The 72,089-nt window shown below is 40.6% G+C and overlaps 1 protein-coding gene across 1 annotated transcript; it reads left to right on the top strand.

Annotated features, from left to right (window-relative positions):
• Positions 1-5,339: 5,339 nt before the first annotated feature.
• On the top strand, positions 5,340-57,111 carry LOC148008640 (actin-related protein 7-like). The gene is made up of 8 exons (XM_087674133.1): positions 5,340-5,507; positions 5,606-5,845; positions 11,259-11,400; positions 19,131-19,363; positions 47,567-47,753; positions 47,852-47,922; positions 56,596-56,749; positions 56,839-57,111. Exons 1-7 carry the CDS (start codon positions 5,430-5,432, stop codon positions 56,746-56,748), a joined length of 1,104 nt encoding a protein of 367 aa, XP_087530259.1. The 5' UTR covers positions 5,340-5,429; the 3' UTR covers position 56,749; positions 56,839-57,111.
• Positions 57,112-72,089: the final 14,978 nt, after the last annotated feature.

Genomic DNA, 72,089 nt, shown 5'->3' on the forward strand with positions numbered 1-72,089 from the left:
TCTCTCTCTCTCTCTCTCTCTCTCTCTCTCTCTCTCTCTCTCTCTCTCTCTCTCTCTCTCTCTCTCTCTCTCTCTCTCTCTCTCTCTCTCTCTCTCTCTCTCTCTCTCTCTCTCTCTCTCTCTCTCTCTCTCTCTCTCTCTCTCTCGGGATAAAGGAACGAGAACCATGGGGGTTCAAAAAAAAGGGTGCAGAGAGTAGAGGTTGAAGAGAAGAAGACGAGAGAAAGGAAAAACAAGTTGCAGTCCAAATGAATTCAAAGCCAAGTCACTATAATGGTACACAATCAATCCAACCCTTATTGAGACGATTGATATACTCAAAATCAATAGCCCAACATTAACCCTAACCTTGAATAAAAAAAGATTGGAACCTAGTTGTAGATAGGCCTGTGTGATATGCAAAAGTGTCAAATCCTTATACAACTACATGAATTTTGATCGGGAAAGATCAATCCCATCACTTGGAAACAATATCAATTGATAGAAATAGACAAAGATGAAGAAAACCCTATATGGGCATTATGTTTTTGCAATGTATTACAACAACACTAAAATGCTCTTAAGCTACACCAGAATCTCTTAAAACTATGTCTTTGACAAAGTACAAAGTGTTCTCTTGTCCAGGCGAAAGTAATTTCAATTGGTTGAACTGATAGATAATGAGGAAAATCCTGTCTAGGACTAATTACATGAAATCATCGTTGTTTTACTACAAATATATGTAACAAAGTTTGAAGCTAGAGATCAAAGATACATACTGAAATTTTAGGATGACAATATGCAATCTAAATTCCCTATTTTACCATGTTTTACACACCTCATATGAGCCGCAAACTCACTCCTTTGTTGCCCCAAAACATACCTTCATGGTCTAGAAGCATTCAACCATGTTCCTCTTCACCAAATCCTCCAACATGCATGAGTTTCTAGCCCCCTTCTTCTTAAAATTTTTTCTAGCCCTCATCTGCCCTGTTTTTCCCAAAAAATGTCATATTCAAATTAGCCATCCTTTCTCTTACTTTTCTCCACTTTACCCTTTTGCATCTAAGTCCCCTAAGTCCCACTTCTTTCCTACATGAAGTCACATGCAAACAACTCTTAGTTAGTGACTTACTTGACTTCTCTTCTCATCTTCAATTTAACCTCATTACTTATGTGATTGATGACCACTAAATTCGAACTCGGTAGTGTCTCGAGATCTCCTACAGCCGGTCTTATCGTGTCTTGTGTACAGGCTTCTGAATGTGTGAAGTTATGGGATCTTATTAGTCTTCATAATATGGACATAAAATTGTATGACTGTGCATGCACACACACATTCTCATGTGTGTTAAAACTTGCTGAAGGCATCTTGATTGCATGATGCCATAAGCTCTCCCTATCGTGATGTTATGACTTGCAAATCTACCCAATAAGTAGCATGGGGATTGAGTGGAACAATTCTTCTATGCAAACCTATTCTAATGATTAGTTTGAGTGAAGATAGTAAACTTGGTGTAGTTATGTCAATTGGCCAATTGTCTATAGCAATGTTGATTGCACAACATGATCAAGACAACCTCTTGGTATGAAGAAACACAATTTGGAATAGTGATTTTAATTGGGCACTACCATAGGCATTGTCAAGGGGAAGCCAACTTGGTATAGTGACATCAATTTGAAGCTAATTATACAATATGATAGGCTCATTGGATATTCCTATTTCCATAATTTCATGCATTACTAGAAAGTTTTTTTTACAAGATCTCGCTTCAAAATGTACAAAGATTGCAATGTATGTGTAGCTAGGATAATGGCTATAAAGCTTTATGATACAATGAAATGCACATTTTCCTATTTGTAAACATCATCACCTTCTTGATCATCTCGAGGTTTTGCAATGTTAGTGAAATACTCCATGATGCAAAAGCTGGATAGAATGTTATTCAATGTTCAACATGACTATTTGCCAAATAATAGTATATATCATGCATTTGTAAGCTAGATGCTCATAAACATGTATAAACTTTATGCAATGTGTATATAGGTTCATGTTAAATATCACCCTCAATGTCCCAAACCTAGGGATCATAACATGCACATAACTTTCTTTTTCCACAAGCACAAAAGCATACATCAATACACACATAACACGTACCACATTACAATTATCCTTAGCATGCTACAGATCAACATGCACAGCAATAGGCTTTAATATAAACATGACCACATTAAGTGGATTCCCCATGATATTGCACAATTCAAATGAAACTAAATGCCAATACTTGAAGAAGATGGACTTATTTCTTATCATAGTGTGAAACAATATAAAAGTATTTTAATTGGTATCAAATATCCATTGCGGTCTCTTAGTTTTGACATTTTATTGTAAATGTTCCAATTCAATTATGTTGTCTCATGTACAATTCATTTACTTCATTAACCCTTTGGTATGCATAATATTTTAACGTTGAAAAATCAAATTGCTATTGTAAATGCATAACTTATTGCCTATTGAGATTGGAAGGGTTTTATACTAGATTACATGTTGGTGCCATTTGTTGTGCACGAAGCATGGTGTGTGCCTGCGCCCCCCCCCCCCCCCCCCCCCCCCCCCCCCAGCAAAAGGAACATGTGGTTGCTTCCCTTTGCTTACAAAAATGTGAAGTGAAGCTAACATTTACCAAAGGGAGGCCATTTTCAATATCATAAAAAGAGCACACTATTGTGTGCAAGAGCATTGACTTATATATATATATATATATATATATATATATATATAAAGAGAGAGAGAGAGAGAGAGAGAGAGAGAGAGAGAGAGAGAGAGAGAGAGAGGAACACCCTTTTTCTTTAATTTTCTAAAATAAACTATTATTTCTTAAAAAGCAAGATATCCATACATTTCAAGGCTAAGTGGACCAACTAAAATTAACATTGGGTAATTTTTTGGGACGTGCACCACATTGTCACCACATTATTGTATAAGCATACACATTTGAAATGAAGCCCTTCACCTGGCATCTACATGTATTTTTTAACCTTCTTGAAGATTAAGTGTTAGGGCACATGTTGAAGTAAGAGTCACAAATGTGTATTGATCTTGCTCCATGCCATCCTCTTGCATACACTATTTCATGTTTAAGACTTCATGTCCTCTTCCCTGTTTTTATAGGCTGAAATAACAATTGTCCAAGCATATAGTGATCTAATTGGCAATTAAAGGAAGACACAATATGCATGATCAACGACGCCAACTTGGATTAAAGTTGCCACAAAGTGATAGCCCAAGGGCACTGAAGGTTCAATGAGGGTGCCCTCATCACAAAATTCAATAACAATGAGACCTTCCCTTCGAGCACCAGCATATAATGCTTGCACAACTTCTATGCACATTTCAAGACCATGCCTTTATCCTGCAACTATGACTTCATCCTTATGTACAAGGGTGATGCATACTTGTAGGGCAATCATAATTGTTTACTGAACTGGATAGACTCCTTCACGCACAAACTATCTGTAAAATTGTAAAGCCATGTCTCCATGGCCTTGCTTCACATATGCCAATGGCATTGAGCTCCACACAATACAATCATGGTGAGACAATGCATGAAATACACTTGTTGATTTCTCCATGGATACAAACTTTCCACATAATCGATGAGGGTGCTCCCAACAAAAACGTTTGAGTTGAAGTTGTTTCATTGAGCATCAATGCGTGCAATGCCTAACCAATTTCCAAAGACATCAATCATTTAATAAGCTTATATTTGTCCCAAAGATCTCTTCAATCTTCACCTTCATAAAATTAAGTGCCTAGATGGCAGCCACAAAAATGCATTGATCAAGGTTAACACATTCCTTGTGCATTTGCTTGTAATGCTGCAAAACTTTTGGTCCTTCACCTCATCCCACATACACAGACGACATTGTACCCCATGACACAATATTTGGTTGTAAAAGTTAATCGAACACATTTTCTACTTCTAGCATGTTGTCAAATTTTGTGTACATGCTCAAGACATTGTTAAGGACAAAAATGTTTAAAGTGACACCTCTTCTGACAACATTTGCAAGTAGCATCTCAGTATGTTGAAGAGGAAGTCCAAGCTTGCAACATTTCAAACGGCTAACAAAAGTGTTTGAATTGGCTCCATGCCATCCTCCTACATGTAGTGACATGAGTGATAGAGATCCGTTGATCAAGCTTTGCACTCAGTGTTGCAACCAAAGATGAGGGTAGTCCAAGAATGTGTAGATAGATGTGGCAAGGTATGCAATATATGAAGCTAAGGTGCTAAGCAATTGGTCATCAAGGTAGCTTGGTGGTATCAAGAAGTATCAGTAGAGAAGGGTGTGAATGTGCTGGGTCTTGTTGCGAGACTTGGCCTGATAGCATGCTTGGAGGAGAGACAAATAAGCATTAAATGGAAAGAAGAAAGGGAAGGGGGGGGGTGGGGACAGGCCTATACCAAGCTACTCCATGAGAACTTGAAATGCAAAAAGAGCCTTTTCAAGATGTCTAGTACTGCACAATGTTTTGATTTCTTGTGGAAAGTGTGGGAATGAAGCTTGCACATGGAAAGGTGAAAAGTATATTGTTAGGTTGCCCTTGCTACATATTGTTCCAATTTCTTGTGCAAGGTGGGGGATTGAAGCCCACACCGAATGCAAACATGAGGTGGCAGCTTTCTTGCGTGATTGTGGGTGATGTTGTTGCTATGGTTGTTGAAGTAGCATTAGAGAGGGAAGCAGGCCCTATGCATGAGAACTTATACTAATGATGCTTATTAAGGTGATCGACTCACATTGCAACTGCACAAACATTGCATAAAAATAACACAAGGGCACACTATTGCATGCAAGAGTATTCTTTATTTTTCCTACATGAGAGAGAGAGAGAGAGAGAGAGAGAGAGAGAGAGAGAGAGAGAGAGAGAGAGAGAGCCTAGAGAGAGAGAGAGAGAGAGAGAGAGAGAGAGAGAGAGAGAGAGTCACACCTTTTCTTTAATTTTCTTTCTCAAAAAACAAGATATCTACTCATTCCAAGACTAAGTGGACCACTTAACTGAAGTTAACAATGGGTAATGTTTTTGGGACCTGCACTACCTTGTCATCACATTGATGCTAACAAAAACGAACAAAATAAAGAAGTAGCATTTTCCAAAGGGTATTTCACAAAATCTCCAATCAAACACAATGAAAAATTTAATTTTAATATCAAATCAATTGTAAGAGTTTCAAAAATACCTTGAAAATTGATTGAAAAACCTTAAACTTTACAAAATTCTTATTTATAAACATGGCAAATACATATAATAAAAATCCCTCCAAAATTTCGAGTTAACGTATTTGTATCTGCATACGGCCATCAAGAATGAACAGTGTTTCGGACCCAAAAGACAGACTTTTTGTATAGCGAGGGGGAAGGGAACTTTGCATCGGTCAGGGACGATGGAGGCAGTGGTGCTCGACGTTGGCTCAAAGCTTGTGAAGGCAGGCTTCGCATACCCCGACCAGGATCCTTCCCTGGTACACAGAATCCATTACCAGTCAGTAATCCAAGGTGTCCCCATGGTCGCAAAAACAGAGCTTTTGCTAGCATAATTTTTCGGTTTCCTGTTGTCTAGGTCGTCTCCACAGCTCTTGTGAAGGCCAAGGAGGAGGAGGAGGAGGGCTCGGGCGCAGAGATGGAGGAAGATGAGAGCAATTTGGACTTGGACAGTGCTGTGTCCCCTGTGGTTAGAGGCTCTATCAAGGATTGGGACCTGATGGAGGAACTATGGCGGTACATTTTCTACACAGGCCTGGGTTGGGAAGCTGGGAATGAAGGCCAACTCCTCATTGCCGAGCCCTTACTCACACCCAAGGTTTTTGCCGCACTCTTATAATCAACGAGAACTATGGATAAAACGGCCTTTGAATTGCTTTTCTACAATCAACAGAATTCTGCATAAAAATTGCTTTCTGAAAAATTAACAGAATTATGGATAAAATGGGCATTGCTTTTTCAAAGTCCAGCTGATTATATGCAAAATGGTCTTTGGACTGCCTTGTTAAAATCAACAGAATTATGGATAAAATGATATTTGAATAGATTTTCTAAGATCAACAGAATTATGGATAAAATGCTCTTTGAAGTGCTTTTTTTACATTCCTTCTGGAATCTTGTGCTCAAATATGGTATGTTTTGTGTACTACAGAATTGTTCCCTCTTGCATGTGAAGGCATAGATGTTGAGTGTGCAAGAAACTTATGTATTGAAGGCTTAGATGTTGGGTGTAGAAGAAATGATTTTGTCGTATGTGAAGGCATATATGCTGGTTCTACAAGAATTTATTAGCACTTAACTTGTGCTATATCTTTGTGTGTTGGAGAGTTGTTCCCTCTCACATGTGAAGGCATATATGTTGGGTTACAAGGAACGATTTTCACTTACCTTGTGCATAGATGTTGGTTGTACGAGAAATGATTTTCACTTACTTATGCATTCAATGTGCCTGAATATCAAGGGAGGTGAAATCGTGATAACTATATGTGGCCACATTTATGTGAGAAAAGATGCATCATTATATGGCATAAGGGAACTTTACTTCAACTATTTTGTTCTTGCGTTTTAGAGTAGAAAGTATGTGTCATGTCATTCTTTTATGAGTCTCACAATAAGAGAGAAAAATCAAAAGGGTAGGGCACAACTTACAATTGTCCTTATGTGCACCTTTTTAACCAATAGTTGCCAATTTAGATTGCAATATTCTCTCTACAAGGCTATGACTACATGGAATCTGGCAATTGTTAAGGTTTGTTCCTTCATGCAATTACATAAAGTAGGGCAAGGTGATAATATATCATCTTTTCTATAAACTTGATCCAACTTAGTTTCTATGGTGATGCTAGGGACGAGGGTGCTCAATGATCTACATTTTTTTGTTTTTTTTCTCAAAGAACTTATTTGTATATCACGCAAAAAGGAAATCGAGGACAGCTATGCAAGGAAATAAGAGAACTATACCCTTGATGTTGCTCTAGTTCGAGCAACATAGTTGGGCTTTCTAACTTTAGGAGGTGCTTGTGCATGTCCCTTACTATCCAAGGGGACATCTTTCTCCTCATCTTTTGGGTAGAGGTCTTTGAATTACTTTTTATAGTTGGACTTGAGCTGTTAGGTCTACTTTGACATTAGTTAATTGGAGATCTTACTCTTGACGTCGGTCCTTTTCTTATCAACTACTAAAGGGAGAGTAGTGCAATGTTGGTTTCTTTCGTTTTAACAAGGCATGAAGTTCTTGAGCGTAAGTGTCATTTCATCTTCTTATGTCTCCCTAGTCTAGTTATAAGAGGGTTTGTTGGAATCTTGAAGGACTATTTGGCATCTCTACTTGTGGCCCCACCATAGGCTATAAAATGTCCCTCTAGGATCCAATCTGCACATGAGACAATATACAAGCCATATTCACAATGAAAGGGACTAGACATCAAACTTACCTCCTAGCTATAGAGCCAAACGGTCTCACCCCCGAGCATGGGATTGTCAGAAGTGGATGTAGCAATGGAAGCATAAATAGACGCTGAAATAAATTGCTGAATACAAGACAGAAGAGAAAGGAAAGAGAAAACATGAGAACACTTTAAAAGCAGAGAACTCAGAGATGTGCTCGGCAAATGGAATACATATACAAAACACGAGATAATCACATACAATATTGAGTCATTGTCTACGTGGGCACTGGCACGGGTTCCCTCTCTCCACAGGGCATGCACTAGATTCACAAGTGATAAATGACTAAGACCGAAGAGGGGGCCTAGAATATATAGGACAAAGTAATGGCATCATAAATGCCAGGTCAGCTAGCATTTGGGCTGACCATACTTAATAGATTACCCTTCATGCTATTAGCAATATATCACTTGCTCGCACTACCATACTTTTGCATGTTTATTAGCATTGCTTGTAATGACATGCGATACTAATGGTTAAGAGGATGCTTGTTCTCGAGAAAATTATATATTTTTGGTTAGTTAACACTTTGTAAGATTTCTCTTTTTAAAATTTTTTCTTAAGACTTGAATATTTTTCCCTTATCCACCCATTTACCATTTAAAAAAAAAACCATGGCATATTGTCAACAACACCGAACAAAGGCTGGCTTCTCCAACATGGACATCACCTCTTCCCTCCACATCATGAGGTGGCTCTCATGATGCCAAATCCTCTTCCTCTTCCATATCGCCTCACTCTCAAGAGCAGATTTGATGGGATGGTTGTGATGCCCAAGCATATGCCCTAATTGCTTTATCTGTGAAGAGAGTCACATTCCACACATCCCTTTGTACAAGATAACCAGGGATGCATGGATAAGCTTGCATCATTGTATCAAGTGCGCAATGAAGTGCATGTTGCTTACTACATAAGCAACTCGAGTTCGCATGGAAGGAGGTAACATGGATGTCTATCTCATCAACATCAAAGATTAATTATTAAATATTGATGAAGTTTCCATCATTCTTAATGGTCTACTAGAGTCGTATCAAGATTTTGATACCACTTTGGGGTTGGCAACTATGGGCAACCAAGTTACCTACAGTTTCGACCAGCTTGTGTCTCTTTTGTTGCAGGAAGTGTCAAAGTGCAATGAATGTAGAAGCATATGGACAAGACTAAAACACAATGAATATGAGAGAAGAGGGGGAGAGAACAGACAGAGGAATGCATAAATTTGCAGTCAATGAATGATGAAGAATGTAGATATACAAATAGGCTATCGAAGTATCTCCTCAACCCGATCTCTCTCTCCGCCATTTGGAATGACAAAGGATGAGGGTAGGCAGCCTAGTGGCTATAATTAGTAAGAAATAGGCCAATAAAATAATCAAGGTGGCTAGAAAATTGACCTACTTACAGCAAAAAGCTGCCATATGATTATAAAATAATAAAGTAATCAGTGATCTGCATTTGTACTGCCATGTGGCATTGCCACTTGCCTATGGACTTGCTCAATAAACTATGATTGCACCTAGTGACTACTAAAAATGCCCAAAACTGATAGGAAATACATAAGTGTGTTTGAGAGAACTAATTGTACCGATTGTAGCATGAGAATGCCAGTTCAAGGGATGACTAATCTTTAATACCCCCTCTTAGATCCTAAATGCGGCATAAGGCTTAGGGACTTGGAGTGCTAACATAGAACAACTTGAGGAAGCGCCTTTGTTAAAACAAGTTTGCCATATTATCCTCTTTTTTACAGTAGATCACATCAATAGTCTCATCCAAAATCTTCTCTCGAATGAAATGGTACTGTATCTCAATGTGCTTTGACTTAGCTTGAAACATAGGGTTTCGTGCCAAAGCAATGCAACTCTCATTGTTGCAATGAAGTGTCATAGGACGTGTTTGTGGGCAGCCGAGCTCTCCTAGTAACCTTTGAAGCCACATAGTCTCACGTGCGGTAGAAGATGTTGTTCTATACTTCACCTTGGTAGAAGAAAGGGCAATTGTGGGTTGCTTTTTGCTACTCCAGAAGATAACACTTGCACCGAAGCAATATTTTGTCATTGACCTCCATTGGTCAACATCTCCAGCCCAATCTAAATCCATGTGCAAGAACCAAAGCTGAATCTCTAGTACCTATTGGATAATGAATACCAAGATCAAGGGGTCCCCTTAGGAACCACAAAATCCTCATAGTAGCTTACCAATGAACCACCTTGGGTTCATTCATGAACCCTGCAAGCAAATCTATAGGAAAGCATCAATCAATCCGAGTGTTTAGAAGCCATATCAACCACCCAATCAACTGCCTATAGTGGGCAACAACTGCCATCGGTGAATTTGAATGGGTTGTAGCCTTCTAGATCGGATCCATAGGAGTAGAAATAGACTTCTCGCGCTCCATCTCAAACGTAGTCAAAGGCTCTTGCACATACCGTTGTTGGGAGATAAAAATCCCCCTTGGAATTTGCCAAATCTCATGACCTAAAAAGAAATGGGGAAGGCCCATATCATCTGAAACACCTCGTGTAGTGCCTCCTTCGTGTGCTTGACCTTCTGGGCATGGTCACTTGTCAAGATGAGATCATCCACATAAGGCACGAACAACGTGTGCTCTCTAGCTGAGGTGTGGACATACAACTGGGGATTGGAAGAGGAATGCTAATACCCTAACTTCCCTTCGAGGAACGAGTTTGTCTTCTTCCAAGCACGTGGAGCTTGTTTGAGGTTGTAAAGAACCTTCTTCAACCCATACACCTATCCATTGGGTGGAAAATCCAAGAGGCTGCTCAACATAGATCTCTTCCTTCAAATCACCATTAAGGAAGGTAGACTTCACATCAAGTTTTTTAATATTGGCCACCCCCCTAGATGTCTTTAAAGCTGAATTTTGGGGAAAGTCCATGAAGAACTAGTTTTCGTATCTTCTCTCAATTGACATTGAACTTGGAAAACCTCCATACTTTTAAAAAAAGGGAACTAGATGTTACAAATTGGTAATGATTTAGGGGCATATCATTCTCATTCAGCCATACAAATCACTCAATTATGAAATACATTTCCACCTTTTGCCTTCTACCAATTATTGAGCCTGAAAAGATAGTGAAACTGGGCACCAGCTGGCTGGAAGCTTGAGCTTTAAACTGGCTTCCCATGTTTCACAGATTAGCAGCCAAATGCATGAATCACGTATTTGCCAAGAAACCAGTTTCATAAATGATAAGGTTAGGGAACTTGTTTCATACTTGAGCATTCCATAAACCTAAGAAACGCCTTTTTTAGACTTTCAAAAAACAGCCCTATTGTAAAAAAATGCTTTTGAACTCTTGTATTTAACAATTATCATGGATTCATTTTACATGCTAACATGGATTATCAATAAACATTGGTATTGATTGCAAGGATTTTGTTCAAGAAGCTGTCCATCTATGCTTCTTTTGTATTTAAAGTTAATGCCAGTCATGGCATGTACATAGTGATGCAATGTCGAAACTTGAATGTTCATTTGTATCATGTAGAATCATGAATCATGATTGATTTATGTTTGCCCATATTACGTGTATAAAGTTACATGGTTTTTTTTCCTGTGTCGAATGAAATTGGTTTTGAATTGCATGAAACTCATATGAAGTGTATGAAACCCGTTTCATATTTCCCATTTCAGAGAACCCTTGGCACCTATGCATATGAATGAGAAAGTGTTTAGTTTCTCTATGCTTATTCTGTAAGGTAAATTTATAAATGATGCAATGGGCTGAGCTGTCACTGATGCTTAGAAATCTGCATTGCAGGTGGTAAGAGAAAAGGTGGTGCAAATCATGTTTGAGACATTCAATGTCACTGGATTCTATGCTGTTGAGCAAGCTGTCTTATCCTTGTATTCCGTGGGTCGGATTTCTGGCTGTGCTATTGATGTTGGACATGGAAAGACAGGTAAGCATATCTTTGATCACAGGAAAATGTTAATTTTAAAAGCTGACGGGTTTGGTAATTAATCATGTTAACTTAACCTTCTAAGAATACCCAATCTGATAGGCTTGAGAATCAAACTATTGACCAGTCTTGGCCAAATCTTCTACGTAAACTCAACCTGGTCACGTTAATTTCTCCCCCCAAAATTGAAGTGTTAAAATGTGTAACTTCAATATTTGAAATGCACATATGGTTTAAAATGTGGAGCGATTTTTAGAAAGTGCAAGGTACCTATTAGCTTGTTTTATTTCATGCTGTTGTCTCTTGGTTTTGAGCTCCATCAGAGTTTGACAGAGATGGAGGAGGTCTGACTATTTCCAGCCTTGTATTGGAGTGCATTTTAGTTTTAGACTGTTTAGAAGTGTGTTCACCCGTGCTGTCCATCATTTCCAGTCACTGCATTGCAGCTTTTAGGTGCCCACTGCTTGATTTCACATTGTGGGTGTTGGGTGTAAAGTCCCTTCGTCTTTGTGTAAATAGCCTTACGGGTGTGAACACACCCTTATTGCACCTTGTACCCTAACATAAAAATACATTCTTTTATTCTTTGTGTACCATCACGAATTGGTACACCTATCTCTGCATTCACTCCCTCTAACTCTCAGCTTTGTTCTGCAGCTCACACCTTGATCTCACACTCCATTGCGCACTCTCCCCTTCAAATTGGTATCAGAGCTAGGTCACAGTGCTTGCGCTTCCCAAGAGTGTTAGTTCATAGGATTGACATCAGTCTACAAACGTCACTCGACACGTGAGGTAGACCAGGACAAAGTGCATGAGAGGGAGTTGAGAAGCAAGGTGACTAGGCACAGGTTAAGGGTGCATCAATTGCACTAGCGGGTGACCAGACAGAGTTGAGGAGTAAAAGCAACCAAGTCAACTAGAAGACCAGCGGGCGCCAATGAGCGTGCGACAAGACTAGCGGGACTAGCAGACACCAACGAGCGTGCAACCAGACCAACGGGCTGACAGATGGGTGCAATCTGCGTGACTAATGGGCCGGTAGACGGGCGCAACGTGTGTGACGGGGGCCGAAGGACAGGCGCGAGTCAAGACGTGACTGGAAGGTCAACGGACCTCGTCACGTCATTTTTCCTTCAGGTCACAAGTTCGTTTTTCTTCAAAATTCTTCTTGAATTTCCCCTTGGCCTGATAGGGGTTTGTGTGCATAAGCATAGAGTTCAAATTTGTGCATATTTATGTCCAAAAACTTGGGTCTTTTCAGATTGAGTGCTGCTCATGCAAAATTGAGGCATCTGTGTCAGAAATTGCAGACATTGTGCGTGTTTGAATTGGGAATTTTACCAAATTTGCTGAAATTTTACTCATTTGAGTGAAATTTCTCAACATTGGACCCATAAAATTTGGGACTTTTGCTGTATTGGTGAAATTTTGTTCTGCTGAGTCAGATTGGCTGACATTGGTGCACAATTGGACTCTAGAAATTTGGGGCTTTTGCAGAATTTTGTGAAATTTTGCTAATTTTTCCCGTTTTATGCTTTCGGGAACATGTATTAATGCAATCGGGGCAGATCAGTCAGTGAAATTTTGGGGCTTTTGCTGAAATCTGTGGATTTTGGCAAAGTTAATGCGTCAAATGCATTTTGGGATATATTGCTGAAGCAATCTTGTGGTTATAAGCAGAGTGATTTGAGCATTTTTATCTCCCGCTTGTGCGATTTTGGAGAAATTGCAGAGATTTCTTGGTGTTTTGTGTATCAGAAGTTGATACAGGCACATATGTATGCAGTACACATGTTGGACAGCTCCCATTGAGTTGATGTATTGCTGATTATTCATGTTGCAACAGTCTTAGCGATCATTTGCAGATTTGGGATTGTTGCGGATGTATTTTTTGGTGATATCATTGAAGTGGGAGTTACCTAGCAATAATGTATGCATTTAATGTATGCTGAAATTGCAGTCATATTGCTGAAAGTCATTCGTTCTACTGCTGTACATGTACTTGGTCTGAATCTTGATATTATTTGCTGAAAAATTGGGCTGAAATCAGTCGAATATTCAGCTCATTTTTTGCTGTCATAAATTGCAGCATTGAATTTCTGGTTTATTGCTGAAAAATGGTTACAAATGCTTCTAGTAGCAGCAGTGACACTAAATCCCTCTTTGAAATCAAGAGGTTTGATGGCACTGGCTTTGACTTGTGGAAGGATAGGATGCAAGGCATTTTGTTTCTCAAGGACTGCGAAGATACTCTCTTGGAGATTAAGCTTGCAGCTATGATAGATGTGGATTGGGCTAGACTTAATAAGAAGGCCATTGCATACATTAAGATGGCAATCCAATGTCTGATGATGTACTTATAGACATGAAGTGTCTTGATATAGATTATGCTATATGGAAAAAGCTTAAGGACACTTATGAAAATACAACTCCTATGAATCAAGTGCATCTTATGCGTAAACTTGTGAACATGGAGTTGGATTAGTCTAAGCCAGCAGCTGAGCATTTGAGTATTTTCATAGGGGTTTTGAGTCAGTTGCAAGACTTTGGTTTGGTGGCTTTCGATGATAAATTGAAAGCTATTTTCTTATTGATGACTTTGCCTGACAGCTGGGAATATTTGGTTGTATCACTTAGCAACAATCCTGCTTTGACTTTTGATGGTGTAAGAGGTTCAATCCTTAATGAAGAAATCAGAAGAAAGTCTAGTGGTGAAAGCAGTGGCTCAACTTACCATGTGAGAGGCAGGTCTGAAAACACACCCACGCTCGCCTCATCCTTGTTCTGATGCACAGCCCACTTGCTCGCACTTGAACGTTAAAAACGTAGCCTTGTGTCGCACTGAAAACTTCTCTTCAGATAGATCCACCCTAGGTCAGTCCTTCAATGCTTTGATACCATGTCAGAGTGAAGCAATGCGGAAGCGAATGACCGTGACAAAGAGGGAAGAGAGAGAGAGAATGAGAGTGAAATACAGAAAATCTGCAGTGAAGAACGTTGTATAAGGATGCATAATTATACACAGGTGCAGAGAAAATATGTGTAAGTCTCCACCTTGAGGATCTCGATCTTCGGCATCCCGGAGAGCAATCTTCGCAGTCAGGAGGTTGAAATCTGTCAGAGACTGTGTTGATTGTTGAAAACTCAGCCTATTTATAGGCTATAAATAAATCAATAAATAATCAGGTCGGCTGCTGCCGGCAAACTGTCTAACGTGGCTGCATCTAGGAAATGACTCTCAACACAATGGACTATATGCATATGAATAGTTAGAAGAGCTGTCAACCTGCATAAAACTAAAGTGATAGAGATTGGGAAGCCATAAACCTAAAATAGGTTGAAGAAAAAAGAATAAAATAGTACAGTCAGCTTGTTGATAAAGTGGCTAACTGTTGCAGTTAAGGTTGTTTGCCACATGGTAGTCTAAATTGGACCTATCCGTATTGTTTTGCTTGTATTGCTGCCCGCTTTGCCCAATGCGTTGCTCATTGATCCCGATCCCTGTTGATAACATTTGATTAAGTTATTAATTAAATGTGCAAGGTTGTTTAGTACATGTGACGCACATGGTAGTTATTTCATGGTAATAGGCCAAGGACCTTGAGGATGTAGTGGGTGTCAAAGGCAAAAGTTGTAATAAGTTATGCTTGACACGTACTAGGTAACACTCGTTGTTAGATTTGGGCCTAGATTAATTTATTGGCAACTAATGTCAGTAGTGATATTAGAGACCATAGTTGCATTCGTACTACGTACGGACTAGTTTGTTTCTTACCATACGGTACGTATCCGTACCATTTCGTACAAAAAAAACAGACTATTTTTGGCCCTTGAAGACTAGACTATACAAAAATCTTCCAACTCCTAAGCCTTATGTTTATTATCATAATTCCAAGTCTCTCTCTCTCACACACACACATACACACCACTCTCTCTCTCTCTCTCTCTCTCTCTCTCTCTCTCTCTCTCCCCCAACTTCCAAGATGAGTATGCAATTCCAAAAGCATCCCTCCCCTCTCTCTCTCTCTCTCTCTCTCTCTCGTCTCACACACACACACACACACAAAAGAATGAAGAGCGTGTTTGTCCATCCACCCTAAACTTTGCTTTGTTCTTTGATGTATTACATATACACTCCCATCTGTCTTCTAGTAGCGCATTGCGCATGTTGTGTATGTTTTTCCTTGTTATCCTCATATATTCATCCTATTAACTTAAGTGACATTGCTATTTTAGCTCTAAACATGTGTTCTATTATCTTTAATCCAAAATAACGAAGTTTTTGTTTTTGTTTTCGTACTAATATTGCACCGTACCTTATAAAATCATAAGGTACCAATTAATACCGTATTTTTTTGTACCGTACCATATCGTACCTTTCGTACTTGACAATCCTGTTAGAGACTAGGTATTAATTAATTAATTAATGCCAATATAAGAGTCAATAATTGCTCAGGGATACTTGGAAGACAAATTGGCCCAACTAATTTAATTATTGTTTGGTGAAATTAATTTTTTGAGTATTACAATAATTAATAAATCAATTTTTAGAATTAATATTTTGAAAATTATTTTAATGAGCTGAATAATGTTGAAAAATGGGATTAAAAGGTTGTTACTTGGCCAAACTTACCTATGCAAGTGGGAAAAACGTTTTAAGGGGCTAGTGGAAGTCTATTCCAGCCATTGTGAGAGAGGAGGAGGTTGTTAGAGAGCAAGGAGAGGTTGTTGATGTGATTTGTAGCAACCAAGGATCAGTCCCATAGCATGTGATAGGAGTTTGGAGCTCTCCAAGAGCAAATGACAGTAGCCCAAGGTCCTTCTGGTGTAGACGACAACATATAGGAGGGGGCAACAGTCTTCTAGTGGTCCTAAGTTGTAGGTGATAGCTTCCATGGTTGTTTGAGTAAGGTAGTAATAGTTTTTCAGTGTTTGTCATGATGAAACTCTAAAATTTCTCTCTCTACAGCATTCTCTCTTATTCCTCAATCATCTCTCAAGTCATGTCAACATTTTCTAATAGTTTGAGCCATCATAGGAAGATATTTCAGTCAATCTTTGCTGTAAACCATAATTTACAACCAAAACCAAGGGTTTGGCAGCCGCCTTGGGATAAGTGTTCAAAATTGGGGACCTAGGACTTGAATTCCAGCAGTTGAAATTGAGGAAATTCAATAGATCAGCCAACCAAGATCAAATTTGGGACTGAATTTGTTTTTTAAGGAGTAGGGTGAAGGCCACAATCCCTAAGTGAACCAAGGGGCAAATTGTTTTGGAGGCTTGTTGGTCAGTTTTGATAGTAAGAGGCACTTGGATTAGTGGAGGAGATCAGAGGTCTTAGTTGTGCTCCTTCCATTTGCAATATAAGATAAAGAAATATCACAAGGGGTGCCAATTTTGGGGCCAACAGGGTATCCAATGTCCAAGATTAAAGTGTGCATTTTCAATTTATGTGAATTTTATGCTTGCTGTAATTTGTACTTAATCAGGTTATTTACCACCCACTTGAGGAGGAAGGATGGTTTCAATTTGAGAGAGTGGGCCACACAACCAAACATTAAAAAAAAATTGTGGTGGGTGGAAACATGGAAGTTTGAAAGCACTTGGCTTCAAAATTCTGCTTGATAGATTGCTTTTATAAAGCAGAAGTTTGAGCAAAGAGAAGTATATGATGATAGAATTGATACCATGTAATAATTGTTGAAGCGTGGAGTGGCAGTAATGACACACCATAATGAGACCTTCTATTGGTGGAAAACAACAGTTTGGGGGAACAGATTGAGATGTGTTTTTGGGGTGTGCTCATTGCTTGAGTTCACGACTTTGTCAAACTTGGGCTCCATATATTTTTAGAGACATTGAAAGAAAACCTTCAAATCTGGAGGAAGTTGGTTGTACCTCTCAAAATCCTGGATTGAATTATTTACAATGCCATAAAAAGTAGAAAGTTGAAATGTTTGGTCTACACATTGGCGGCAATTGATCTGTGTCAGTACTTAAAGATCTTGCTGTCTTGATTTGTGGGGTATATGATGCCTAGACATTTCCACTTTTGTTAACAATATCCCCTGTGAACTTACAGTGATGCTCTTATTGAAAGGATTCTTATTTGTCACATGGACCTGCTGACCCTTGTTCATGGTGTTATAACTACATATTTGTGAGTGCCACAGTCTGTGTGCTTTTTCTGGAAAAAGGATTTCTACAAAGGAGCATATCCACTCTGTAGAATGGGAATCAACAGTACAAATGAGTGTGAAACAAGGGGGATGGAGGAAATATAATTGGGAGGATTAAGTGGCTGTCCCTACTAATTAACTCTAGCCAACTTGCTTTTATGGCAGTCTAGTGCGTGCAAACTTTGTACATTTCTCCCTATAAAAATGAATGTTTGGTTGTGGCTGTTCTCCCTGGGCTATACTAATTGCTGCTGTACTCATGTTGCACTGATCATGGAATGCCAAATGGGTTTGCTGTATTCTCAATAAAATGTCACCTTTTCCATTCTCCTGGTGCTTTTTGCACTTGTAACTGCATGCTTTGCGACCACCCTTGATGAAGGTGGCCAAACAAAGCTGCTGAATTTGCTTGCACTTGCTGCAGAGAGCCACTGTGAACTGCCCTACAACTTTTTCGAGCAATGATAAGGTGCTCTTATATATTTCACAACTCACATTTGAACATGCACAGATGGAAAAGGAAGAGAAGATAATCATCAAAGGCTGAAATTTGAGGTCCTGGTTCTTAGAGAGTGCAAACTGAACAGGCTTCTACAATTCACAGTGCTAAAATTTAAAATAATCCTACTTCAGCTTGGATACTTAAATACTATGATAGTCCTACTTAGTTGGCATTCGAGTTGGCTTAGAATGATGTTATAATTAGCTACAACGAATGGGGCGTATTGCTTGTCCGAGCTATGAAAGTGCTTTGGAACTTACAAAGATCCCCCATAGCTGATCACAGCAGTCCAGCCTTGTAATATGCATTATAATCTATGGAATGTGTCTGTTTGAATGGTCATCTCAGCAGGGTCTGGCTGTTCTGGAATGCATGGAATCAGCCCCGACTTCAGTATGCTTGTGTACATATTTGCTGCATTTTTCCCAATATGGATTTTAGCCATATAGGGATTTCATTGGTCAGTTCTGCCTTTGTGCATCTGTGTGAAGTTTTGACAGTTTGCAAGCATGCCAGTTCCAAACTGTGGGCAACGTCAACTGGCATTTCAGTTCAGCTCAATACCTTATGCACTTGCTGCCCTTGGTTTGGGTATTTGTGTCCAGCCCAGGCTTCATTTTTGTCCACCAGACGTATGCTTGTATTGTCAGTAGTCTCAGCTGCAGCTATATTGAAGTGCATGTTGAGCACCATGGTGGTACCCCTTCAGTATCTTTCTGCCATCTTTCAAGTTGGAACTTGTTTAATGTGAGTTTTTTGACACTCTGTGAGTCATTGTGTGCATGTTAGTTTTGTTTGCATTTGTGTTGCCTCACTATCAGTCCTTGTTGTCTTCAGCTGAAAGGGTATTCAATATGTGATTTGGATTTGGTGAACAGGCTTCTCAAGGTCCACACAGAGCACTTCCAGTTAAACATGCTATTGATCTCTTTTAAAAAAATGCAAAATGATTTGCTTGTTTGTGTTCATAAGAAAAATTATGCTGATTGAGTTTTAACTGACTGTTCTTATGGTCAACAGGCATTCTGCTGTTTGTTGTTGCACAGATATTGCACCTGTTTGGGAGGGTGCTGTACAGCACAATTGTATAAAACGCATGGAGACTGCAGGTGAAGACTTGACAAGGTTATTAGCTCAAGAACTAGGGCAAAGGAATCCTTTGGTGAAACTCGATATTGCAACTGTAGAGACCCTAAAAGAGATATATTCAAAAGTTGCAGAAGATTATTCAGCTTCAACTGTTGAGACTACAGAAGAGCATACACTTCCTGATGGACAGGTTTAATCTGTTAGCACCTTTTTGTGGTAGTTGGCTGTTAGAACTCTAGAGAAAAAGAAATTGGTTCTAAAAGAAACTTGTGTTTGAATGGAAGTATTATCCACAAGTACTTTATGATGGCGAGGGAAGGGGATGCCTTGAATTGTTTTCTTTGTGTATTTTACAGATGCACAATTGTGAACAAAATGGACATTAAAGAATGGATGGCATGTCAAAATCAAACCTTTGTTGATGTCCTCGTGCAAATTGTCTGAATGTTTGTAGTGACACACTTGGTTACCAGGTCGTTTTCTTTCATTGAATGTTGGGCTCACTTCACTTCCTTGTTCTTCTGCTCTTTGAGGGAGAGAAATTTTCTTAGGCATACTGTGTATGTCAAAAGACGTTGCAGGTCCATAGGTAGACTTGAGTGGCATATTACATGTTTAGTTGTTGCTGTCCTGTCAAGTTGTCTATGGTTGACTCTTAGCTCCAATTTTTCTTGGAAAAATGTTGCTTGTGCTTTGTGTGTCTTCAAGCATTACGCTTTGTTCATCTTCATCAGCAAGCACATGAATGAGAAGATTTCTACCCATGTTGTAAACTCCTTGAGAGTTATTGCCAACTCAGTGTACACAACTGCAAGTACAATCAAGGTGGTTCACTTACATTTAAATTATTAGATAGAAAGAAGTACATTCACAATTAACAAAATCAATAGGAATTGGAAGATAATGCAGGTCAGCACACTGGAGAAGGCAGGTGACGGCCAAGTAGGAGCATGGGAGAAAGATGTTGATCAATTTGGTTGCTTGCAAGATTTGGGCTAGCTGGATAGTACTCTTTTTTAAAATTTTTTCTGATGCTTTGGAAACTGTTTTCTGTAAATGATACTTGGGTCAAGAAGCAGAGGGGAGGCTGATTTGTGATGATCGAAGTCCAAAGCTCTTTGTACTCCAAGTAAAATACAAAATTTTGAACTGTAAATGTATGCACTCTTGTTACAAGTGTTTTATGAAGTGGATTCTAGTTGACCAACATTGGCTTCTTGCTTGACTAGGGGTTGAGGATGTAATAGGACCAACCAAGGTGCTGAATATGAAATCTAGGCTGACTTGTGATGACTGAAGTCCAAAGCTTTTTGTATTCAAAGTAAAATACAAAATTTTGAACTGTAAATGCATGCACTTTTGTTACAAGAGTCTTATGAAGTGCATTCTAGTCAACCAACATTGGCTCCTTACTTGACTAGGGGTTGAGGATGTAATAGGACCAACTAAGGTGCTGAACATGAAACATTAGATGCATTCTCCACTCAACAGATAGTGTGCAACAGTCTAAAAAGGAAAATTCTTCCCATTGCCACCATTCAAACTGCCATAACCTCGAAGTGCCTTAGATCTTGAGATAGACTATTGATTGTCAAGAAACGACTGCTGGAAAGGAAGCCAAAGAGATAGTAGGGTTTGCACGGAGAAACACGGAGTGTGTAAGGCAAACACTGAGAGAAAATAAAAACTCAGAAAACACAAAAGAAGAAGAAGATGAAGCACTGAATCATGCTAAGTGAACAAAGCTGATAGAGCTGAAGCTCTGAAGACGACTGCACTGTCTTGTCTGATATGCAGCAGCACCTGAAGGGAATTTGCTCAGTGAGCGGAGTGAAATGTAGTCCTCCAGAAGTAGGATGTCGAAGATGTATGCTGAAGGTGAAGGATAGATGCCAAGGGAGTGGAACACAGTCTGCTGATGCCGTTGGAGTCGAGGAAGAAGATCACTAGCTATGAATGTGTACTTCAGAAAATGAGGATCAACAGGCTGGCCTGCTAGATGAGGAAATCCGGTCCCTAATGGAGCAGGAATTGCAAAAATGCAAGTATCTGAGGTAGCAGGTGCTTGCTGGAGTGTTGGAAAATGATAGCCAACTATTGAGGAGAGAAAAGAGAGAGTGCTGAAGCTAAAGAGTAGAGTGTACTTGCTGAACTAAAAGAATGAGAATGAAAGGTACAAGATAGGTCTAAGATAGACCTAGCTCTAACTCAACTAGAGTTAATTGACTCTAACACTAATTCTAAGAGTGGTGACACAACTTATAACTTTAGTTGTGTTCACACTAAGAACTGAAAAAGAACTAAACATTAAAACATTGGGCATTGCCCATAGAATTGGCAAATTCTAACAACCCCCTTGTTGTGCCAATGTGGTAAAGTACAGGAATAATCAATCACCAAGGGTTAGCAAGTTTAAGGACTTGTGAATAGCCTCAAACTTCTCACGAGGTAGTGCCTTGGTGAAAATGTCTTCAACATTTTCCTGTGTAGGAACATACATCAAGGTGATCTCTCTTGCATAGCATCTCTCTCTGACATAATGGTAAGACACTTCAATATGTTTCATGCAAGCATGAAACACAGGATTTCATGCCACTACAATAGCACTCTGACTGTAAAAAAGAATGAGTGTAGGACCCTCCAATGGTAAATGTAGATCAACCAATAATTTACGCAACCATACACATTCTACTGTTGTCGTGAAGGCTGCCTTGTACTCAGCCTCACAAGACCAGATAGCCACTATAGGTTGTTTCTTGCTCAACTATGAAATGCATGAATGGCCTAGAAAGAAACAATGTCCACTAGTAGATTGCCTAGTTTTTGCATCACCAATCCAATTTGAATCATTTAAAGCCTGTAATTGCAAGTCTTTCACCTTGGGAAATAATAATGCATGTGATTGAGTACCTTGCAAGTATCTAGAGATTCGCTTAACAGCTTGCCAATGTATAGTCTCTGGGCTATGCATATACTTGCTCACCTGAGATACTGCATACTGAATGTTAGGGTGTGTGTTGCAAAGATAAATAAGACATTGCAACATTAGATATCTCTTCACCATCATACATAGAAAGCTTTAAGCTTGGCTTCATAGGAGTGCACATAGGTTTGCAATCTTGCATATTAAACATATGTAACAGCTTATCCACATACTGTGACTATGACACGATGATACCATGCTGATTTTGGGTGAGCTCAATCCCCAAATAATAGTGTAAACAATCCATATTTGACATAGCAAATGCATGTTTTAGTTTAGTCTTGAAATTGTAATTTTTACTTCTGAAGGTCCAGTGAGCAGTATGTCATCTATATAAAGAATGATAATCAGCAAGTCCCCCCCTTCATTCTTAATGTATAGAGTGGGAGTAGTTGGATTGTTTTTGAACCCTTTGTTGGCCAAATATGCATCAATTTTAGAGTACCATGCACAACTTGTTTGAGACCATAAAGAGCTTCATTTAGCTTACATACCATGTGCTCTTTACCCTTAACCACAAACCTTGGAGGTTGTGACACATAAACATCCTCATGCAAATCCCCATTCAAGAATGCTGTCTTAATGTCCAATTGATATACCTTCCAACCATAATTTGCAACCATAGCAATTACACATCTCACCATACTCATACAGGATGTGGGAGCAAAAGTCTTTTCATAATCTATGCCCTTCTTCTGTGCATAGCCTTTTGCTACCAACTGTGCTTTGTGCCTATCAATGGTACCATCAGCCTTGCGTTTGAGTTTAAAAACCTATTTTGTGACAATGGCCTTTTCATGTTGTATTGCATCTTCAACATTTGCAGCCAACCCTTTCATGTTGTATTGCATCTTCCACCGCATGTGGCAATCCATCATCAATACCCTGTTGTTTAGGTGTATATGATGCAGCAACAGCTTGCTGTATTATGTCTGTCCGGCCATTTACAGCAGGTATGAACTCCAAAGAAAGTGACAAGAGACCTCAAAGACATCACTAATGTCATGGGTGGTTGGCATTTGAAATTGATAATGTGAAAATGTAACATTTTCAGCAAATATGACATCCCTACTAACAAAAGCCTTCTTTCTGCGTGGGTCATACAAGCGATAGCCCTTACTTTCCAAATTGTAGCCAGTAAATATACATTTTACAGCCTTGCATCGAACTGCGCACAGATGCATATTTACATGAACACAATGCCAGTGTATGGGGTAATGCAAAGGAAGATGCAATTATTCATGCTCACGCAGAATGCAATGCAATGGTACCACTGAAACCAGCCTTCCTTCTTGGAATGGGTGGTGATAACCTGATTTAAGAGTTAATTACAGCAATAAATAAATGCACATAAAATGAAATACACACTTTACCATAACATTCTTGGACAGTAGACACCCTGTTGGCCCCAAAATTGGCGCCCCTTGCGGTATTTCTTTAGCTTTCATTCAATTGGAAGGAGTACAACTTGAGATTCTTCAATCTCCTCCTGCTAACCAATTGCTCTTGCTGTCATAAATGTCCAGCAAGCCTTTTAGGTCATTTGCCCCTTGTTTCATCTAGGACTTCTTCTCCAATTCGACACTTGGCTGGCCAAATGCTGCCTCAAATCAATTCAGGATGGGCTGGCTCCTGAAATCCCTTGATAACCTTCAATTATCAGCTGCTGCTGATTTCAGTCCCTTGAGCCTTCAATCTTTGGCACGGATCCCAAGGTGACTGCTAAACCCTAATTTCTGCTGTGGATTAGGGTTAACTGCAGAAATTACAGATCAGCCCACCAAAAATGGCTAAGATCTCCTCCAAATGGCCGAGAATTGCTGAGAGTGGCTGAGCATAGGCTGAAGGAGATGAGAGAATGCTGTAGAGAGAGAAAATTTTGAGATTTGTTGCGAAGAACTGATCAAAATCAGCTGCTGCCCTATTGTACCATCCCCAAACGGATGCACCAATAACAATAGGAGCATCAGAGACTGTGATCTTCAGGAGAAAGTGCATCAGCAGCAATTGTCAGCTTTCCAAGGCCAAGAATATGCAATCTCCATCACCAAAATGGTCTCCAATGGTTGGGAATTGGCTCCAAAAGCTGGCAGCAATAGTCCAACAGCTCCAAAATGAAAAAATGAGATTTCCCTCTCCCTTCAGCCCTATATAGCCTTAATGATCCTAGGGACAAACTAACGCCAAAATTCACCTAGAATCTAACAAGTGTAACTTGTTACAACTTTTGCCTTTGACACCCATCTTTTTCACAGGGTCCTTCGGTCTTCAACTGTGAGAAAGTAGCTTGCACCTCACATGTGCATCTTTTAATTGCACATTTGATTAATCCTTTAATCAAATGTCAATTAAACATAAGCAAAGCATCAAATTTTCACGTCCTCGTGACAACCACTTAGACAGTGCGCTTGTAGGGGAATTGCTCATTTGCTTAATTGTCGCTTTACAATCATGTCATCTTAATAGTGTGGATGAAGTTACAAATATCCATAGTATATAATACAAAATAAATAAGTGTTTGAAAGTGAAAAACTGTAAGCATTATCATTGTTACTATTAGAGAAGGAAACTACCTCCTCTTAAACTGGAAGGAGAAATAAGAGGGAATCATCCTCTCCTCGTCAATCAGAAAAAATAGAGGAGGGTATATCCAAGCCAATCCGTAGTAGAAGATACTTAAAAATTGGTTGGTTGACTGTCTTGGTCGTCAAAGTATGTGTAAAATTATAACTAGACGGCACAAATTGTAGGCGAAAGGTGCCTAGGTCAACCTGCTCTTTGGTGAGTGGTAGTGAATCGCCATGTGCTATGTTCAAGGGGTGATGGTAGGATTGCCCACAAGGGAAATGACTCTCTGGTTGTCGCAGCAGATAACTGTAGGTGATTTTCAAGGAAATTGTAGTATGGCCAGTAAGTTTCTTAGATAGATGGCCTCCATAGTACTATCAAAGAGAGCCCAATACTTGGCCTCGGCTGTGGAAGCTGGCACGGTCTTCTACTTATGGCTAGCTTAAGAGATGGGTGTTGTGCCCAAGGTGTAGAGGTAGCCTCTATGGGAACGCAAGGTGTCAAGATCTCTTGCCCAGCCAGAATTAGTATAACTTTGCAAGCATAAACCATGACCATAAGTTAGTCCATAATTATAGATATATCTTGAATATCTTAACACACAAAGACAAGCAATCCAATGAGACATTCTAGGTCCATTAAAATTAAAATATTGACTAAGCAACCTAACTGGGAATGCAAGATTTGGACTAGTATGAATCAACTAGAGTAATTTCCCTACAATAGAACGATAGGTATGAGTGTTAAAAGGTTGACCCGAGGTATCCTTGTGTAAATGGATAGTGGGATCTAGAGGCGTGGCCACTTTCCGTGTCTGATTAGTGCAATACATGTGCACTAGTTGTAGGGCGCACTTTTGCTGTGATAGAAAGATACTTCCCTTGGATCTAATAATCTTCGTTTCTAATAAATAAGACAACAATCCTAAGTCTGTCATCTCGAATGTAGAGCAAAGCTGTGCCTTAATTTTTGCGATAGCCTTCCAGAATGTGAGTTAGTGAATAATATATCATCAACATATAGTAGAATATAGTTGACCCTTGCGCTAGTAGTGCGCACATATAGATGTGGATCATAGGGGATAGAATAGTATCTGTGAGTTTGTAAAAACTTGTCCATCCTAGGGTACCAGGACCTTGGCGCTTGCTTTAGCCCATAAAGAGCTTTCCGTAAGCAAAATACCTTGTTAGTCTAGTCAGTGGAAGAAAAGCTAGGAGGTTGCTTTACATAGACTTTCTCCTCCAAATAACTGTTCAGACAAGTACTTTTGACGTCCATCTAATAGATCAGCCAACCATGGTGAGCAGTGAGCACAATCAACAGACAAATTGAAGTCAACCGAGCAATAGATGCGAAGGTTTCTTCATAGTCAATGCCGTGCTTTTGCTTGAAACCTTGCACCACAATGTGAGCCTTGTATTTGTCTAAAGTACCATCAGCCTTTACTTGGGTACCTAAAAATCCACTTCGTGCCGATGACTGGTAGCGAGGATGATCCACCAATGTCCAAGTCCCATTACGATCAATACTATGCAGTTTCTTCTCCATGGCCTCATGCCACAAGGGGTCCTGGAGAGCCTCTTGCCAACTGTCCAGCTCAGAATGTGCAACGTAATGAACTATAAACAGCGATGCATATGAAGCCTTAGGGGCGAGTTGAGTAGACCTTCTAGGGCCATTCAGAGTGAAATTGGGTGGAAGGATCCCTGAATCTCGCATGGTCTGCTCATATCAACGAGGTAACGGGTCTCACGAAGAAGGCCTGGAAGCTGAAGTATTTGCAGGAAGGTCAGGAGCAGATAGTAGACCTAGCTCAGTAGGCACAATCTCAAATGATGTGAGCGGAGGTGAGGATGAAGAGTCTAGTGTAGAGGACTGCACTATGTTCCTCTCATCAAAGGCGATGTTCCTCCTAACGATCACCTTGTTCGTTTGAGGATTAAACAAAGGATCTTGATCTGCTCGAGGGGTGAGCTTTCCTATCTTGTCATTAGGAGTGTACATATAAGCACGACTATTGAAAACTCTGAAGTGGAAAATATCAGGCTGAGAGCCAAAAAATGCCTCTTATGGAGTCTTTTTAGGGACCACTCTAATCAGACATTGGTTAAGGATGTACATTGAAGTGCTAACAACCTCGACCCAAAGGCGCTTAGGGAGCTTTGCTAGAGCATGCCATATTTAGGACTGTCCGGTTGCTATACTCTACGGCTCTACTCTGTGCAAGGGAGTTAGTAGAGGTGAGCTGGCGTGCTCTTGTAGAAATTCAGAGAACTCGTGTGAGGTAAACTCGCCACTAGAATTACTCCTCATAGTACCCACACGACGACCAGAGTCTAGTGATGAACTAGTAGCACCCAAGCACTAAAATAAGTGAAGGCATCGGACTTGTATTTTAGAAAGTATACCCACATGTATCCAGAGAAATCATCCACTATCAAAAAGAAATACAATGCGCCATTTAAGTTAGCAGTGGATGTGGGACCACAAAGATCTAAATGAATGAGCCGAAGGGGTTCCGCAATATGAGTGATAGATTGTTGAGGAAAGGATATACGATGTTGATTACCGAGCTGACATGCTTTATAGATCTTTTGAGATAGTTTTAGCTATGAAAGGCTCTCAACCATCCCTCCATCCCCTGACGCGGTAGTTCATAAAGAGAGTCGTAGCCTAGATGTCTTAAATGCCAAAGAAGCTCAGAGTCCATGGACTTTCGTGTGGTGGCAAAAGCATGGAAGCGATGAAACTTTGAATCATCAGCAGTCAGCTCGTAAGAAAATATGTTTGGTGGTAAAGACCATTAGGGTATGCCTTGCCTCGAGCAATCACTAAACGAGTTTGGGAGTCTAGGATCTCCACTGTGGTTGCTGTGAAGAAAACTGCTTGCCCCAACTAGCAAAGCTGCTGAACGGACAACAGGTTCACCCTAAGCTAGGAGACATGATAGATATAATTCTGCAAAGCGAGATTTGGACCTAGTTAGTGGGAAAATTGATGTGGCCTTGGGCTTGAATCTTGACCGAGGAGTTGTTTCCTATGCGGACACTCTCAGTTGGATGGGTTCGGGAAATGAAAATGTTTGCTCTAGGAGTCATGTGATGGGTAGCTCCACTGTCCACAAGCCAAATAGGTGCTGATGTGCTCGGTTGTGATGAGTGGGCCTTTGCAAGTATCTCATCAGGAGGTAACTTGCTGATGTGAATGAGACTCGCATTTTCTCTCTCTAAAGAGATGATGTGGGCCTCTGCGGACCAATTAGACAAACTTGTCGGAGTTGAGTAGTTCATCGATTGTGATGAGTGACGGGTGGTAGCGTAGGTTTGGCCTCGGCACTGCCCTTGTTGGGGATTGCCACTACCTTGCTTCCTCTATTTGGGGGTTGCTCGACTAGGGTGCAGAGGTTTGATTCTTGGATTTTGACTGTGTGCTTCTTACCTTAGATCGACACTTGTCATCATAATGGCCAGCCTTTTGACAATGTTGACAATACCTATTTTCTTGGGTACATTCTGCCATCCAAATTTAAGAGAAGATTGAGTGGTTCCTTGGGAGTCACTAGCCTTGTTTTGTGTTGGATTTTGATTTTGAGTTATGCTTGTCCTTGCCTTGTAGCTCCCTTTGAGAAGATGCGACTAGAGCCCCCTCTATCGAGGATGTGTTATAAATTGATCGAACAACTATGCGTAACGCAACAACTAATACTTAAACTCATAAAATTGGGGGATCTCAGGTTGTGAAACCACCTGCTGCACAAAATGGAAATATTTTCTTAGCAGCTTGTTAAGGAATAGGGCAATCTTATCGTCAGAGGACTTAGGAGTCCTAGTGGTTGTGAACTTAGTGAGAAGACGTCGATACTCGACCGGCTTGACTTTCTAGTCATCCTTGTTTGTGATTTTAAAGTTTTGAAGCTCATGATCCAAATTGATGTGATAGGTCCTATCTCGAGTTGCACAGCGGTTAGTTAAGTATGCCCAACTCTCGGATGCTAAGTCGAAATGTTGAAGCTGAGAGTGAAACTTAGGTAACAAGCCTTGCATAAGCTCGACAATAGCTGAGGTGTTACGAGCCTTTCATGAGTGAATAACCTTGTATGAAACAAGAGCGAGATCAGGTTGGGGTTCCAAACCCTATGCTAAAGTCCATAGTTTTTGAGAGTCTTAAGTCATGCCCCATCAAATTTGACCAAGTGGTGTAGTTTAATCCGTTGAATCAAGTCTTATCATTAAAAGCATGCTTGGCAGATGAGAAAGTAGAACCATGAGGTGTTTGTGAAGATGGATAGATGGGATAAGATGGTGGTGGTGGTGGTGGATAAGGGGGGGGGGGGGATAAAGTTGGATAGGTAGAAATAGGCTGTAATGTCCAATGAGTGTCGATTGCTGCGGAGGTATTGAAATGGACATAGGTCCATATGGTACCGTAAGTTTAGGTGGAGGCAGTGGGACGTGATAGCCTTGTCCGAATGGTGGTTGGAGCACAATAGAATGACCGGATGGTCCACTAGGTAATCTGATAGAGGTAAACTGCGATACCAAACGATCTGCACTCAAGTATGTCTGGGATACACTCCCACATGGATAACTCGAAAGTGTGTGTGGGGGAGATGGAGCCTTTGTCATAGGTATACAACCAAGAAACGGGTATATAGAGGCCCTAAAGGTTGTGTCTAAATATGCAAAACCCCTTGGTATGGTGTGTGGTGGATAATGTGGTGCACTTAATGGAAGCGGAAAGGAAGGTATAGCGGACGATGAGGGCAAGATGGATGGGAGCCCAAATGGATTTGTGATGGATGTTGTAGGAAACATGATTGGTTCCTTTTATCCATTGAATGCATAAGATAAAGATGTACCTACTCCAAATTGACCATGAGAATAAAATGTTGGGAATAAAGGGCCATCGTGCCTTTTATATGTGCATGGGTGTGAACACACCCTTAGCACATTGTGCTTTCATACATATATCTATCTAAAACCTAAAGTGGTACACTCGTCATTGTATCGAAAAACGTGTTCACTCTATACTTTGCTCTCTCGCCCTCTCCTTGTCTCTCTCACTGCGCATAATGACTGTTTGCCTCAATCTCTGTGCCTCATCGATTCCTTCAAACTGGTATCAGAGTGTAAGGTGCTGCAGAGGGTCGTCAGGCAGAGGCAGCTCACGTACAGCAGGTGGGTGTTTGTCTGTCGGCAGACATGAGAGTGGAAACAATCACTTCAAACTGGCCAGCAGGCGGCAGGTCCAGCTAGTGACAGCTGGTCCAGCGTGGACAAGAGGGCAGCAGTGGGCAGCAGCATGTGTGACGAGCAGCAGTTGCAGACAGACGGACTTCGTGTCCAGCACTACAGCGTGGTGACAACGACCAGACCAGGTCTGACGAAATGGGCTGCAGGCGACAACTCCCGTGGCATCAGGCGGCGCAAGAGGACCTGTAGCAGGGCGCGACAGCTTCACGTGACGAGACTGCATCGGACGCTGACGAACACGACCAGCACGCGACCAGCCGGCAGGCGTGACTGTCAGGCGACGCTTGGCGGGTCAACGGACCCTTCCCCGTCATTTTTTTTTCTTCAAACAATTCAATTTTTTTTTCTTTGAAAATTGCTTCACCCACTGACGGGGCTTTGGTAAGCACAAGACTTCAGATCTGTGCAAAATTGGCTCAGAAATTTGGGGATTTTCTCGAATCTGGGGATCTCAACACAGACTTGGACAAACTGACTCAGAAATTGCAAAGTCGGTGCACATTTGCTCGGGAATTTTGGGGCTTTTCACATTTTTTAGTGAAATTCTTTCAATTTCACTGAAATTAATGCACGCAAGACTTGGAAAATTTGTGGATTTGTCCAGATTTCATGCGTACAAGATGCAACATTGATATTTGTCTCAGAAATTGCAGGAATTTGTGACATTTCGTCCCCGACATTTGGGGCTTTTCATGTACATGCACAAATTGGACTGAAATTGACCCAATTTCTCGACATTGAGGCACACTGGACCCTGTGCAATTTGGGGCTTTTGCGATTTGGGCAAAATTTGTGCAGCATTTGGTCATTTTATGTACATGCAGGTTGAATTCCGCGCAATTTGGACATCAACACTTGGTAAAATTTGGGGGTTTTGCTGAAATTGCTTTATTTTGGCAAAATTGGACAGTCCTATGCATGATAGAGGAAATGCAGATGTGTGTTTGACGATTTCAAGTACCAAATTTTGGGGCTTTTGACCGTTCGTGTCAAATTTTATGCCCGTGGGTACACGTACAACAGAAATTGCAGCTGAAATTTTGGGATTTCTCATGTAAAGTGATGCACATGCCTTTTGGAACAGCTGTAATCAGTCGGATAATGCTGTAGCACTTGGTTTCATGCTTCTGAAAACTGGATTACAGATCTGAAATCTGTACTTCTGCGTGGTCATTTATTGCTGTACCTTGGTCACTTGGGTGACAATTTGGGCCTGCATTTACTGGTTTTTTGGTCACTTTTGAGCTGAAAATCATGGCTGGCAGCAATGACAGCAGTAATTTGATGCATATAAAGAAGCTTGAAGGCGCAAATAATTTTGCAGTGTGGCAAAAACAGTGCTACAATATCTTGTTACAAAAGAAGCAAGCAAAGCCGATCAAAACTAAAGGGGCAAAGCCTATGGACATGGATCAGGACGATTGGGATGAGTTGAATGAGCTTGCACGCTCAACCATAGAGCTATCGATTTCTGATGCCTTGCTCTTCAACATTGAAGGTTTGGATTTTGCATATGCTATATGGACTAGACTGGAAGAACTGTATGCACAAAACAGCGCTGCAAGTAAAGTGTATTGGCTGAAAAAGCTTATGGATTTGCGTATGAAAGAAGGTACATCAATGTCTACTCACTTGAGTGAGTTTAAATCCATTTTCAGCCAGCTGGTTGCTTTGAAATTTATGATTGATGAGGAATTTAAGGCTACTTTCTTGCTTTGCATTCTATCAGAGAGTTGGGATACATTCAGGACTGCTATGAGCAATTCTAATGTGATCCTTTTGTATGCTGATGTAGAGAGTGCTCTACTTATGGAAGAGATGAATTGGCAGAACAATGCATCCAGCAAGTCTTCCAGTGCTTTGCATACTAGGGGCAGATCATAGCAAAAGGGCAAATATGACGGCAAGGGACGCAGTAAATCACGTGGCAAAGATGTTGAATGCCATCATTGTGGCAAGAAGGGTCACTTTAAACGTGACTACTACAAATGGAAGAAAGAGAAAGGAAAAGGCAAGAAGACAGATGATTGCAAGGAAGAGAAGAAAGACAATCAGCCTAAGAAAAGCAGTGTAAAAATTGAAGAGGTGAATGTAGTCACTCATGACAGTGATAGTGGGAGTGATGTACTCTTTGTCTCTTCACATTTTGGTGCACATGCTCTACTTGCAGATACAGATGATGACATGCATACTTGGACTCTTGATTCAGGTGCTTCTTTTCATGTCACCCCTCATCGTGAGTGGTTTTCCACATATACAAGGGATCGACATGGTGTTGTCCATCTTGGGGACAACTATGCATGTGACATTGCAAGTATTGGTAGTGTGCAGTTACAGTTTCAGCATGGCTCTATCTTTACACTTCAGCATGTACGGCATGTACCTTAGCTCAAGAAGAGCTTGATCAGCACAGGGCAGCTAGATGATGATGGTTTTCATACCATCTTTGGTGATGGAAAATGGAAGATTTGTAAGGGATCTAGGGTTATTACCAGAGGTTGCAAGAGTGATACGTTGTATCCACTTCATGTATCTAGTGTGCGTGACCATGTTGTTGCCGTGACCCAGCAGCCAAGTGTTTCTTTGTGGCATGGCCGGTTGGGACACATGAGTCAGATAGGAATGAAAGTGCTTTCTTGTTTGGGTTACTTGCCTTGTCTTCGTTATGCTGATTTTGAGCACTGTGATCATTGTATTTATGGCAAATATGCACATACTTTTCACAAAGTCTCTTTCTTTGAAATCTTCTCCTCTAGAGTTAGAACATTCAGATGTATGTCAAATGCCAGGATTATCTTTAGGGGAAAATAAATATTTTGTTACCTTTGTTGATGATGCTACACGGAAAGTATGGGTTTACCCTATTCGTAGCAAGGATGAAGTGCTTGACAAGTTTAAAAAATTCTTGGCATTGGTTGAAAATCAGACAGATAAGACACTTAAGTGTCTTCGCTCTAACAATGGTGGGGAATATGTGTCCAAAGCCTTTCAGGCTATTTGTGACAGCAAAGGGATAAAGAGGGAGCTCACTGTCCCTCATAATCCAACCCAAAATGGAGTTGCAGAGCGTATGAATCGGACCATCCAGGATAAGGTCCTTACGATGCTGTCTCATGCTGCATTACCCCATGGTTTTTGGGCAGAGGCTGTTATGATAGCCGTTCACTTGATTAATCGGTCACCAAACATGTCTTTTGGGGGGGGGGAGTTCCCAAGAAGCGTGGTCGGGCAAGCCACCTTCATATGCTCATTTGAAAGTGTTTGGCTGCGAGGCTTTTGTGCACATTCGTAAAGAAAAATGCAGCAAACTTGAGCCAAAGTTCTGTAAATGCATTTTCCTAGGATATAGTGACGAGGGTGAAATGGGGTATAAATTGTGGGATCCTGAGAAAAGGAAAATAGTACGTAGCAATGATATTATCTTCCGAGAAGATCGCATGCACAAACAACCCAAAAAGACTGAGAAGGTCCGTAGGGTTGTATTTCGGGAAGAATTACCTTTTGGACAGCAAAATGTGCCCGTTGTACAGCAGCAAATACCTGCTGTAAATGAACCTGTAAATGCAAGAAATGATGCTGGAAATGATCAGCCAGCTATTGCCCATGAAAATGAGCCATTACATGTGCAGGAACAGCCATGACAACAAGCTGAAAATGCTGATTTGCAGGCTGAAATGCCAGGACAGCATGCTGAAAATGGAAATTTGGAGGAACAGCCAGCAAACAATGACCATTGGGTTAGGAGATCGTCTAGGGCTCCCAGACAACCTGACAGATTTGTTCTTGGTGCAATTAATGTGGTTGAGTATGTCATGTTGACAGACTGTGGTGAACCGTCTTGCTTCAAGGAAGCAATGGACAGACAGGACAGCAAGAAATGGTATAAAGCCATGCTGTCAGAGATGGAATCTCTTGAAAAAAATGGCATTTGGGACTTGGTGCAGTTGCCTAAAGGGCAGAAAACCCTTCCATGCAAATGGGTTTACAAAATGAAAGTTACTTCTGGTTCCTCACCAAAGTACAAAGCAAGATTGGTTGCAAAGGGGTACAAGTAGGAGTATGGAATTGACTTTGATGAGATTTTCTCTCATGTAGTCAAGATGACTACATTGAGAACCATTTTGGGCTTGGTTGCAGTTGAGGATATGGAGCTCATACAGATGGATGTAAAGACTGGGTTTTTACATAGTGATATGCGTGAAGACATATATATGTAGCAGCTTGAAGGGTTTGTTGAACAAGGGAGAGAACAAATGGTATGTAAACTCAAAAGGAGTTTGTATGGGCTGAAACAAGCACCAAGAGAATGGTATCATAAGTTTGATACATTCATGCAATCCCAAGGCTTTCATAGAAGTCAAGTGGATCATTGCTTGTACACCAAGAAGGTAGCAGATGGCAGCCTGATTATCTTGGTTTTGTATGTTGATGATATGCTGATTGCTGGCAGGGATACTCATGCCTTGGATTCATTGAAGCAAAGTCTTCATGGCAGCTTTGACATGAAGGATCTGGGTGATGCAAATCACATTCTTGGCATGCGAATACTCAGAGATAGATCTAAAGGTTTACTCTATCTATCTCAGCAGGAGTATATCTCCAAAGTTTTGCAGCGTTTCAATATGGAGGGGGGGAAAACAATTGGGGTTCCATTGTCTCCATATGTGAAACTCAGTGCAGAGGACAGCCCTATATTTGATGATGAGAAGGTTGAAATGGCCAAGATACCATATGCTTCAGCTGTTGGCAGTTTGATGTATGCTATGGTTGCTATACGTCTTGACATTGCTTTTGTAGTGGAAGTGGTTAGCAGATACATGGCAACCCCTGGCAAGAAGCATTGGGATGCAGTGAAAGGTATTATGAGATACCTCAAAGGCACAAAGGAGTTGTGCATCTGCTTTGGAAAGCTGAAAGCATCTGTTGTTGGCTTTACGGATGCAGACTATGTTGGTCATGCGGATTGGAGGAAGTCCACTTCTGGGTATGTGTTTACTTTCATAGGAGGAGCGGTCTCTTGGATCTCCAGGCTATATAAGTGTGTTGCATTGTCTACTACAGAGGCAGAATATGTAGCTGCCACTGAGGCATGCAAGGAGGCTTTATGGCTTTCACGTTTGGTGGGAGAGCTTGGAATCACAGAGTTACCTGTTCTCCATTGTGATAGTCAGAGTGCTATCATGCTAGCACGGAATCTTGTCTTTCATGCAAAGACAAAGCACATACAGGTGAAGTATCACTTCATTAGAGATGTACTTGACAGCAAGAGGATTGAGCTTGTCAAAGTGCATACAGATGATAATTGTGCAGACCTTCTCATGAAGGATCTTCCAGCAGAGCGGTTTGCTCATTGCCGACAGATGATGGGAGTTGGATAGATATATTTATTTCAGCTTTGTACATACTTAGACTTAGCTGATTCTTTTCTCCTCTTAAGGCACATTGCCTTTAGTTGGGAGGTTGTTGGGAATAAAGGGCCATCGTGCCTTTTACATGTGCACAGGTGTGAACACACCTTAGCACATTGTACTTTCATACATATGTCTATCTAAAACCTAAAGTGGTACACTTGTCATTGTATCGAAAAACGTGTTCACTCTATACTCTGCTCTCTCGCCCTCTCCCTGTCTCTCTCACTGCGCGTAATGATTGTTTGCCTCGATCTCCGTGCCTAATCGATTCCTTCATAAAATCATTTGAAGGAAAAGGAAGGGATGGAATGCTTACAAGTTTTTCTTTTAGCTTCTTGCCTAGTTTTGAGTTCATAAAGAAATACATGTCTTCCTCATTACTTACAAACCAAAGTTTGTTTTGAAGAGTCCCTTCTTGAAGAGCATCCTCCGATTCAATAGAAAATACAGAATGAGTTGGAATAGAATCTGAAATAATAGGATTTGTACTTGGCATTGGAGAAAAGAAGTACTATGGAAGTGGTGTACTTCGATCCATGCTCCATTTCTAGATGGCCGGTCCCTAGTGGAGATTTCGAAGGTTCTAAAAAGTCATTAGTTCTATGCACCAAATCTAAAGAAGAAAACTTACGCTTATCTTCAATCTCCTGCTGAGCCCTATACATAAGGATGAGATCATACTCAGCGCCAAGAATTTGATAAGGTTTGTGGATTCCATGGTGGTCCGATGGTTCTCCTCCCATGTTAGATCGGATAGTAGCATGCTTAGAGGGCTAGGCCCACTCTTGATTGTTTCTGCCCATGTTTGGCTGTGGAGACTAGAGCAATGTTGTGAAAGCGTTTGAAGTCATCTGATCCTTTTGTTGTTTTTAGTTTTGTGAATGGGCTTTTTGATTAAAGGTTAAGGTTTCTTAGAGAGTACCTAGCTTTGATACTATGTGAAGAAATGCTCTAAACGCAGAAAACACAAAACCAATTGTATGACAAAGTAGAGATTGATAAACACAAAACACATCTAGGGTTAGGGTTAGAGTAACTCAGAGACAATGAACACAATGAATTATGAAATGAATGAATATTGAATATACAATGCTCATGCAACAAACATACTATGTAGTGAATATTGAATCTTAAACTCGTATCTTTGGGATCAAGGTAGAGGTTATGAGCTATAGAGTGTGTCATACTCCGAACGGATTCCGAATTGCAGTAATGGCAACCTACGTGTGTCAAATACTAGCAAATGTAGCCAAAGAAGACTAGATTTGATGTAGAAGAGAGTGTAGGAGAGAGAGAGATTACAAATGTAGATACATGAGGAGAGAGAAAAATTGGTGATTGTGGAAAACAGGTAAATGCAAGCTGACTATATTGGGCGACAGGTGGAAATTGATGGCAATAGCTGGAGGAGAGAGACTGACTGCAAACGCAAGTAGGATGATGATGGCAACAACTCCTATTGATGGCGACTAGATTTAGATGATGGCGATTGGTCGTGGTAGCAACAAACACAAATTTTCTAATGTTGGCAATGACTCCAAGAGATAAGTGACAGACACAGAAAAATAGGTGCAGGATGATAGTAGATTGCAATAAAAGACTCTTAATTGTGATGTCCTTTGTGAACGGGGTGTGGGCAGCATAGATAGAGCTCTTGAAACTTGCATAAACGAGATTCAGGGAGAGTGGTGGGCTGCATGCCTATTTATAGAAAGTTTGGGGCACCCAAATAGGGGTTTTGGATGTGGGATAGTAACTCTTTAGGATCATGTTTCTTTTTAAAATAAGAAGGTTTTTTCATTAATTAAGCGTGTTTTGGGGCTCTTTAAGTCATGCTAATCCCTTTTTAGCTCAATTTGATGTTGTCATGAGGATATGTATTTTTGAAACCTTACTAAACATGTGTATTAATTTTTAATCACATGGTTAAGTAAATGTTGCACATGTGAGGTGTAACTGGGGTTAGAGTAAATTTACAAGCTCGGAACCCGAGGAAATCACAGAATGTTTAAGGCAAAAGTTGCTACAAGTTATGCTGCATAGATAATTGGTAGTATTTGGTGCTAGTTGTTGGCCTAGGTTATTCATTTGGCCATAAGTGTTAATTGTTTGGTGATATTAGGGAAGTGGTGTTTAATGGTACCTAGCGCCAATTTGATGGTTAAAGATGGCGCAAAGACACTCGGAAATGGAAGTTGCCCAGCCAATTTAATTATTGGCCAGTTAGATTATTTTTTAGGATACCGAAATAATTATTAGATTAATTTTCAGTATTTAAAAAATTAAAAATTAATATTTAATTATGAATAATGCTAGAAAAACCATTTGGGAAGACTGCCACTTGTAAAAAATGCCCATGCAAGTTTGAAAAACGTCTTTAGAGGTTGGAGAGAGGCATTTTTAGTGTATTTAGCCTGCAAGAGAGAGAGGGAGGAGATGTTGCTGGTTTGATTTGAAGCCATTGGAGGACCTTTTGAGGGAGCTAGGGGCAAGAGAAGACCAATCAACAGAAGGTACAGGTTGTTGAGATAGGGCAATAACAGTAAATGACTGATTTTCTTTAGTTCTTTGCCTCTACAAGTTGTTGAGACAAGGCAGTAGCAGTAAATGAGAAATTTTCTTTAGTTCTTCGCGAAGAAAGTCTGAATTTTCTCTCTCCTCAACATTCTCTCTCATCTCCCAACCTTTCTACAGCCTTGCTTCGAAGATTACAACATTGAGATCACCAGAGGCTAAGAAATTTCAGTTTTTTCTATTATAAATCTTAATTTGCAATAGAAATTAGGGTTTAGCAGCAGCCTCGAGAAGCGTGCCAAAAATTGGAAGCTCCAAGACTTGGAGTCAATAGGGTTGAAGCTGTTTTCAGTCAAATTCAGGTGGAGGGACCAGCAAATCAATGAATTTGGAGCATTTTCGGTCTCCATCAAAGTAGGTGAAGGCTAATTGACTCTACCCGAATCAAGGGGCAAATCAAATTGAAGATTTGTTGGTCATTTTGGATAGCAGGGGAAGTTGGAATACCGAAAGGGATTGGAAGAATCCCATTGTGCATCAACTTCTTTTTCAATTAAGTTAAATAAATACTAAAAGAGGCGCTAATTTTGGGGCTAATAGGGTGTCCAATGTCCAAGTTTATATGGTAAAGTGTGCATTTTAGTTTTGTAAATTTGTTAATTGCTGTAAACAGTGCTTAATCAAGTTATTTACCACCCTATATGAGGAGGAAGGTTGGTTATATGGTTCCATTGCCGGGATACCACTCAATCCCTTGATTTGGTGGGCCCGAGGTACTTGATTGCAAGCCAAAGCTTTGTGCTAGTACTGATTTTTACTCTCAGTTGAGAAATTACAGCAATATGTCTTCATACAGTGAGATGGACTCAAGAAGTGATGATGCCTCTCAGTATGAACATTCACATGGGAATGAAGTAAGTACAATGCTTGACCTTGGACAAGGCTCAGACCATGGACATCGAGCTGAAAATGTTACCGTTGGGAAAGATGCTTAGCCTTCAGGGCATAAGGAGGCTGATGACAAGCAAAGTGAAGAGGAATTTGATGACCAGTTTAAGAATCGGATGAGGACAGCAGCAAATCTCTTTATTGAATTGGCAAAGGATCCTCAATTTACTCGATTTTTGAATGCTCCAAAGAAAGACAGCAAAGGCAAGAAGAAGAAGACATCTTCTACAACTTCAGGACAGCAAGATGCACCGAAGATAATGCCAAACCCTTCATTTGAAGCTCCCAAAGATGCTAATGAAATAAAACAGTTGGTATCTACGGGGCAAGGAATGCAAATGCAAGGTCGTCATAGAAGTGCAAATCCAATGGATTTTGGACAACCGGGCATGCATGCTATGATGGGGCAGCTAGGATATTTTGGTGGAAGCATGATTTTTCATGCTATGGTTGGACAAGGACCACGTATGTTGCATCTAGTGTGGTCATTGAAGAGCTCTTTGACACTAGGGAGATACTTGTTACAGCCTCATGTAATGATGTAGATGTTATGGCAATAGTAGGTGATATGCACATCACTAAAAAGAAGGTAATTGATGTCTTACTTTCAGCTCATGATAGGCTGTCTCAATCATGGATAGTGGACATCGATGCTTCTTTTCATGTTACTCCTTCTTTGGAGTTGTTTTCTAAATACAATGCAGGTTGTCTTCAAGGTTTACTTGGACAACAATTATGCATGTGAAATGGAGGGTGTAGGTACCATTCACTTGGCCCTTGAAAATGGTCAAGAGCTGATTTTGCAAGATGTCAGATATGTACCTAGTATAAAGAAAAGTCTACTATTAGTTGGGCAGCTTGATGTAAGAAGGTATTTTACTACCTTTGGTGGTGGATCTTGGAAACTCCACAAGGGCTCCATGCTGATTGTTAAAGGCAGCAAAAGAGAGACTTTGTATTATTTGCATTGTAAAGCATTACATGGTAGGTTTTTGACTATTGTTGAAGTTCATTCACAGATGGAACTTTGGCATAAAAGACTTGGCCATATGAGCCAGAAAGGCCTTCAACTTCTCTCCTCCTTAGGGAGATTTGATGTAAAAGGCTCTAGTCTTGACTTTTGTAATGATTGCATATATGGAAAACATGTGAAGTCTCCTTATTACTCTAGTGTCGTTAAGAAGTCCAATGCTCTTGACTTAGTATATTCTGATGTGTGCACTATGCCTGTTACTTCACATGGGGGTGCATGGTACTTTGTCACTTTTATTGATGATTTCAGTAGAAAGTCATGGGTATATGTATTAAAGAGCAAAAAAGAAGTGTTGCACACCTTTAAAAGGTTTCATGCTTTTGTTACTACACAGAAAGGGCTTAAGTTAAAAGCTATAAGAACATATAATCGGGGTGAGAATGTTTCTAATGAATTCGAAAATTTTTGTGAGATGCATGGTATTAAGAGGGAGTTGACAACTCCTTACAATCCTGCATCAAATGGCGTGGCTGAAAGATATAATCGCATACTTTGTGAGAGAGTCAGATGCATGTTGTCCACAGCTGATCTCCTTTTAGTTCTCGGGAGAGGCTCTTAAAACTGCAGTTCATGTGTGCAATCGCTCTCCCAATCGTGCATTGGAAAATGACATTCTAGAAGAGGTTTGGTTTAGCAAACCTGCTTCATATGACCATTTGTGTGTCTTTGATTGTGATGCTTTTGTGCATATTCCTGTAAAGCAGAGGACTAAACTAGACATGAAATCCATTAAGGGCATTTTCATGCAAGATGGAGATGAGGGAGAGATGGGATATTTATATGTGTCAGAAGGTAGCCACATAGGTTTCAACCATCTTTGGATTGCATTTTATTGACTGATGAAGATGAGCCTTTGACATTTAAAGAGGCATAGTCATGTGAAAACAAATGGAAGCTTGCTATGTAGGAAGAGATGAAGTCTTTGTATGCGAATAACACATGGGAGCTTGTACCTTTGCCCAAGGAAAGGAAAGCTATTCCTAATAAATGGGTTTATAAGGTGAAATGTATTGATGGGAAGCCCAAACACAAGGCACATTTGGTTGCTAGGAAGGCATAGACTTCCAAGAGGTTTTTTCATCGATGGTGAAAATGACTATGCTCCGTGTCTTGTTTGCTCTTATTGCATCCTTGGATTTAGAGTTGGATCAGATGGATGTGAAGACTGCTTTTCTTTATGGTGACTTGGATGAAGAGCTGTACATGAAACAACTAGAAGGCTTTGCTATTCCAGGGAAAGAGCATTTAGTTTGTAAAGTGAAACGCAGCTTATATGGGCTGAAACAAGCCCCTAGGTAGTGGTATAAAAAGTTTGATACTTTTATGCTCAGCCATGGATTCAAATACAGTCATGCATATTACTGCTTATACACCAAAATGGTTGATGATGGAAGTCTTATTGTGCTAGTCTTATATGTGGATGACATGCTGTTTACAAGAAAGCATAAGAGTACTTTATATCCTCTTAAAGGAAGCTGAGTTCAAACTTCAACCTTCTCAATGAAAGATCTGGGAGCAATTGAACACATTTTGAGCATGCACATTAAAAGAGAGAGAGGACATTACTTGTTATTTCTCTCACAAGACAAGTACATCAGCAAAGTACTTGATAGATTTAATATGGCTAATGCTAAGCCCCTTGGTGTGTCTTTACCGCCACATACAAAACATAGTAAATTTGATTGCCCAAGGATGATGCAGTTGCTAGTACCATGAAGGGTATACCTTATGCATCAGCTTGTGGATCTTTGATGTATGCCATGGTTGCAACTCGCCCTGACATTGCTCATACAGTGGGAGTTGTTAGTAGATTCATGTCCAACCCTAGCAAGCCACATTGGGAAGCAGTGAAATGCATCTTCAGATATTTGAAAGGTACACAAGAAAAATGTATATGCTATGGAATGGGTACGCTAGAGTTGCAGAAATTTTGTGATTTAGACATGGTAGGAGATCTTGACACTAGAAAATCTACTAGTGGGTATGTTTTTACTTTGGCTGGTGGAGCTATCTCTTGGTGTTCAAGATTGCAGAAAATTGTAGCACTAAGTACTACTGAGGCTGAATTTATTTCAGCCACAGAAGCTTCTAAGGAAGCTATTTGGCTTGGCCATCTGGTCAAGGATTTTGGTCTTTCTTCACGTACTCTAGTGCTTGGTTGTGATAGCTAGAGTACAGTATGTCTGGCTAAGAATGCCATGTTCCATGCACGTACCAAACACATAGATGTTCGGTACCATTTCATTCGACAAATCTTGGATGATGGCCTTGTCACACTAACTAAGGTCAAAACCCAAGATAACCATGTAGATGTTCTCACTAAAAGCCTTGCAAAGGCTCATCATGAGCATTGCATTCGAGTAGTGGGAGTTGGATAGTTTAAAGGTACCACTTTGGGTCTTTAAGTGGGAGGTTGTTGGATGTAAAGTCCCTTTGGGTGTAAACTCCCATTAATCTTGTGTGTATAAACTTATGGGTGTGAACACGCCTTTTACTTGTACCCTAACATATAAATACATTTTTATTCTTTGTGTAATGTGCAACACACTGGTACACTTACATTTGATTCTCTTGTTGAGCTAAAATATGCATTACTTGTTGATTAGCCTCTTAAACAGCCCCAAAATATACTAAAAATACTCTTTTAGAGTAAAACCCTAAAACGGGGAGCGGTTCGAGAGAGTTGAGTGGAAACCCTAAAATGGGGAGCAGTTCAAGAAAGTTTAGTGGAAACCCTAATTTTTGGGGCGCTCTTCCACATCTATCAATAGACAGGCTGTCCCCATTCAACAATTATCCTTGTTTTGCAGGTTACACCAGCCCACACACCCTCTACTGCTGTTGGCGCCCAGTTTCCAGCCTGCAGTTCTTACGTTTTTAGTCTTTCTCTCTCTTGTAGGCTGTCTTGCCTGCGTTTTTAGTCTTTCTCTCACCTTCGTGCTTGCGTTTTTAGTCTTTCTCTCTTCTCACTTGCGTTTTTCTACTGATTGCAATCTCTTATTGCTGGTCATATCCTCCTCCCACTGGTAACTCACATCCAGCCCTTCCACTGCCCTCCCACCCCTTGAGGCGAACATTGCGGTTCGTGCTTCACACTGCCCTCACACCCCTTGAGGGGGACATTGCAGTTCGTGGTTTATGGTGGCTGACCTCTTCCTTTTTCAGCAAGGCACACTGGTACCCATGGCTTCTTTACCAACAGATGTCCAGACTACTGGGTGCTTCTACTGTGGCATCACTGGACACACCACTGATGCTTGCCGACTTCGACCTTTGCTCCCCACCCCCCCGGAGTACATGTGTCTTCCACTAGGCACTCCTTGTGCCACCTCTCATTTCTAGGCCACAGAGATTGTTCTGTATCGGTTATTAGAGTACTATGCTTAAGGCAATAAGGCGCATCCGATGCGCACTAAGTCCTTTCCAGCACATGGAGGATCAATTGGCGCTATGACCTCCTGGAGATTGTTGCAATGCCAACGGCAGTCTTCTTTCACTTATTTTCAGGTACAGTGGCTTCCACGACCTGCTTCTTTGCAGTCGGCTCCACCAAGAGACAGTGATTGTTTGGTATCGTCTCCTTGTCAGTCTGCTCCTTCGAGAGACAATGGCTGCTCGACTCCTTCCTCTTCTTCAGCTATCTAGTCTACTCCACTGAGAGATAGCGACTGTTGTCCACCTCTTGCTCATTCTGAGCCCCACCCTTCCCCACCCTCGACTACTCAGGTTCGAGAGGCTATCTCTGGGAGCTCTTCGGCACCCCAGATACCTTCTTTAGCACCACTAGTGGCACTTCTTCGTCATTAGACATTTCGGAGTCCGTGATCCATGAGTTTTTGGATTCCCTATCTACTTCAGAGGGAGATTCGGAGAGGGATGTTATTTCTTTGTCCTCAGAGGGGGCATCTACTTCTTCTTCGACTTCAGCGGGGGCCCCTTCACCTCCCTCCTTAGAGGGGGAACCTACTCCACATGAAGTTCTTTACCCATCCTCTACTTTCTTGGGGTGGTTGTCTTCGACCAGTCATCTCTTCTATTGATATCTAGGATCTTCAGGTACCCCCTAGATCAGGACCTCGGAGGTTCAACCGCGACTTGGTGACGAGGCCCTCGTATTCCTTTCAGCATGGCTACACGGTGCTAGTGGCTTCTCTCTCGAGGTTGAGTTTCGGGTTTTCCAGTTCACTTTGTCTACTGTTCTTTACTGCAAGTTTCCTTTCTGGTGGAAATCTTGGATCTTAGGGATCCTCTACATCTTCTTCCTCCTCCTCTCTTCTTGCCTTGGTCACTTGGTCAGCATGGAGCCACCTCCCAAGATCGAGTACGGGCATATCCTTATGGTTCTCGACACCACACAAAGTCTGACATTCCTCCTATGCATTGCATGTTTTCATCATCTTTGTACTAGGGCACTTGGGCAAGTTAACAATTTTCCCACGAGGGACACTGTCCAAGTGGCACTTGCTGCATGAGCATTCTTCAGCATGTAGCATTGCATCTCTACCTCACTCCTCTTGTTCCTCTTTTTGGGCCTGAGAGGGGGTGTTGAGAAACCCTTTACCCTTCACCCGCAGTTTACATTTTTGCGTTTCTGCGTTTTGCATTTAGGGTTTGTGCTTAGGGTTTGCAGCCCCAAAAAGGGGTGCCATCCTAGACTGACTATGCCTATTTATAGGCCACTCTCTTATTCATTCCTCACGGCTGATTCATTCAGTTTGTCACCTCTTCTCTCCAATCTCTCTACTACTCTCACACCCCTTTAGGAGGACATTGAGGTTCGTGGTTCGTGACTGTCTTTATCATCTTCCTTGTGCTACGGCACCCTTGTTCCCTTGTATCACATTCACTCCATGATTCAGGTCTTCATCATTTCATTCATCAGAGTTTCTTCTCTTCTCCATGTTTGCCGAGTTCACTCTGTGTTCCTCCTCGCCAACCCTATTGTCTCGCTGGTACATCATCTTTTGACATGCATATCCTTATGATTCTTGGCACCACACAAAGTCCGACATTCCTCCTATGCATTGCATGTTTCATCATCTTTGTACTAGGGCGCTTGGGCAAGTGAACAATTTTTTCACAAGGGACATTGTCCAAGTGGCACTTGTTGCATGAGCATTCTTTAGCATGTAGCATTGCATCTCCACCTCACTCTTCTTTTGTTCCCCTTTTTGGGCTTGAGAGGGGGTGTTGAGAAACCCTTCACCCTTCACCCACAGTTTGCGTTTTTGTATTTCTGCATTTTGCGTTTAGGGTTTGTAGTCCCAAAAAGGGGCGCCATCCTAGACTGACTGTGCCTATTTATAGGCCACTCTCTCATTCATACCTTACGATTGATTCATTCAGTCCGTCACCTCTTCTCTCCAGCCTCTCCATTGCCCTCACACCCCTTCAGGAGGACATTGCGGCTCGTGGTTCGTGGCTGTCTTCATCATCTTTCTTGTGCTACGGCACCTTGTTCCCTTGTATCACATTCACTCCATGATTCAGATCTTCATCATTACATTCATCAGAGTTTCTTCTCTCTTCTCTTCTCTTCTCCATGTTTGCCAAGTTTACTTTGTGTTCCTCCTTGCAAACCCTATTGTCTCATTGGTACGTCATCTTTTGACAGAGCTTGTTGTCAGTGCCAAGCATGCTCAACAAATCATCATTATTGCTGGCCATGAGTGGAAATTAGCCATAAAATTACATTTTCCAAGTGAAGAAAGAGAATATATGCCCGAATAATAATAAACCATTGATAGAAGATATGTTGCTTGCCTCAATGAAGTTGAATAATAATAATAATATTTTATTGTTGTTTTCCTATTAAGGAGATAATATTTTTTAGAAATAAAATATTACCCAATCAAGGTTGCAATCAGCAATATGCTAAAATCAGAGATTGATGGTTGGAAGTGCTCCAATAATGTGGATTGTAGCAGAATATATTGAAAATTTTCCCAATAGTATGCCGAAATAATAAAATTTGTCTTCAATGTTGGGAAAAAATAGGGCCACCAGCCAAATAATATGATTTTGGAGCACGTTGAGGGCTAAGAAAATGAATTGAAGCCAAAGCCGCAAATTTTGGGCGCTTGGTGGTGGAATTGGGCTAAAGCCCAAAATTTGGCCCAAAAAATGAAGAGAAATTGGATAAAATCTTTATCCAACTTAAAGTGAATTGAGCCTTGATTTTGATGAAATTCGATGAATTTCAGAAATGCCTCAAATTTTCCGAAGAAATTGGGGTGAAATTGGTCTTGAATGTTAAAAAGCCCCAAATTTTATCGGAAAATTGAAGAGAGATTTGACAATTGTTATAAATTTTTTACTTGAATGGTGCAAAATGTTGTGCCTAGTGATGAATTGAGCCTCAATGTTGCTGAATAATACCAAATTCTTGAAAAGCTCCAAACTTTCCTGTGAAATTTGGTGAAAATTTGACCGATTTGGTGAAAAGGCCCAAAGTTGTTGACGATGGTGTGTCAAATTCCTCAATTCGGTGTTGAATTTTGTGAATTCGATAGAGAATCCTTGAATTTTGATGGAATTTAAACCAAATTGGGCGAGTTTGGTGAAAACCCCCAAACTTGGCCCAATTTGTGTGTAGATGGGGCTATGGATGTGAACAGGGGCCTTTTGGAATGGAAAAATGAGAAAATAAGTTGAATGTAATATTCTGTAATGTGTTGGGTTTGATGTGACAAGATGTCGATGGTTGATGTGGAGCAGGGAGGTCTATTTGATGACGTGGGTGGTAGTGTGTCAGGTCGGATGGTCGAGGCATTGATTAGGTGGGTACAGTGGATGGCTGCAACTTCTTGGTTTTGATCCAATTGTGTTGTAGGTATCAAATGTTTGCTGGTAGTTGATCTAACTTTTGACCCTGTCTTATACAATGCCATAGATTTCTTTGTTCACAAATTTTTTGACTCATATAGACATAGAATGGGTGCAATAGAAGAAGAGGGCTATGATCTGTGTTATTAATGATGTTGGTGGATTTACGGGCTCAAGCCATCCGTCCTTCAGCAGTTCCGGACCATCTTCAAGTGCATACAGCGAACATGCCCATTTCTCTCATAATTGACTAACTCTGTCCAGTGCCAGCCATTGTTCCCAATGCAGCTGCATATGTGCATATTGAGCCTCCTTTCTCGTTGTTTCTCCAAGTCTCATATATTATCTTAACTTTCCATTGAAGTAGCTAGGGCCTGCTGTGGTGAACCTACGTTCCAAATATTCAATATGTAACAAAACCCACCCCATCACACCACACCACCATGGTACCCCCCAAAAAGAAAAAGGAATTTAAACCGACGTATTGTGACTTCAAGACCTTTTATGTTTGTTTGCTGATCATGTGCAAAACTAATGCTCTATGCCTTCATCAATCACTCAAATCCTAAGCTTCTAGGTAAGCATATTGTATCAGGGCTCTACTTATTGATAAATCACGCTTCCATAGGGCTTATAGCTTGGCAGCTTACTGTAAGGGAACGCTAGCAGGATATTCCAGTTCTAAGTAAATTGGATAAATATTAGTGGCCCATTGGTGCAGAATGTGTTCTATGGGGTGGTCATCTGGACATCATCTTTTAATGCAGTGGCCCCTATGTTTATCCTACAATCTTTGTGGTAATTCTATTGATGTAAATTCACATTCTGATTGAATGCACTCTTATGTCTGTATAAGCAGGTCATTTCAATTGGTAAGGAGAGATACACTGTTGGCGAGGCATTATTTCAGCCCTCTTTGTTGTCTATTGAGGATCTGAACATTGTAGAGTCACTTTTCCGTAGTGTATCATTATGTGTTCCAGCAGAAAATCAGAGGCAATTACTTGAGAATATTGTGCTTTGTGGAGGAACTACATTCATGCCTGGTATGCTTTTTGATCAAATAATAATTATGCTGGGGGTTCATCATTTGCATAGTTCCTTCTCAGCTTTAAGATAGTAAGCTTTGTGCTACTTTGGGCAGGTTTTGATACTCGTTTCCAAAAGGAAGCAAACCTTCTTACAACCCCTTCAATTCGGCCAGCTGTAGTTAAGGCAAATTTTCACACTGATTTTGTCTTATGCAGTTATTTCGACCAAAACAGTTTGTTTTCTAAGTTGCATAACACAGTTCTTTTATCACTTAGATTTTGCAAGCTTCTTGCCTTTCCATCTTTAAAGCTATATCTAAGTATAGATTGTATGAAAGTATGTCAATGCTATTGGGGAGAGAGAGAGAGAGAGAGAGAGAGAGAGAGAGAGAGAGAGAGAGAGAGAGAACACAAGACAATGAGCAGGACTGGGCAGCAGTTTCACCCTCGAAAGATGCAAGTGCTAGAATGATAGAATGAAAGTACAATAGGTCTTAAGTGAGCTAGACCTATCCCGAACTCAACTAGAGTTCATTTAACTCTAGAACTAACTCTAGAAATGGTGACATAACTTATTAATGTAGTTGTGTTCACACTACAAACCAACTAACTAAAACATTGGGCACTGCCCATAGAATTGGCAAATTCTAACACCTCCTTGTAGTACCAATGTGGTAGAAGTACAGGAAGATCAATCACCAAAAGGTAGCAAGTTCAAGGACTTTTGAAAATCCTCAAACTTCTCATGAGGAAGTGCTTTTGTGAAAATGTTTGCAACATTCTCCAGTGTAGGGATACACATCAAACTAATCTCTCCTACATAACATCTCTCTCTGACATAATGGTAATGTATCTCAATGTGCTTCGTGCGAGCATGAAACACGGGATTCCGTGCCACTACAATAGCACTTTGACTGTTAGAAATAATGGGTCTAGGACTCTCCAAATAAATCTGTAGATTAGCCAACAATTTGCATAGCCACACACATTCCATTGTTGCAATGAAGGTTGCCTTGTACTTAGCCTCACAAGACAAGGTAGCCACTATAGGTTGTTTCTTAGTCATGAAATGTATGAGTGGCCCAAAAATAAAGTGCCCACTAGTAGATTGTCTAGTATTTGCATCACCAGCCCAATGTCAATCACTGTGAGTCTGTAGATGCAAGTCTCCCCTTGGGAAATAATAATGCATGTGATTGAGTATCTTTCAAATATTTGAAGATCCGCTTAACAGCTTGCCAATGTATAGTCCATGGGTTGTGCATAAACCTGGTCACTTGAGATCGTGCATATTGAATGTCAGGGCGTGTGTTGCAAAGGTAAATAAGATAGCCAACAGCTTAGACTATAAATTGCAACATCAAACATCTCTTCACCATCATGTATGGACAACTTTAAGCTAGGCTCCATAGGAGTGCATATAGGTTTGTAATCTTGCATATTAAACCTATGTAACAACTTATTCACATACTGTGACTGTGACATGATGATACCAGGCTGATTTTGGGTGAACTGAATCCCCAAATACTAGTATAGACAGCTCATATTTGACGTAGCAAATGCATATTTTAATTCAGCCTTAAAATCTGCAATTTTTCCCTTTGTAGGTCTAGTGAACAATATGTTATCTATATAAAGAATGATAATCATCAAGTCCCCCCCTTTGTTCTTAATGTAAAGAGTGGAGGTAGTCGGATTATTTTTGAACGCTTTGTTGGCTAAATAAGCATCAATTTTAGAGTACCATGCAAGGTAACTGTGAAACGTTTCACCCTTAAAATGTTTTGTGTCCAAAATGTTGCGTTTCAATACGAAACATTTTACCCTTGGGCAGGTGCTAAGTGAAACACCATGCGAAACGGCAACATAACACATTCAAAGTACATATATTTAGCAAGTTTTTGATAGAAATTGTTGTTTTTCCTCGGAATGAAGTAGATATGTGAAACGTTGCATACTGAAATGTTTCATTAGTGAAACATGTTTTGTGTTTCATGCCTACTCAAATGGGTTTTGTGTTTACCATGATACCGCGTACAAGGAGCTTGTTTAAGACCATAAAGAGCTTTATGCAACTTGTATACCATGTGTTATTTTCCTTTAATCTCAAACCTTGGAGGTTGAGATACATAAACATCCTCATGTAGATCCCTATTCAAGAATGTTGTTTTAATATCCAATTGATGTACTTTCCAACCATAATGTGCAGCCATCGCAATCACACATCTCACTATACTCATATAGGATGTAGGAGCAAAAGGTTTCTCATAATCTATGCCTTTTTTTTGTACATAGCCTTTTGCAACCAACCGTGCCTTGTACTCGTCAATTGTACCATCAGCTTCACGTTTGAGTTTGAAAACCCACTTAGTGCCAATGGCCTTCTTACTAGGTGGTAGATCTACAAGATCCCATATAGAGTTGGTGGCAATGGAGTCTAACTCCTACATGGCCTGCATCCAATGTACATCTTATTGAACTTCGTCCAAGGAAGTAAGTGCGTCATCATCCAACAATGAGCTCATAAACACATGCTCATCACAATCATCTATTTCCGTTATATCAGTCAAATGTGCCCCCCACCGTGCAAGGGCAAAGACGTTGAAGCCGAGGCAGAGATTTGGATTGAGACTATGGAGGACAACTTTACTACTGCGGGAACTACCCTTGCTAATTAGGTTACGATCACCAAGTTGAAATTGACCATGAGGCACGTTTGTGGTGGAAACAATGTTGTAAAGACCAGGGACTTGCTGAGACCTAGGAAAAGCTGAAAGAAGCTGTGCATTGTCAATATTTATCCCCACCAAAAACCCCCCCCCCCCCCCCAAAATCCCCTTTTTCTCCCCTTTCTTGTATCATGTGCTGCATGCCTAGCAGCCTGTCTAGTACGCTAAGGTAATGGGATATCCATTTTACTCTCTTGAAGATTTTGTGACAGCCATCTCGGGACTATTTTTGTTTCATTTATAGCTGCCCTTTCATGCTAAACTGTTGCCTCTATTGCATGTGGCAAACCCTCATGAGTACCTTGCTGTTCGGGAGCACATGGAGCAGCAATAGCTTGCTGTAATAGGTTTTTCTTGTCATTTACAATAGGCACAAACTCCAAAGAAAGTGGTAAAAGGCTTTCAAAAACATAACCAATATCATATGTGACTGGCATTAGAAATTTGTCATGAGAAAATGTCACATTTTCAGTAAATATGACATCCCTACTGACAAATACCTTCGTGTATGGGTCATACATACAATAGCCTTTGCTTTCTAAACTATAGTCAGTAAAAATGCATTTTATAGCCTTATCGTCAAGCTTTCATGAAGCTCTTTTGGTGTATGTGCATAGGCTATGCAACTAAACACTTGAAAGTAGTCAACTTTGGGTTTCTTTCCATGCCAAGCCTCAAACGGAGTGATCATCTTCAAAACCTTTGAGGTGTCCTATTCAATATATGATTGGCACATTGAAGCTCTTCTAATCAAAATTTATGTGGTAGCCCTTTAATTTTTAATATACAACGAGTCATTTCCATGGGAGTGCGATTCTTCCTTTTAGCAACTCCATTTTGTTGAGGAGTAACAGTGGCTTGATGTGTAATGCCACAATCCAACCAATATGTCTAAATGCACAAGACATGTACTCCCCTCCTCTATTTTGCGAATTGTCTGCACTTTTAAATCAGTTTCAGTTTCAAGCCTTGCCACAAGATGTTTAAAATGCATGAATACATCAGACTTAGCCTTCATCTCATACACCCGTGTATACCTTGAGTAGTCATCAATAAATGTAACAAAATAAAGGTGCTCCCCAAGTGCACATGTTCTCATGGAACGACAAACATTAGAGTGAATAAGTTGCATTTTTTGGACGGCTTGCATTGCACCATCCTTTTTGAAGGCAAACTTGTGCATCTTGCCCAAAATACATTCCTCGCATGCGAGGTGGAGTCTCCATTGGAGGCAATGTATCTACCATATGATGCCTTTTAAGGGGCATCAAACTACCAAAGTTTATATGTCCATGACGGGCATGTCGAAGTTTTGCATTGTGCATAGTGGGTGTAAGACTAGTGATCGCTAGAGCATCATGAGATTGTTGGTCATAAGTGTCTAACAAGAGTAAACCCTTGTATAGGGTGCCGGACAGCCTACATGCATAGTCCATCTCTCTATCTCTAGCAATACATTTTTTATCCTCAAAGATGACTAAAAGCTATGCTTATTGAAAGTTGAAATAGACAACAAGTTCTTTGTAATGCTAGACACAAATAATACATCTAGAAGCATGAAGTTTGAACCATATGTAGTAATAATAGTGACTGTCTCAATGCCACAGACATCATAGTTAATGTTGTTCGCATATGTGACACACTTCCAGTAGGGGCCGAATACAAAGAAGTAAACAAACACTTCCTTGAAGTGATGTGCTTTAAAGCACCATTGTCAAAATACCATGTTTGTTGCATTTCAATAGCATTACATGTTGAATAAGCCATAAAAAGAATCATAATTGCATGTGAGAAATGCATAATCCTCCTCTACCAAGTTGGTTGAAGCATCGCCATCTGTTGATTTGCTGGTTGATGCCTCTTGGAGAACCAAACCGGAATCTTTCTTCTCCTCCTTGGCCAATCTCTTTTGGCACTCAACAATATAATGATCTGGCTTCTTGCACGTTTTTCATTTTTTTTAGACTTATTCGAGTCTTGGACAGCCTTGTATGATGGCTATTCAACTTCACCCTTTTGCTGATATTGTGCATTTTGCCTAGCTTTACCCTTGCCTTAAAACTTGGAAAGCATAGCCATATCACCTAAATGCAAAGCAACATTCTTTTGAGTTTGCTCCTCTTGCAACAATAGGCCTTCCAACTCCATGAATGTAAGGGGCTGTTGCCCCCCTCTCAATGACAACATCAAAGAGGTGTGAAAGCCAAGATATACCTTTGGAAGAGAGTTTAGGGTGATGTTCACCAATTCAACATCTTGAATGATCTCATCAACATTGAGTAGCTGCTTATGCAAATCCTGTATACAAGTAGGGTGATCCGTAATTCTATCACCCTCATCCATGTTTAATTTGTCAACTCTTTGCAAAGGTTGGTGATCTTGGCATCATTGTGGGTAGCAAACATACTCTCAAGTATGTCCCATGTTGGTTTTGAGGTTTTGCAAGACCAAATGTGCGAAATGATAGCCCTTTTCCCTGACAATGCTATCAAAGAAAACGTTGAGTATCCTTAGAATCCCATTTCCTTTGATCCTCTGTAGGAGGGGGAGGAGGAGGAGGAGCAACAATAGTAGCAACAACCTATCCTCAAGCATGATGCTGAGGTGCAAGACCTCTTGGTCTTTGCAAGTCAGCTGTGACATAGTCTCACAAATCCTTTGCAACAAGAAGTTTGCGGACCATAAAAATCCGCAATGGATAGTTGGAGCCATTAAGCTTGTCGTCCTAATTGAGGACACCAAGGATACTGTTCTGATCATTGTTGCCCTAACGTGCCATGTTGTCAGAAATGAGCAAAAATCTGCAGTCAAATACTTCAAATCTGAAGTCTAGTGTATGTACTCCTTAGAGTACTAGAAATCCCTTAGGATTACCAAGCAAGTGCTAAATTGACACACAAATTCAAAAGTGTGTACAATGCCATCCAAATTAGCATTTAGCCATAAGAATAACAGCAATGCACTGTTGTATACTGCTGTAGTACACTTGCCTCGTAATGTGTGGCCACAAAATTACAAATTTCAGCAATTTAATGCCAATTCTCACCAAAATTTTTATGAAACACAGGGTTCTTTGCCTACACCTAGAGCACTTTAGTTGTCCACAAGTAGCTCTGTAGGTCTAGGCTGAGGAAAACCAATCTTTGCCAACATGCGATGAAGCCAAACTATCCCCATAGTTGTAGAATATAAGACACAATACTCTACCTTTGTAGAAGAAAGGGCCACAATGGGCTGCTTCTTGCTGCTCCACGAGATAACTCCTGATCCAAGGGAGAAGGCATAATGTGTAGTGGACCATCGCAAATACACATCACCTGCTTAGCCAGAACCACTCCAACGAGAGAGAGAGTAATCCCCTCTCTATACATGATCCCATAGGAACAAGTCCTCTGTAAATAACGATGAACGTGAATTTCCCCCAAATTACTGTTCAATCTGATTGTTGCAACAATTAAATGCTGCCGTACCACTGATTTCCTGCATTGGGATGTGTGCAAGGCAAGATGCCCAAATTTCTTTTTGAAATTTCAAAGGAATTGAAGAAATTTTTACATTGTAGTTTGAATATCTGTAGAAATGTCACCCCGGGATGCTTGCCAGCAATAACCAGCAGCTGGAATCTGCCTCGTGATGCGTACTGAAGCCAAAAATTTGAAAAGCCCCAAATTTCTCATACCAATGTTGAAGAAATTACGCAATGTTGGCAATTTTGTGGAGATTCACACACGAGAACTCGAATTGGGCAAAAGCCCCAACTGTGCGCAGTTGCATGCAAGACTGAAAACAGTAGTAGCATCTCCTCCAAAACAACTTCTTCTTTTTCTCAGGCTGCTGAACATTGGTAGGCTGCAGCAAGACCTTGGTGGAGCGGCATTGGCTGATGGGGCTGTTCGGAATCTGCATGTAGAAGCTGCTTTGATACCAAATGTTGGAAATGGAGGAAGAGTGGGACAGAAGTAACACAAGACAATGAGCAAGAGTGGGTTGCAGCTCCACACTCCAAAGATGCAAGTGCTAGAATGATAAAATGAAAGTACAATAGGTCTTAAGTAAGCTAGACCTATTGCTAACTCAACTAGAGTCATAGTTGTCACGTATGAAAGGTACGATACCGTACAATATGATAAAATATGGTACTAAATGGTACCTTAAGATTTTATAAGTTTTAGTACAATATCAATATGAAAAAAAAAATCATCTTGGGTATTTTGGAGTAAAGATGATAGAATAAGTGTGTAAAGTCTAAAGACCAATGCTAGGAGAGTATATAAGATGATTACTTGAGAGTAACATGCCAAAACCTCTATGGTATATGCCTCATGTGCAATATCCGCTACAACATACAGGTTACAAGTAAATGGATGGGATTGGATCATAGAAACAGGGAACGGCCGTTCCGGCCTATAGGAACTGCCTAACGCGTTCCAAACCGTCCAAGGAGGTGAAACGGGGAACGTTCCCTGTCATTCCCCCTGCTGTTCCCTACCGTTCCTTGCCGTTCCCCCTGCCGTTCCTTGTTTGGAATGGCCGTTCCAGGCCTGTTGACTGAAAATTGACATTTTTTCCTGTTTTTTTTTTGCTTGGGTCACAGTCCTACTACCACATATTCATCCATCTCCATTGCCTAATGTGCACACACTAATCTCTCTCTCTCTCTCTCTCTCTCTCTTGGGTTGAAGATTCAAAGTGTCAAGACAACCCACAAGCTAATTAGAAGTCCATGCAAAGTTCAAATTTGATGCATTATGAACTCTTGCAAATCAGAATCAAATTTTAGCCGATCCTCAATTCCAAGGTATTCATCCATTTATATTGTCTAATTTCAAGGGAAATTGGGATACTTAGGGCAATTCAAGGCAATTTGGAGCTATGGGAGTAATCGAGTCAATTTTGGGACATTTGGGTCAATTTCATGCATTGACGGGTATTGGGGCAATTAGAGGGACATTCTTTGGGGCAATTTGGGTCATGCAGGGCATATTTGGGGCACTTAAGACATGTGCCGTTCCCCCCGTTCCCGTTCCCCAACCTTGGATGTTCCCCCCGTTCCAGGGGGTCCCATTCCCGTTCCCCCCGTTCCAGGGGGTCCCATTCCCGTTCCCCCCGTTCCAGGTAACTATGGATTGGATACATCATACATAAATGATCATACAAATAAGAGAAGTGTAGGCTTGAGTGAGAGAGAGAAAGAGAGCGTGTGTGAGTGTGTGTGTGTGTGTGTGGAAGATTGATGCTTGAAAAACAAGAGGTTGGGGGGGTGTGGCCAGAAGTACCCTATTTTTTTGTATGAAATGGTACTAATACATACCGTACGGTATGGATTGTACCGTATTATGTATGGAGACAACTATGACTAGAGTTCATTCAACTCTAGAACTAACTCTAGAAGTGGTGACACAACTTATTAATGTAGTTGTGTCACACTACAAACCAACTAACTAAAACATTGGGCACTACCCATAGAATTGGCAAATTCTAACGAATGGTTCACATAATGGTCTTTTAATTTTTGTTAAGATGTTTTAGAAGAGAAAATTAGGAAGTTTTATAGATGTTAATTATTACTTAAACAGAGTAGAAGGAATAATGCCCAGTGAAAGGTAAATGGTCTTGCCTGTTATAGGTCAGAAGCTGTGATGACAATATCCAAGTTAGAAACTAGCTATAGTCGGAGTACCATCAAGAAATGATTATTGCTCTGTTGTTTCAGAGCTGTTCAGCTCAAAATCCATATCACTTGTACAAATATCAAATGCAATTTCTTGTTATCCCCTGTGTACACGACCTCTTAGAAAATACACAGTTGCATAATTCTTCTGCAACTAAGTTTTAGTACTTGCAGAAGATGATGAAACAAACTAACTTGTTTTCACCAGTAATTACAAGGCTCTTGTAGCTGCTCTTTGCATTAAACATTGGTTGCTTTGTCAGAAAGTAGTTCTGGAATTTCCTTTTTTCATCTGTTAGCTGAACTCACATTCTGATTCTTTTTGTGACTGCAACCACTAACAGCCTCCTGAATACATTCTGGAATTTCCTTGGTTGTTGCTAGTTCTGGAATTTCCTTTTTTCATCTGTTAGCTGAACTCACGTTCTGATTCTTTTGTGACTGCAACCACTAACAGCCTCCTGAATACATGCCGGAGGACACATTAAGATACTCAGCATGGATGGGGGGTGCAATTCTTGCAAAAGTGGTATTTCCTCAAAACCAGCATATCACCAAATCAGAATATGATGAATCGGGTCCAAGCATTGTCCACAAGAAATGCTTTTAGGGTAACACTTCCCTTATATGCAGAACTCAGTGGACTGCATCCAGCTTGATTACAGCCTTACAACCCTCGTCAATATTGGTGCTCTTGCAGGTTAAATGGGGTGCAAATTATGCATGCATGGAGAAAGCCATTTATATGGAATACCTCCTGGAGTGAATTTATGAGTACTTGTCTCTGCAGAATAGAGAAGGCAATCCTGGGACACGCCTCCCATCCCAACTTTACACTTGACTCTTCATCACAAAGCAACAATGTAACAACTGTACACTTTACTCTTCATCACAAAACAACAATGTAACATAGAACATACAAAAAATGCAGTCTTAAGTGTACTCTTGTTTTTTGTCATGGCAAGTTCTACCTCTCTGTCAGGGTGTTCATTTCACCTGCACTGTTTTGTGACACAGAGAGATGACCCAGGGTGGGGGGGGTTTTGGGGAGGGAGCGGGGGGACGATTATAGTTTCTTACTGCAGTTGTCTTAAATCTATCCTTGAAGTTTTCAAACTTAAATTGTGTGAAGCTCCAAGCTTGAGATGAAACGTGAATAGAGAATAGAGATTGATAATACTGTTGGATTGACATTCCTCAAGCAACCTGTTGATTTTTGTTCATACTAATATGGACTGATGAACATAAATGCATCGGACTATTCGTTTTAAGTAAGCTAACCAGTTGTGTGTTACCACTGGAAGTCAACATTTAATTAGTCTACTCATCTCAATTTCAACTAGCTCATTTTGTAAGAGCAACATGCCATCTTTTTATTGATTCTATTCCTAGTTGGACCACAAACCTGATGTTGAACTTCTGGATTTGTTGCTTTGTTGCAACATAGTGCCTCATGGTTGTTAGGTACTGTTTGAATGCTTTCTTGTAATGGTTTTATTCAGGTATGTTTGGTTGATTGTCTAATAGAAAGTTTGGCTCTCTCCTCTCTGACTAGGTGGATGTAAGAGTTTGTTATAAAATGAGGGATATAAAACAGGTTAGGTACCTTGATGTTGGGATTATATGTTTGATAGGTCCAATCCAGAGCCTCCCCAAGTCTCTACAATTTTGATGAATTCAATCCTTTAGATGGAAGGGTCATTGACTAGGGACCTTGTGGCTATCAGGATATACAAGAGACATCTCTTATTTCATCTCATGCCATGAGAGAAGGGTCATTGAGACTTCCCCTTATTTGGGGATTTAATGACACTCCAAGTCACTATTATTTGTCCTTAGTGTCTCTTAACACTTGTAGTAGCCCTGCTCTTGATGTCTCGTAACACTTGTAGTAGTCCTCTTGATGTCTTGAGCTAGGTGACAATTCCAAGGGCAATGCATTTGTGTCTCCTTTGTTTGATATTTAGAGTAAATGTATTTAGGCTCATCTCGACAAAGCTAAGCCAACTCTCCTACTTTGAGCTAACATAGAGATACATATGCCCTTTATGGTTAAAGGTATCATTTAATGTCCTTAAAGATCTTTGATGAACAAATCCTTGGGAGAGGCCTAGATCCTACTTGAATTCCAATCTCTAATTGGATTGAGAATCATTGTTCTATGACATTAAATTTTCTCTAGTAAATTATCCCATTCAAGACACCATCATCGTAGCCTTATTTGAGCCAATGTTGTGGGATGGCTTGGGCCATTATAATTGAATCATGATGTGCCCTTATTTGAGGCTTTTAAGTCTTCATCTTCAAGTATCTTGGGGTAGGTTCATTAAAGTCTACAACTTTCCCATTGAGCGTACTTAGGAAAAATATATTCTAAGACATGCGTGTGTGTTACAATTTGCTTTTCACTTCTACCCATGCTCTAATTATACTTTACAACGAGATAGCCCTTCAATTGTACTTAGCAAATAGGTCTCACAGGCCATCTTTTTCTCACATGGATCACGCACGCACACACGTAGACCTATTGAATTTCTTCAAGTTTTGCATTGTTAAATAGTAGATGAAATTGATAGAGTTTATTCCATGTTTTCATTCACATTGAGTTAAAAGTCTTTTCAAAGAGAGGATATTGATGAAGGGGAGAGAATTTTATGCTTTAATGATTGTTGCTACATACTTGTTCTTGAAAGCCATACCAAACAATGCAGCTTAGGTATAATAGAAGGTTTATCTTACATTAGGGTCTCTTGGGCCTTACACGTCTAAGATGCTATAATCTTGAGATGAAAAACTTTTACAATTCCTCCTCGGAAACAAGGTCTTGCACAATTAGGTGCATTAGTAGTAAAGGATTTGTTAGTAAGTCTTCATCAATAATGCCCAAGCACCCTCGTAATATTGGTTGAATGAAAGCCTCCCAAATGACCTTAGAATTTGCAATCTCACTTGTCTAATGCAAAGAGTGAAGAAAGCCCAACAAGGGCTAAGGTAGTGAAGCTGTTAGCACTTAGTTGGCCACAGTCATGCTAGGTGTTAGAAAGTCCAATTGTACTTTGAGTTAATAGCTTTCCTCAAATGTGGAAAAGAAATGGTATCACTTTTGTTGCTTAGGAGCAATAAGTGTCTCAAATGACAACTAAAGTATGCCAACAAAGTTTTGTGAGGACTTAGTGGGATAGCTTTTGAGGTTTCTCTTATATGATTATGGTTATGGAGTATTACATGGCCAAAATCCAAAGGACAAGTGCTAGTTGATAAGGGCACCTATGTCTAAGCAAAATTATGCTTTGGATGCATATGGAGTCTTAAGAAGTGGCTTTTGGCATTTGATGCAAAGAGAATGAGAAAGGATACAACATGAGAATTCTCTAAGGAAATTTGGCTACTAGACTTGTGGTCTTTGTGCCATTGAGTTTGACATGATTGGCATGGAAAAAGTGTCCATTTTCCCCTTGGCTACTTGCCCTTTGGGAAGGGAGCCAAAACTTTAAATAACTTCTCCTATTTGAAAGGGCTCATCAAAGATGCAGTCATATCTAACTCTCGCTTCTTTGTCAAATCCTGACTCTCTTATACCTCAATGATGCATGTTCCTTAAGAGGAAAGTATAGTATATGTCATGTAGAAAAGCCCTTCTTAGTGTGAATCTCCTCTCTTATCATGTGCATGCTCACACTATCCATGCTTGTACCTCAATGATGCATGGGCCTTGAGAGGAAAATATAATATATATCATGTAGAAAAATCCTTCTTAGCCTCAATCTCTTCTCTTGTCATGTGGGTCTTCACACTATCCATGTTCATCTTTGTTGTCTCTCTCTCTTTTGAGTGCTACTAGGGAGGCCATGGTTTGCCCTCCATCTTCGTAAAGAGTGGCTCTCTATTCTACTTCTCCCTTAACGTAGAGTCAATATCTAAAGCCAAATATCTAGATTGTTGGTTGCGTGTCCTCTCGACGTCATAAGCTCCCAATGTACGGGAGCAACTTATTATTCTCATCATCATCAATGGGATATTGATCAAGTTGACCTCTTTCCATCTCTATCATTATAAGCTAGTTTTATGTATTGTGAGGCATGATAATGCATAGCAGCAGTCTTGTCAAAAGACTAGTAATCCTCCCAAAATGTTTCAATCTCTTAGAATATATGAATCCCGAGAGAGAGAGAGAGAGAGAGAGAGAGAGAGAGAGAGAGAGAGAGAGAGAGAGAGAGAGAGAGAGAGAAAGTTATATTAACGTCTTCTAAAGACCAAAACTGGCCTATGAGACAAACTGTGATACAACTGATGAGGTCCAGCTATCCAAAATAAAAGTGTTGAATGAAAAGCTAAAAACTGGAAACTGAAAATACGGTGATGTGAGTGTGATAAGTGTCGTGTATGTGTATGTGCGTATGTAGCTCTGGTACTTCAGATAATGGCTACAAAAGGGGAACAAATGTCGGTTGTGATAGGGGAACAACTGTCGGCTATGATAAAGTTGTGTGATATGTATATGTAATAGATGCAGGGAGATATACTATCCTGGGATGTAGTAGCAGTCGTCGAAGTCGCTAATAGCAGGTGATCCCTTCTGGATGCAAGATGTGGTATATTGGCGGTGGAGAAAGAGCAAACTAGAGATCTGAGATCCAATGTGTCGAGTGTCGCCGGATCTCAGTCTGCTGTCGATGTAGATCAAGAATCCTCCGGATCTCCTGTCGGTGTGGCTGTGGGGTCCGAAACCCACGGATCCTTGTGCGGCGTCGGGTACGCTGGTCCTCAGCCTGCTGTAGTGTGAGCCCAGAGGTCTGGCTGGAGGCTGGTACAGTAGCTCTCACTCTGTCTGTCTGAAAGAACTGTGTAATAGTCGTCTGGGTGGGCCCCTCTTTGATTGGGACCCGTTGTGTACTCTGCTCTCTGATGTGCCATGCCTCTCCCAGAAAACGGCCAAATAATCTCTGATCCATATCAGTCATACATCCTTGAAGTGAGCTGCTCAATGTGTATCTAGATCTCAACTCTGAGTATGCCGGGCATCTGAGAACAAAATGCTCCTCACTCTCCACCTCTGATCTGCAAAGGGGGCATATCCTCTCCTCCCGCGGGATGCCACTGGCTCTGCCACTCTCAATCATAAGCTGATGTTATGATACCCTGAGCTGTCCAATAAGAACTCTCAATCGATGTGGCATATAGATCTGCATATATCTCGGAATCTCTATGAATCCCTGCTCTGATATCCTCAAGAACTGTGTATAATAATGTGCCATCTTCGATGGCAGTGGCTGTGCAGGGCTGACCCATGTCCTCTGTATATAAATATGCCATATCTCCTTTCTGATGACTCTGTTCCTCTCAGAGAGAGAGAGGGTGTAAGTGGGAGCCTGAGTATCATATAGAAGAGGTGGGAGTCTATCAATGTCCAGCCCATGTCTGTCAAACCAAGCTCTAGTCTGTGCATACCATGATGTGGTATCCTCCGCTCGAGCCATCTCCTGAGATGCCATATATGCTCTATATGCAATGCGATCTCTGTCCATATCCTGAAATCTGTGTAGGAAGTAGACTGTTTGAAATAATGCCTCGACTAGCATGGGCGGTGTGGCAAGCTCTGCTCGCACAATGTCATGTGGGACTGAGGCCTTGCTGCGAATCAATCTAGATATCATGATCACCTAAGGTCTCTCCATCAATGTCCATACATAATCGGCAAGGCCTGGCCCCCATATAGCTGCTCCATACATCAGTGATGGAGTGACTAGAGTATCAAAGAGCCACCCCTTGGTGCGGGGCTCCTGGAAATGTGCCTGATGACACTGTCGCTCCATAAGAGCCAATGCTGAGTATCCTCTAGTGAGGCGGTCACGAGCTGCCTGTGTCATCGAGAAAGTCCCTGAAGCTGCTGTAAAGGTGACTCCCAAATATACATATGATCCAGTGACCTCAATACTCCCTCCTGCTGCCATGAAAATACTCTGTCTGCGTATCTGGGCTGATGTATGGAATATAAGAACCTTGGTTTTACCAAGGTTCACTGTAATGACTATCCTCATGGCTTGTGACCAAGTTTGGCAAACTAGTGAGGTTCCTTTACCTCTTCTTATCCTCTCTACCTCCTCCCATAGTGCCATGGTACAAGACTAATATAGGGGGGGATAAAACAATATTTGAGAAATTGTGTTTCTTTTGTTTGATTGACAAATTTAGTTCGAGGAGGTTATTAGCTAGTAACCATAATTTAAGAACAACCTATTGATATGCGCGTTTTGAGGGTCATCTTCTTTGCCCAATCATTACTCATATTTGAATAATATCCTTCTTGATAGGATCCTCCAACTAAGTTGACAAAACTTTCTCATGTTGAGGGTTTGCTCTTTATTTGACGACTTAAAAGTTTAAAAGTGTGTATGTAGAGTGGGAAACCTCCACATGTCAGGTTATACAAATTTTTAATGTGGTAGCTATCTTAGTTTTTAGTGAATCTCCACTATTACCATACAACTACTTTCTTTGATGATGTCCTTTCTCTTTATCTTTATGTTGAGTTCGCTGTAATGGAGCTTTTGTGTAGAGATGCAGGTTGAGAGAGAGAAGCGATAGAGACACACAATTTGTGGTATTGAAGAGTGTACCTCAATAATGATTTTAGATAGGTATATGTACTATGTATAGCCTGGCCCTTACGGGCGGACACGAGCACTACCCTTTATCCCAACAACCTCCCCCTAAAGGCAATGTGCCCAAAGGTAGAGGCAAAGAATCAGCTAAGTCTAAGTATGTACAAAGCTGAAGAGACTATACCTATCCAATACCCATCATTTATCGGCAATGGGCAAACCTCTCTGTTGGAAGACTCTTTGTGAGAAGGTCTGCATCAGGGTTATCATCAGTGTGCACCTTGACCAGCTCAATGCTCTTGCTGTCAATTCCATCTCTGATGAAATGATATTTCACCTGTATGTGTTTTTTCTTTGCATGAAAGATAGGGTTTTGTGCGAACATGATAGCACTCTGACTATCATAGTGGAGAACAGGAGCCTCAGTAATCCCAAGCTCATCAACCAAACCTGACAACCATAAGGTCTCTTTGCATACCTCAGTGGCAGCCACATACTCTGCCTCCGCAGTAGATAGTGTAACACACTTATGTAGCCTGGATATCCAAGAAACAGATCCCCTTGTGAAGTTAAACACATATCCTGAAGTGGACTTCCTGCAGTCCGCATGTCCAGCATAGTCTGCATTCGTAAAGCCAACGACAGATGCCTTATGCTTACCAAAGTAGATGCACAAATCCTTTGTGCCCTTGAGGTATCTCATAATACCTTTCACTACTTCCCAATGCTTTTTGCTAGGATTTGCCATGTACCTGCTAACCACTCCCACTACAAAGGCAATGTCTGGACGTGTAGCAACCATAACATACATCAAACTGCCAACAGCTGAAGCATACAGAATCTTGGTCATTTTAGCCTTTTCGATATGTAATTATTGCCATTGTGGGGTCATTGGTAGTTATTGACATAATAACCAGAACACCATAGGTTGATCCAACCAATTTATAAACTCTATTTTTGATTCAAAAGAAATTGAAAAGAGAAAAATTTGTGGGAATCCAATGGGAGCATAGAGGATTAGATGTTTTCTGTGGCCTGGTCATCACTTAGAAGAATTCTTAGCTAAACAGATTTTGTGGATACACTTGCGTAGATTACAGTTGACAGCTACGAAAACAAACCTATAATTCTTGTTCGTGGGACAATGCCAATAGTTAGATAATGTTTGTCTCATTGGTTTAGCTAAGACAATTAAAGGCATGTGAAAACAAATTAGGCGAGAGACCAATAGAAATCCATTATCTATTCTATGACAAGCTGTACGTGAGGTGAATCCCTTTGAAAAGAAAACCTTTTTATTTAAAAATGATTTTTTGAATATTGGATAAATATCATCAGATGTAGAGTTGTCCTTTGCACTGAGTTTCACATATGGAGGCAATGGAACTTTGATTGCTTCCCCCCCCCCCCCCCCCCCCCCCCCAGTAATCCCAAGCTCATCAACCAAACCTGACAACCATAAGGTCTCTTTGCATACCTCAGTGGCAGCCACATACTCTGCCTCCGCAGTAGATAGTGTAACACACTTCTGTAGCTTGGATATCCAAGAAACAGATCCCCTTGTGAAGTTAAACACATATCCTGAAGTGGACTTCCTGCAGTCCGCATGTCCAGCATAGTCTGCATTCGTAAAGCCAACGACAGATGCCTTATGCTTACCAAAGTAGATGCACAAATCCTTTGTGCCCTTGAGGTATCTCATAATACCTTTCACTACTTCCCAATGCTTTTTGCTAGGATTTGCCATGTACCTGCTAACCACTCCCACTACAAAGGCAATGTCTGGACGTGTAGCAACCATAATATACATCAAACTGCCAACAGCTGAAGCATACATAATCTTGGTCATTTTAGCCTTTTCGATATGTAATTATTGCCATTGTGGGGTCATTGGTAGTTATTGACATAATAACCAGAACACCATAGGTTGATCCAACCAATTTATAAACTCTATTTTTGATTCAAAAGAAATTGAAAAGAGAAAAATTTGTGGGAATCCAATGGGAGCATAGAGGATTAGATGTTTTCTGTGGCTTGGTCATCACTTAGAAGAATTCTTAGCTAAACAGATTTTGTGGATACACTTGCGTAGATTACAGTTGACAGCTACGAAAACAAACCTATAATTCTTGTTCGTGGGACAATGCCAATAGTTAGATAATGTTTGTCTCATTGGTTTAGCTAAGACAATTAAAGGCATGTGAAAACAAATTAGGCGAGAGACCAATAGAAATCCATTATCTATTCTATGACAAGCTGTACGTGAGGTGAATCCCTTTGAAAAGAAAACCTTTTTATTTACTTTGCTTCAATGAATCCAAGGCATGAGTATCCTTGCCAGCAATCACTATGTCATCAACATACAAAACCAAGATAATCAAGCTGCCATCTATTGCCTTCCTGGTGTACAAACAACGATCAACTTGACTTTTGTGTGAAAGCCCTGAGACTGCATGAAAGTATCAAACTTATGATACCATTCCCTTGGTGCCTGTTTCAGCCCATACAAACTCCATTTCAGTTTACAGACCATCTTCTCTTTGCCTTTGGCAACAAAGCCCTTAGGCTGATGCATATATATGTCCTCATGCAGATCACCATGTAAAAATACAGTCTTTACATCCATCTGTATGAGCTCCATATCCTCAGCTGTAACCAAGGCCAAAATGGTTCTCAAGGTAGTCATCTTGACTATAGGAGAAAAGATATCGTCAAAGTCAATTCCATATTCCTGCTTGTACCCCTTTGCAACTAATTGTGCTTTGTACTTTGGCGAAGAACTGGAAGTGACCTTCATCTTGTAAACCCACTTGCATGGAAAAGTTTTTTGCCCTTTAGGTAGTTGTACCAAGTCCCAAGTACCATTCTTATCAAGTTATTTCATTTCCAACAGCATGGCCTTGAACCACTTCTTGCTGTTTGGTCTAGTCATTGCTTCCTTGAAGCATAACAACTCACCACAATTTGTCAACATGACATAATTTGCAGCATACTGTACACCAGGAACAAATTTGTTAGGTGGTCTCGATGGTTGAGTCGATCTACGGAGCGAAGACTCAGCATTTGTTGGCTACTGGGCCTGTAAATTTGCATTTAGAAGTTGTTGTCTTGAAATACAGGTATGTAATTCTGCATATACAGGTTGTCTTGAAATTCCAACATGCTATCTTGACAGTTCAGGCTGTCCTAATTGCATGTTTTCAGGCTGAAACTGTGCTGTATCATGGGAAATACCTTGCTGGTCATTTCTAGCACCATTTCCTGCATTTTCAGGAATATTTACAACATGTATATGCTGTTGTCCACTAGGCACAAATGACTGTCTAAAAGGTACATCCTCCCTGAAAACAACCCTTTTGACTTCCTCAGACTTCTCAAGCTGCTTATGCATGCAATCTTCACGGAAGATGACATCATTGCTTCATACTATCTTTCTTTTCTCGGGATCCCAAAGTTTATACCCCATCTCACCCTCGTCATTGTATCCTAGATGCATTTACAGGACTTTGGTTCCAATTTGTTGCGTTCTTCTTTCTGTATGTGCACAAAAGCCTCAGAGCCAAACACTCCCAAATGAGCATAAGAAGGTGGCTTGCTCAACCACTCTTCGTGAGGGACTCCCCCCCCCAAAGACCTGTTCAGTGACTTATTAATCAGATGAACGACTGTTATAATAGCCTCTGCCCAAAAGCCATTGGGTAATGCAGCATGAGAGAGCATCGTACGGACCTTATCCTGTATGGTCCGATTCATACACTTTGCAACTCCATTTTGGGGTGGATTATGAGGACACATACTCCCCACTGTTGTCAGAGTGAAGACACTTAAGTGTCTTATCAGTTTGATTCTCAACCAATGCCAAGAAGTTCTGAAACTTGTCAAGCACTTCGTCCTTGCTACGAATAGGGTAAACCCATACCTTCCGTGTAGCATCATCGACAAATGTGGCAAAATATTTCTTTCCTCCTAGAGATAATCCTGGCATCTGACATACATCAAAATGTACTAACTCTAGAGGCAAAGATTTCATTGAAAGAGACTTTTTATGAGATGTTTGCGTATGCTTACCATAAACACAATGATCACAGTGCTCAAAATCAGCATAACGAAGACAGTGCAAGTAACCCAAACGAGAAAGTACTTTCATTCTTATTTGACTCATGTATCCCAACCGACCATGCCACAAGGAAACACTTGGCTGCTCGGTCAGTGCAATAACATGGTCATGCACACTAGATACATGAAGTGGATACAAAGTATCACTCTTGCAACCTCTCGCAATAACCCTAGATCCCTTACAAATCTTCCATTTCCCATGACCAAAGGTGGTATGAAAACCATCATCATCTAGTTGTCTAGTACTAATCAAGCTCTTCTTGAGTTGCGGTACATACCTTACATTCTAAAGAGTGAAGATAGATCCATGCTGAAACTGCAGTTGCACACTGCCAATGCCTGCAATGTCACATGCATAATTGTCCCCAAGATGGACAACACCATGTCAACCTCCTGTGTAGTCTGTAAACCACCCATGGTGAGGGGTGACATGAAAAGAGGCACCTGAATCCAAAATCTAAGTGTGCATGTCATCATCCATATTGGCTATCAAAGCATGTGCACTGAAACATGGAGACAAAGAGTACATCATTCCCACTGTTGCTCTCATGACTGACTACATTCACCTCTTCGATCTTTACACTGCTCTTCTTAGCAGACTAACTCTCTTTCTTCTTTTCCTGGCTGTCACCTGTCTTCTTGCCCTTCCCTTTCTTTTTCTTCCACTTATAATTGTCACGTTTGAAGTGACTCTTCTTGCCATAGTGATGGCATTCAATATCTTTACCACGTGATTTTTTGCGTCCCTTGCTATCAGATTTGTCTTTCTGCTGTGATTTGCCTCTAGTATGCAAAGCATTGGAAGACTTACTAGATGCATTGTTCTGCCGATTCATTTCTTCCATGAGTAGAGCACTCTCTACATCATCATACAAAAGCATAGCATTAGAATTGCTCATAGCAGTCTTGAAGGTATCTCGACTCTCTGGCCAGAGTGCAAAGTAAGAACGTAGCTTTGAATTCATCATCAATATTAAAATTCAAATTGGTAAGCTGACTGAAAATGGAGTTAAACTCACTAAGCTAGGTAGACATTGCAGTACCCTCTTTCATATGCAAATCCATGAGTTTCTCCAGCCAATAGACTTTGCTTGCAGCACTCTTTTGGGCATACAACTCTTCCAGTCGCTTCCAAATGTCATAAGCAGAATCCAACCCTTCAATGTTAAACAGCAAGGCATCAGAAATTGATAACTCAATGGTCGAGCGTGCAAGCGCGCGGGAGAGAAATTATCAGCCTAATAGGCAGTTTCGAAGATTGAGAAAAAGGGCAAGGAGAATTCACGGTGTCCAAGTCCACTACGTCATCGATGGCTCCAAAGCAAAAGTCGCGAGGCGCACACGCGGGAGCTTCCACCCCGAGTATGCGAGTGGATAACACCCTGAATCTTAACGCCCAAGTTCCGATAAATTTCTTGCATGAAAAGGATGCATTTAATCATGTCTTTAATTCACGTAGGCAAGTTGAATACATTGGAAAATTCATATACTTGCATTGAATTACCAAGTTAAATTGCATGACGAGTACTTGCATGGTCAAGGTAGTTGTATTCTTGAACGCATATCGCATGAGTTAAAAGGTGAATTTGTCTAAAGGCATCCTTGTTGCCTCACGAAAAGAACAGCGCATATAATACATAATGCACATAGGTAATAATTTCCTAGCTGTCTCGCGATTAAGATAATCATAGACGGACTTTAAATGATGTCTGATTAGTTGCAATACATGGAAAGGATTTATGTACCTTGCAAATTGCATGCGATAATAGTTCATTTTGGGTCGGGTTAAGTACTAAAGGAAGGATGAATTTAATGATGGACTCATGGTATTCGCTCATGCATGAATTTTTTAAATCAAAGTTTGAATGCCTCTTCATTAAAAATATTAAAGCTTTGATTTTGTTGCATCATTATAGTTTAGGCAAGGAAAAGTAACGACCATTGTAGATCTTATAAATGCATAGAACGAAAAAGTCTATGGTCTTGAAATCGCATATTGCATGGAATGTTATATCTTGCATTTATTGGCATCTTCTAGGGAAAGGTACTTACTAATTTAGAAGGAAGCAATTGCATCTTTAAAACGGATGTTCGTCTTTAATCGTGGGTTAATTAAATCAACTAAGTAATCCACATGAATATCATAAAGGTACGATTAGATTGCAAATAACGATCACCTCAAAGTGCTAGGTAGGGTTAAGTTATGTTAAAATTCCGCCTAGGTATCGCACTTGGGATGTCGATTTAGGACTTTTGATCCCAAAGATCCTACCCGCATGCACGGAATGTTAGGGTTAGCTAATCGTCGTGCAAGAATGATCTAGGGTTCACACCCTAGGGATAAATTGACCAAATACTAAGACTTTCGTATGAATTTAGGAACCCTAGGGCCAAAGCATTATCAGCCTAGTAAGGTTAGGGTTGGATTGGGTCAAGAGGAATCCCAAACCCTACATCTTGACCAAAGGTATTCTTGACCACGGAATACCGCATGATGGGAGAATTAATCCCACAAGTTAGATGCGACACCTATCTCATGCAACAAGTTGCAACGCCACATGACTTGCATCTAAAACCCAAAGTAGTATTGCCACTCCTTAGAATAAGGTTGGCAAGTTCTAAGTACAAGTCTAATTTTTCTAGAGGATGAGCAATCATCCTGCTATATCACCCTTATTTGGGGCTCAATTGCCAAGTTAGGGTAATTATGGATTGTTTGGCAAGCAATTGACCAATCAAGTGAAAACAACGGGATTGTCTAGGATTTATTGACCATAATATATGGAAACCTAAAGTATTGATAATTTGGGTTAACAAGGTATAAACCCTAACCCAAGGATAAAGGGTAAATAAGCAACTTAGCAACGAAACCCTTGGGATCTTGCCAAGTCGCAATTGATCTCGGATCGAATGTTGGATGTATTTGGAGAAAAGGAATTATACCTTAGCAGTTGGCCGTATAAATGACCACTGGAGTGCTTGTGTTGTACACTTAGGAGCACTGTTTGTTCTTCTTTGCTCAAGGAACTAATGTTGGAAAATAACTAATGCTTCAGGTTGAAAGCCTAAAGGGAGAGGCAGCATCAATTACCCCCGACTGTCTGTCTGACCCTATCCAAGGGGGTTGTTAGCCGCGCCGGGTACGTGGACCGAACCTGCCACGAGAGGTCTCTTCGTGGGTGCTACTTGGAGTAGGAGGACGCTTGGGTGCCAGGGGGGCTCTGGCCGTAAATCCCTTGCCTTTGGACCCTGCATAAGAGGCCAACGTGACTCAAAATTGGATCTCGAGGCCCGCATACTAGTCTATGGGCGGAACTTGGAATAGCGATCCCTGAGGATTGCTGGAATAGCCTTTGGGCAGATTATGGAATTGCCTTCGGGCGGATTATGGAATTGCCTTCGGGCGGATTATGGAATAGCCTTCGGGGTTGGATTATATGATGTATTCCAAAGACTGATAAATAAAGATCAAGTTGAAAAGAAACTTGTTTGACATTGTTTTTCTATGTTAGTGCCTAGTTACGTGAAGGAACCGGTGATTAATTGGCTAATTAAGGAAGCTATTTTTTCTTGTCAAATTAAATGTAGTAGGTAATTAGATAACTAAAGCAACTCGAGGAAAGTGCGGTGGATGTGACCCTGGGTCCACCCATCCTATGGAAGGGTGGTTCCGGTTGGCCAAGAACTTTTCTCAAAGTAATTGACAGCAAGGTAACGATGACCTAGAATCTAGAAAGCTAGAGTCCCGATTTATATTGTTTTAGGGGAACGGAATGGGCTATGCCTTACGGGCAGAGAGGTCGAGCTTCTCATCCCTCTCATTTTCCGTTCTCCTTGAACCAAGTGCAGTATAAATCCACTTCGACCCTGACGTTTTTGTGTAAAGTAGTTTGTCTGGGGCTCGACGCTAGTTACTTTCTAGGAACTTGACCATTAGGAAAACCCTGATTTAGGTCGGTCCTAAGTGGGAACAGCAGGAATGCTTCCGCTTTGTGGTAGACTCGGGAAGACCTGGTTTGCAAACCCCGTGACATTCCATGGGTGTGCCAGGCGGTGCTTTCTAGACTCTCTTCCCGTTGGGCTGTTAAGACGTGTCCTAGAAGTAGACAGAGGGACACGCTACAGAAAATCCCTATGAGGTAAAATACTGAGTGCAAAAAAACCCTGTGAGGGGCTACTATGTACATCATAAATACTTGATAGCAATTTAATACATGCACTCAAAAGATGAAATTGTGTAATCTACTTCTTTTATACATTGTAAATATACATTTTTCAATACAAGAAATCTGTTTCATCCAATTTCTCAATGTTAATCAATGTATTTTTGGAAGCAAAATACGAAGCCATAACCAATGCAATGTGTGGAAGAAAACAATCAACTAGGACATTGTCACTTACAAATTTACACCATTAGTTTTGCAATGATTTCATTCAAAATTTTGCCTATTTGTCATAAGTAAGAAAACCTTCAAATCACTTGTATATTCTTTCTACAATGGGAGGTTAGTTTTAGCTTGTTTGACCTTTATTTTTACTCCAAAGGGGTTAATAGAAAGGGGTTTTTAAATGATAAAGGAAGGTAGTGTGGGCACCCTAGCCTCTAAAAATGCATCACAATAGGCTATTTTTATCAAGAACATCCACTTGTAATATTTTGATGAGCAATATAGCCCACATGCCTTGATCAAAACACAAGGCTCCATTAATTCCATGTTTTCATAGGAGCAAGCCTTTATTAATGGAGAAATCTTGCCGATGTTGTTGGGTAGGGCCCTAAGTAGTTATTTATAGCTCTTGATGAGAGCCTTTTAATGATTGGTCACTTGGCAAATACCTTGGGAGGTATGATATCATTGTTTATTTGTGTTTGGATGGAATGCATATATTTGAATTAGTAAATTTATCAACCAAGGATAAGGAATAGAGTTAGACTAACATAATCTTGGAAATTATTCCTCTACAAAAAGTTTCTTATTGAATTTTTGTAAGTTTGGTAAACAAGCCTTTTTAGCAATTATTAATACCAACTAAAAGAAATATTTTTAATACCACATGTGATGCAATGCCATCATAAGGTTTGGCAAAAACTTCTCAAGTTCACAATAGAGATAGATCCTTAAAGACCTATTTGTTTTACATGTATGTTTGGCTCCTTGGAGTGTGTGCAACTTCCCTAGTGGGTCTTTCCTCAACATGTTTACTAATCTAGCCTCACATAGCTCTTAAGTTT

This window comes from Lygodium microphyllum, unplaced genomic scaffold (genome assembly GCF_053477565.2).
Source record: "Lygodium microphyllum isolate KBCC unplaced genomic scaffold, Lygodium_microphyllum_v1.1.10 scaffold_103, whole genome shotgun sequence".
Lineage (NCBI taxonomy): Eukaryota > Viridiplantae > Streptophyta > Polypodiopsida > Schizaeales > Lygodiaceae > Lygodium > Lygodium microphyllum.

Excerpts from the sequence above, each read along its gene's own strand:
- LOC148008640 (XM_087674133.1), top strand. The coding sequence starts at position 5,430 with ATGGAGGCAGTGGTGCTCGACGTTGGCTCAAAGCTTGTGAAGGCAGGC. Across the intron at positions 5,846-11,258 it reads AGCCCTTACTCACACCCAAG|GTGGTAAGAGAAAAGGTGGT; the intron begins GTTTTTGCCGCA and ends TCTGCATTGCAG. Across the intron at positions 19,364-47,566 it reads ATACACTTCCTGATGGACAG|GTCATTTCAATTGGTAAGGA; the intron begins GTTTAATCTGTT and ends CTGTATAAGCAG.